The sequence below is a fragment of the Acipenser ruthenus genome, chromosome 1 (assembly GCF_902713425.1).
Source record: "Acipenser ruthenus chromosome 1, fAciRut3.2 maternal haplotype, whole genome shotgun sequence".
In the NCBI taxonomy this organism is placed as follows: domain Eukaryota; kingdom Metazoa; phylum Chordata; class Actinopteri; order Acipenseriformes; family Acipenseridae; genus Acipenser; species Acipenser ruthenus.
The window spans coordinates 107,573,131-107,645,219 of record NC_081189.1 but is presented as its reverse complement, the minus strand read 5'-3'; the positions used below and the strand labels follow the sequence as shown (position 1 = coordinate 107,645,219).

The window sequence follows — 72,089 nt, the reverse complement described above, 5'->3', positions numbered from 1 at the left end:
CATGTTTGATTAATTTAATACATCAGAAATTGCATGCTGGATAGATGTTTTAGAGTTAGTTTGGTTTTTAGTTTTCGCTATTTTTTTAACGTATACATGAACAACCCTTTTTTTATCTGAAAATAACAAAAATTACTTATTTTGTAACATGCATTATTATGTTAAACTCTAACCCTTTCAAGATACATTTCTTTCTGTAATATTAAGCAAATTAGGTTGAGTTTATTGACTTTGAACTGGAGTATATATGTGCGAGCATGCAATGGTTTCAAAACTCGGATTTCGCCTCAGTTGCATTACTTGGACTGTTTTCCTTTGTAACTGCTATGCTTTAAGGCCCAGGAGCAAGATCTCTATATCAAATATCAAATTTCTTTCCGTTCATGTGGTTAAGGAATCTGAAAAAAAAAAACTATCAGGGAGTTTCACAAGTGAAAAACACTGCCATCAGTAAAATTGTAAATAAATGGTTAAATATATTCTTTTGATTTGTGGTATCCATTACAGTACATCCAACCCAATTGAGTATAGGTAATAGGTGTATGGTCAGTAATAAAATCTGCTTATAAATAGGCCAAGGAATCGTGAATTCACTGAAATGGAGAGGCAAAACACAAGGCAGAAACCATGGACTGTTTTCTTTTTACTTGTAGATTGCTAATCTCCTGTAAAATGAATTTGATTAAATCAAACTGTCTCGAACTGTCAGAACTAATGACTCAGATTGACTTGAGCCAAATAGGTAACTTGGCTTGACTCGTCTTGAGCACTCTGTGACTCGACTCGACTTAAGGTTGGCATGTCAAAGACTGGACTCGATTTGAGTCTTTACCCCCCTGTGACTCGACTTGACTTGGAGGCTTAATGTATGGGAAATGTAAGGTTCCACCTCTGCACGCACTTGCAGGTCATTCATGGATCCTTAACTGCAAAGCAATATGTTGAAGAAGTTCTTAAATACATTGGTATGCGTTTTTGGTAACATACTGTAATGACAACAGGTCTGGCTTCTACATCATTGAAACATCCTTGCAAACTTATTAAACCATGACAAATTTAAACTCTCACAAATATATATTTGTATTCCTTTATTATTGGGATAGTAGATATTTTCAATATACTTATTAATTTTGTTCTATTTCTTCATATGCAAAGAAAAGGATATGAATATATGTTACTTTTTTTGGTTTCTATTGATTAAAAATGTAACATAGTAAAAGAATAGTAAAGTGTTATAAAGTATAATGAAGGCATGGTAAAGCATAGGTAAGCATTGTAAGGAATGGTGGTAAAGCACATTAATAAACATGGCATACCAGGGCAAGCTATGGTAAATGCATAGTATAACCACGGGAATAAGCATGGCAAAACTGCATTTAAACATTTATAAGGGCAGTACAACTTAAATTGCTATATCATCCCTCTTTCTGATTACTTCATCTTCCTAAGACATATTTGTTAATATACTTTTTTTTAAGGAAGCCAGACATTTGCTCAAATAATCAGTGCAATATGCTATATGAAGTGTCCATTATTCATGTGTGCTTGTTGATCATGCCTGCATTTAAAAACTACGGAGATTGATTTGTTCATATACAGAGTTGGCATCAATAACTACCCATTGTTCCAGGCAGATCTACCAAGAATTCACAAGATGCCTTTGTCCTCAGACAATGTACTGTGTCTTATTCTTAATAGCACTGATAATAGAGTGGCCTTCTAGGTAGGTCTTTCAGTAGCCCACACCTCTGGGCCAAGTTCATTTCTCTGTAGTGGAAAGAATAATAAGGCTTTCGCGGGTACCTTGTTTAAACTCATCTATCAGTCTGACAGATGGAGGAACATTTTGGAAAAGGCTACCACTGATTACATAGAACAATCCTAAAGAGATACAGGATGCCTTGACCTAGGGAAGGGAAACAAACTTACAGGTTCCTATGTTTTATTGAAGTCGGTGATATACTGTTTCTCTGGTGCAAAACTGAGGCATGGCTTGCTGACCTTACTGGGATAGTATGTTTTGAGAAAATGTCCCCATAGAATGTACCATTGCCGTGAATGAACCTCCTGTGCAGCAGTCTGTATTTTATTTCAACAGAGGGAAAAAGTGAGCCATATATTCCTTAATACGTTTAAATTATTATTGCGTTGCCAAACAAAGACAGGGCTAAGGTTGCTTTCTTATGCAAGTTTCTCATTATGGAATGAGCTTTCTTTAAACTTCAGTGAAACATAAATAAGCATGTTCAAGATTGTATCCCTGGTAAAAGTAATTGAGAAATTGCTACCTGAAATCAGCTCAAGACTCTATGAAGTGTAATATATTGTAAATCTGCTCGCTGCCATGCTGTGGACCGGGCAACCTTTCCCCTGCTTGGTGCTTTACCAACTTGCCCTTATCACCTTTTTTTGTAATAAAACAACTGAAGACTGTTTACATGCACCTAAATGAAAAGTCTGAGTTGTTAATGTCTTTGTGTTTTTCCTTTCTGAAACTTTAGCCCAATGTCTTTCACCATACTTGAAAAATGAGCATATCCCAAACTGTAGTAAACAAAACAAAACAAAAAAGCAAAGCAAAGATGTGTTCAGCATAACAATATGGGGATCAGGGGTTGCAAGAGCTAATAAAAATGAAAAATACAGATTTTAAAGACTTTGGTTATCAGTCCTCTGTCAAGCCTTTTCTTGTTATATGCCTAAGCTTTGAATGCTTTTGCAATAGAACTTTAAAATTGTGATACCTATCAGGAATTCAATTCTAGGCTAAACACATCATTCACACTTTGGTATAACTGCAATAGAAAGATCACAAACAGGGCTTTGGACATTTTCTATTGAAATAGTGACTTACTGGCAATAGAGAGCATATTGTTTTGAAAACAAATACTGTATATCAGTATTTTACATACAGAAACAAGTATTTTCTTCTGATTTTCAGGATTAAAAAAGACTGACCATGCATGTCTAAAAGCAGATCCGATTTGAGTTTCATAAAACATTAAGAAATGGAAACAATGTAGTGGAAGCTGTTTAACCTCTAGAGCGAATTGATCTTTTACTTTGAAGACACATGTGAAATGAAAGTGACCTAAAGCTAACTTCTTTGAACCTGTTGTAATATTGCTGAGAAAAATAAATGGCAATCTATTCAAGATGCTGGAAATGAAATGGCATTGGTGCATTCCACAACAGGTGTGGGTATAATTCAGGAGGTCTCCAGGGGTATCCAGGGGTTTGAAGAAAGTAAACATTTCAGTGAAACCAAATCCATTTCTGATTTTGAAATATAAGTATACTATATATATATATATATATATATATATATATATATATATATATATATATATATATATATATATATCAGTGGTGTAGATGAGGGTATACACACGTAAACGGCATTTACCCACTTTTAATTTGGGCAACATAGCACTTACCCACTTTTCATATAAGAGATACAGTTTACTCATTTCTACTCTCCTGTGATATGCAAATTCTGTGTTAAAGACAACATATTTTAATGGTGAGCGTCAGTTGTGTTTAGGGTTGCCAACTTTCCATTTTTACAAAACCGGACAAAACCAGCAATGCAAGCGAAGTGATTGCGTGGGTGGGGGGGTCAGAGTCGTGGTCGAGCTCGTGCTGACAACAAAAAAGAGAAGACGACCACCAATGACATTACGTATGGGTTATGCCTGCCCACTGGGTAGGTATTGCTGAGCTCCCTATACCAGAGATGCCGGTAGGCCCCTTCCTGGGATGATGCACTCAGTCCCACCCACCAAAGGGATAAAACTATCATCCAAAGGAAGCCATTTCTCTTTTTTCATCGATCCCGTGAGGGCGACCGATGTGACCTTGTGGTTGGTGGTCGTCTTCTCTTTCAGGGAACCAGGGTTACGGTAAGTAACCTAACGTTCCCTTTCAATTTCGAAGACGACCACAAACAACATTATGTATGGGATAATGTATACCAGAGCTGTCGCAAGGGAGAAGGAACGGCAAATGTGCCTACCCTAACCACGTGGTCACACACACTTGGTCAGTGCGTAGCGTGTACCAGGGGGACACAAGGCCAAAAACAAGGTAGAAAGATAGTATAGGAGAGAGCACACTGTTTGTTTACAAGGCCCGACTCACTGAGGTGAACGGGCCTACGCAGCCAGCAGGGCCTACTCGACAGCGGGGATGCGGCAATTACTCATACACGGATGGGCATGTTATCAGTGTCCGTGGCAGTACATATGTCTAACACACACACGCACGCAATTGTATAGAACTTCCGTTTTGTTTGTCCGTAGCCAAGATGCTTTTTGTAACGAAATAAATGGCTTGAGCCTTTCAATTCAACCCTGCCTCAGTCTAATCTCTGTCCCAAAGAACCCGAAACGCTACAGTGTTGTATCTTCTGTATGTCAGCTGTTCTGCCCCTCAAAATAATCTACTACATCCAGCTGACATCTGCTTTGAAATTACGAAGCCCCGCTCATAATGTTAAAATGTTAAACATGGAAAGCTCTTTTTAAGAACTCTGAATGTCCGTTCAGTCACATTTCTAGTCTGTGCTTGAGCCTTGTTGAAACGTCTTTCGGGACCAGTTCCAGTGTTTAAAATTGGGGTCATTAAATACTGCCTACCGGGGTAGCCATTTTCGCCTAACAACATACATACAATCTCACTGTTTTCAAACTTGGCGCAGACAAAACTGTTTTCAAATATTCGAGAATCATGTGTAGATCCAGGCCATCGAGCAATTACGTTGGTAATATTTAGCTCTTAATCTGATAATTTGTACATTGATTGAAAAAAACCCTTTTCGATTCTGAAAAGTTTCAGCACTATCGCCCCCATGGTGATATTATTGGCACATGGGTGCAGGCTATAGCACCTACCACAGCAGGAAACCCTTCTCTAGCAAAAAACAATTGCTGTATATGATGGAAATTTTGTTCCATTGGAAAAGTTATGTATTGCTCTCGTAAACTTGCAATAGCTTCAGTGATCCTGAGAATTACTCTGTACACAGTTGACGCATCGACACAAAACAAGTCACTGATTACTTTTTGAAACAACCCTGTGGCATAAAACCTCATTGTTATTAGCACTTGAATGAGTCTTTTTTTTCCTCTATATCTGATGATTTTGTGGTTTTAATATCTGCACCAGCTCCACTTCGCCTGGGGTCGCTGCCAGCCCTACTTTGCCGCAGGAAATTCAATGGCCGGAGCCCCAGAAGAGGGAGCTGCCGGCTACAGAGAGAGGGGGGGAGGAGGTCAGGAGACCAACCCCTTCAGGGACCCGGGAGGCCGCAAGATTGCCTTGGCTGAAGGAGTCGGCCTGTCCATGGTCAGCCTTGCCACTGCCAACAGGAGTGCTGACTGCCTTGCCAGCCATGAGCCCATTGAAGCCTCCCTTCCTGGCCCAAGACTTTGACCTGTACTGCTGGGTGTTTACGGGGGGAGGTGGCCTTTAAGGCCATGTGTGCTGCCCACAAGGGGGGACACATGTGGCGGAGTGTCCTGCCCCTATATATGTGTGCGCTGTTATATTATTATTTGTTTTATTATTGTTTGTGGCGCGGACGTAAAGTCGCCGCCATTATGTGTTATTGTTTTGTATTTTTTATTTTAAAACCTCGTGAGGATGTGTGACTGATCAACTACTGATTGTTTAACAAGCTGACAGTCACGCATCCTTATTAAACTCGTGCAGACTATGGCTGATGGGTAATAAGATAATTAATAGCTTGTTAACCCCTCGGCCCGAATATAAAAGCCTGCAGCTTTCTTTGTTAGAGGAGTAGAGAACGAGAGTAGAGACAGGAGGTAAAGAGAAAGAACTGAAAATATAACAATTGCTAAGCATGCTGATTTATACACCAGCACGATACTTATTTGTTATTTGTTTATTTATTTGGCCAAGGCGCCTTTTGTTTTGTGTCTTTTAGTTTGTTTAACTCTTTTGTTTGATTATTATTTAATAAAATACTGAGTCTCAGTTTCGCCCTGCTACTTCCTGAGTCTGTTTTTATGGTCTGACATCACCCCTGCAGCCATCCTGTTCACATGCATACAATAGGTATAGAGTCCAGTTGAGACCGCCATCTTGGGGAGGTCGGCTGCACAGGTGTACTGAGTTCCTGCTAAGTTAATTAATAGGACTAGAGAGCTGCCACGGACATCCAACCACACGGAGGTTCGAGACACGGACGTGGAGCCCAGTCTCCTTTCAGAATCAGAAGGCGAACTGCGAAACGAAACTAAACAAGTTTGGGAAAAACATTGTTTTTATTTTGCTATATATATATATATATATTATTCTGCTGCTTTGTATATATAATAGTTGTTGGAATGTCTGGTGAACTAACAAAACCACTGACCCATTAACCCCAGTGGATGATATATTATGGACTTGCTAATGGTTTTGTACTTTACTGCCTTGGACTGAAGTTTTTTTTTATGCCTGTGATCCATATTGCATCATTTTGTGTTCTATGTTCCCACAGATGTTTGAATGTAAATTAAAATGATCAACAGTGAGATTTAATTATTATCACTCGCAATGTGATTTCTGTCGTATGGTACAAGATATAGTTTATATAGATATAGATATAAAGGCATAGTTTAACAAGCCTCATACCTTGAGTACCCTGGTTGTAGTGGAAGAGTAAATATGTAGGTGGCCCCCAAAATATGGCTTGGTATAGGTCTCCAACACGGCCATATTAACCAATGTGCCAATAACACCATTCGCCAGAATATGTATAGGACCCCCAAAATATGGGTTAGCATAAGGCCCCCACGTCCTTTAATCTGACCCTGCATACCAGTTTATCAAATCTTAATATTTCGAGGGTTTTCAGATTATTTATTAGAAAACTATTTGTATATATTGTATAAGTTTGTTTGCATATGTGTTTGTTCTGTAACATTGCTGACAATACTTGTCTATCCAATCGATGTATCAGTAAGCACAGGTATGGCACAAAGATTCTCTTTTTAATATTCTGGATTGTTTTTTTCATTGCCATTTCCTACAGATTGTTCTGTCAGAGCAAATATAATGTGAATTGAATGTCTGACAGGGTATTCAGTTCTAAAACAGGCAGGTCTATGCACGAGCCAGTACAACCTGACATTATTTTAAATCCTGGGCTTATCCTTGTGTCACTATTCTTATTATTCTGTATTTTCTCTTTGTCTGCGGCACGCATGGATTCGATTTCTGTGCCATTTCCTTCTGGGAGTGTATTGTTCACATGATGACAGAGAATAATGGGCTAGTGCTAGTGTAATTTAATTGCAAAGAAAATGAGCACAGTGCATGCTTTTGTGAGAATGGAGATACCATTGGGGAGATACCGCCTTTACTCTGTAATGAAAATGCAATTTAATCACACCATGAATGCATAAAAAGAAACATCAGGAAGCAGAATTATATATATATAATGAAACCCTACCGGTTTCCTGAATGGGATTATAAAAGTGACCACTGCTGGGTGTAGTAGATGTTTCAATGGAAGATGTGCTGTGATACTGTAATATATGTGTTCTAATTAATTTATTCCAGGTTGAGCTTGCAACATGCAGTAAAGTAAATAGTCTGCAATCAGGCAAACAAACGCTAATGTGGAATGTACACAGTTATTGTTATTGAGATGAAGCGCCATAATTCAAGTACTTGCAAAGGCCCAAATAGCATGTGATGATTTGCACTATGGTTCCCCCTAGTGACAAATAGCCTGAACTGCCTGCTAGGACAGGTGCTGGCTGAAAGGTTAATAGAAGCAGCAGTGCATCTTCAATATCTTCTTCACTATCTTCACTGCTTCACTATCTGAATGTATCTTTAAACCAGATGCACAAACAGTTTAAACAATAATAGAATCCATTTCACAATACTAATGTGTATAAAGACAAAAACAATATATTATTTGAAAATGCAGCATATACTGTACATTTGATCTTATATAAACCCAATGACTGTTACATGTCAAACTACGTAACTTAAATTATGTATTTTTATACAGTACCTGCCTATAGCATTTACACTCTTTGGTTTCACCTACTCAGTCAATCATTTAGCAGTCTGAATCAGCTACAATTCACTAATTAAATAAATAGCTTTCAATGACAATACCTCTTGTTTGCTATTAGTTCAGAATAAATATTAGCAGTAATACATTCAGTAAACAAATGTCTTGATGATAATAAGTATTGACAGCCTATCTGTGTATCTCTGTATTCACGGGGCGGAGCTAGGCCACCTGCTGTGATGTTTAGGACATAACGTTAGTAACAAATAGAATATATAAAGAAAGAGGCTCCGTCCTTCGAAGGTCCTACGCATATAAAGGGAGGTTCCATCATTGAGAAGACCTGACAAATAGGAAGGGGGTCACCGTCTCTGAGATGACCCGACATACGAAGAGGGATCACCGTCTCTGAGATGACCCGACATACGAAGAAGCTTGCAAACCAGAAAGAAAACACATTGATTAATATTAACATATAAAAGTGGTTCTGGCTTTTCAATGGCCCAATATATGCAGTAGGGGGGTTCCGTCGCTGAGGAGACCCGACAAACAGGAGGGGGGCCACTGTCTTTTAGGAGACCCAACATACAAAGAAGGGCACCGTCTTTGAGGTTACCTGACATGTAAAGAGGCTTGCGTATTGGAAAGAAAACAAAGTTTGTAGATGTTAGAACATATAGAGCGGGGTGGTCTGCCTCTTCAAAAGCCCAACATTATAGAAGGGGGTTCCGTCGCTGAGGAGACCCGACAAACAAGAGGGGTTCCGCCGCTTGGGGCCCTCACATAATAGAGGCATCAGTACCTGAAAGAGAAGAAGACAAGGAATCATGCATGATAAAGGAGGGGTTTGGTTGGGGGTCCCCTCTGACTCATGGAGAACCCTCCTCTATGAGGTAAATGAAGCTGCGCTTAAAGGGTTGAAGAAAGTGGAATCAGTAACCACCCAGAGGATGGACCGCCAGCTCCCCGCTGAAGACATTTATGAGAAGAAAAAGGAGACCCACCAATGCATATAGAAAAGAAAAAAAGAGAGAAAACATTTAACACAAAAAGAAAGAAAACACTTTGCGTGACTTAGTAACTGTACCCTACTGACTATGTTAAGACCCTCCGCACAGTGGAAAGGCAAAACCCCCTTTCATTTTTATTTATTTATTTTAAGAGAAAGTCTTTTGTGGCCCAGGGGGATAGGTCATCCCCAGTGTTGACATACTAGCAATGGACTGATGGGCAGATGCTACTTCGGCTGGTGAAGATCAAATGTAAGCTTCGACTGCTGATGAAGCATCCCATATTTTTTATTAGATGCTGGTTAATCTTTGCTCTTGCTGCTGAAGTGGCTGCCCCTATTCTGAATGAATGCGGAGTGTAGAATTGCAGGGGAAGATCTGCTCTGGAAACCAAAGTGGAGAGCTGAGAACAAAACCAATGTCTTGAGACAACAGACCCGCTTGCATTGATGAATAGGGGGTCGGAAGGAGATTTGGGTTTACGTTCTGTAATGTATTTCAGTATGGAAACATATGGGCATAGAGGAGAGCTTGAATTGAAGAACAAAGGGTCAGAGGATGAAATGGCCTTGGGTTCTGCGATGTACTTCAGTATGGAAATGTAGGGCACAAAGGAGAGTTGATTTTTGAAAGCTGAATACATTGTCCTTGCCGCAGCTGATCCGTTTTTGAAATTCGAAGGAATAGGATGAAATAGGAATCTTGAATGAGGTTCAGATCACTGCAGCGGATACCTAGAGTAGGAAAGCTGGAAATAGAAGGAACTGTATATTCAAAACATCTCAAAACCCCAAAATACTGTTAGGCATATGATTTCCATAGTTAAATCGTCAAATGGAGAAAAGCAGCCTTGGCGTAAAAAGTAATCAAGTTGCCTAGAATGACTATAGAGATAGCCAGGCGAGCAGGTGGAGCTGGAGTGCACTTGGAAATTCCTTGCAAGAGGAAACGAACAACTGGGATTCATAGTATAGTTGGAGAAGCGAAAGACATCAAGCGAAATTGGTGTAGAATTCCTGACAAATCGGATTTGATAGTAGCTGGTGCCAAATGTAAAGATTATTTTGCATGAACTATGAAAACCATGTGGTTAAATGGAGTTGGATTAATCCTGCTTTGGGAACAGAAAATCAATAGGTGGTTCAGCCGGTGAAATAAGAGGGGTGATGGAAGTAGGAGTGCTGCAGCCATGATGCTTGCGCTGTATTGAGTAGCCCGCTGATAGAAGGGATCAGTTGAAAATTAGCTGGCTGAATTGGGATGTCACTGCTGGAGTTGGCAGAGCTGTAGGGACCAGACTAAAACCTGGAAATCGCCGTAGTAATTGCATAATAACAGGTAAACTAGAATGATAACATGAAATGTAGATTTGTTTTTGCACATGAAAAGTATTCATTTCTTTGATCAAAGATGACCCCGTATATGTGCTGCTGTGACAGTTGGGTATATTTGAAGAGCTGTGGATTTTAGATGCAGTAATAAGTTTTCAATTTTAGTGACAATAAATAAATAAATAAATAAATAAATAAATAAATAAATAAATAAACAAACAAACATGAATTGTTAAAAAAAACAAAAAAAACCTCCATATATCTCAAATGAAGCGTTCATAAATAAGTCCAGGTCGAGAGGTGCTGAAATGAAATCATCATAGAATACAGAACAAGGCTGTTCCAATGTGGAATGAGAGGCAACCACATTTAATTGTCTTTTCTAGCTTCTGATGAAATATTAATGTAGGAATCCAAGTTTTTTGCTGTTGATGAAATGTCCGGCCTTGGGGAAAATGCGAATTACAAATTTAAATGGTCCCGCAAAGAGAGCAGTGCGTGTTTCTTTTATTATTATTATTATTATTATTATTATTATTATTATTATTATTATTATTATTATTATTATTATTATTATTATTTATTTCTTAGCTGATGCCCTTATCCAGGGTGACTTACAATTGTTACAAGATATCACATTATTTTTACATGCAATTACCCATTTATACAGTTGGGTTTTTACTGGAGCAATCTAGGTAAAGTACCTTGCTCAAGGGTACAGCAGCAGTGTCCCCACCGGGATTTGAACCCACGACCCTCCAGTTAAGAGTCCAGAGCCCTAACCACTACTCCACACTGCTGAAAGTTGATCTGAAAGTTCTGAATAAGGGAACGAATATAGTCAAGTTTAGATACAGAGGGCTTGATTAAAACATCCAGTGCCAATATGATTCCTAGAAATTGCAGAGGCTAAACAGTTCATTTCCATCACTAGATCTTGAGAGATTAAAGTATTTGAGAACGGTAAAAATGGCAAACAAGGACGAGGTATATGATGGCTCTTAAAGATCCCACACAGGTGAAGACAAACAGCTGGAATGGAGTGTAGTGTTGAAGAACGGATATCACATAATACTGATGTTGGATTCCAGATAAGTAGGCTTTGATAGTAAAAGAGTCCTTGGTATTAACAATAACAAGCAAGAATCCAATCTTGATTGAAAGGGGTTGAGGAAATCCATTTTAGTTCAGAAATTGTTGAGAAAAGTACTCCAGTCGGTGGTGTAGGACGATCTAGTGGAAGGTTGAGAGTAGATGCCATATATCCTGGGCTGAATCCAGGATATTACTAAGGAGAGATTTAGTTGAATAGATGATTTGATTACAAAGCTTCCAGAGGCGTTGGATGAGCTGCAGACTTTATGATGGAATCTGGATATCTGTATCTGAGCTAACACACCGGCCGTGTTATTATGAGTACCAGGAAGTGGTGTCTTGAATAAAAAGGAGTGGAAACTGAAATCCATATTAGATGACAGAGAAGTTGCATGACCAGTGACAAAGAGGACCAGTCAAGAGGCCTGAAGAATGATAAATTATACAAATGTTGGGGCAGATTTAGGCAGATTGATAAAGTGTGCAGTGGATCGTATCCCTGCAGGCGTTTGCTCTGAGGTTGCTGCAAGATGTAGATTTGCTGCAAAACCTGTTGAACTGATCGGGAACAGTCTATGAATGCATTATCCATCGTGAGGTAAGAGGATGCTTTCAATTATATGAATAGTTCTTCAATGTCTGTTGGCAGCTCCACACATTAATTATTAGTCTTTTAAAGTAAACATTTCAAACCAAGCTGCAGGTAATAATCATTTGATTAGAAAATATAGGTCTTTCTTACACAAGGATATAGATACTGTAGCTTAAAACACACAATTTGTGGTGTTATACTACCCTCTAGTGGTTTTAATTAAAGTCCACTTTAATGAGTCCACTTCATGAAAGCAAGAGGGTAAACTACAAGAATGCGTTGCAAAACACGAAACCAAGACAGTGTCGACACTAGTAACTTTTTTTTCTTTTTTTCAAAACAAGCTGGGGATCCCGAGTTGAATGAGAATTGAATCTAATTCATGTCTACCCATTATGATTTTGTGCCTCAGTTACTGAAAGAAAGTAGCAATAGATCGCTGCAGCTGGGAGATTGTATGGAAATAGTGCAGCGTGATGATTGAGAGATCTAGTACTGCTGATATGGACATGGAGAGACAAGGCTGTATTGGCACCTGCAATGGCGAGAAAGTAAACAGAATTGGTAATGCTGATAATGAGTGATTCCAGGTGATTGTGCACTGAAGGGCATCGTTGAGAGCTGATTTAAACTGAACCAGCTGGGGGAGCGGCACTGCTGCTGCCTGAGTACTGGATTGCAACAGAAAAGGAAATACCTTTTACAAACAGAGCTTTCAAGATTCTGTGAACGTGTCAATCTTTACAAAGACGCACTGGAAATGCATGCCAAGGAAGATTTCTCTAGCGGTCAGAATACGAGATACAGTTGCTGCATGATCAAGTACTGTACCGCTGCGGCTGATATGGAAGGCCGGCATTGTGCGGAGTCGAAGAGTCGCTATGTTGGTAGGGTAAAACAGGATACCGGGCGGATTTCTTTAGCCATTTCATCTGCTGGATTTGGATAGAGGGGACGCCATCATCAGAGATTTGCTGATTTTAGAAAGAAAATTACTGCAGGTGAGTTTTCTTCTGTATTCCAAATAATCGATTTAGATGTGGGTCTGTAGTTATACATGAAACGAAAAAACACAAGATCAACGAAAAAAACGCAGAACAACTACGTGTAGGTGGCTATGCATTAAACAGAGTAGATTTAATTGATGGAAGAAGACAATAGGGCGCAGGAGGCCTAGCTCCACCCCCCGAACCACACTTTAGGTTAACATTTAAAATGTGGTATGACCTTCTTTGGATTTATCACAGCTGTATGTATGCAGTAAGTCTGCTAGACATCATTTGCCCCTCTTCTCAATAGATCACTTTCTTTTCAGCAACCCCTTCAACTCAATCTAACAATGTAGGGTTGGTTTCAAAAATAAATAAAATAAACATGAATATTTTATTATTGAAGTTATTATGGGAAGGTGTACTGTAGTTTAATGTGTTTGGCAAGATATCTTACAGTTTGAATTAACAGTTTCCACTAAATAACTTTGAAATAGCAGAAAAATGCAGTGCCCTTTTGTGTCATTTAATATTGTTAATAATTTTAATAAGCTTGATTATGACCTAAATTGGCTGCTAAACAACCTCACTGAGGAGTGCAGACATTTCTCCTCACTATTGCTTGAAAAGTAATGTCATACTGTAGATTCATTCAAAATGTATACCTCCTCTCAATACATGCCGCTGTAAATGCATTGAACTCAATGGCACTGTACTGTTGCTATAGCAATAACAGTGTCTTTCAGTTATGAAAACGTTCAGAATTACTGTAGAATGGTATTGTATGAAATTATAGTAGGATCTTGGTTGCAGGATTTCAACAACTTGTCATGACTGTACTGGTAGTATAAACCGATAACATCTAACATATTTTGGGTATACTTTATTAAAGTTTTTAGATCACACAAAATACAAAATGACTACAAACTCAAGGTTTGCTGCTACAATTATCAACAGCTTAACAAAATTAGTCCTCAACTGAAAGTCACGCAAGCTTTCAGCTTCAAGTGGGCCAGCAGTGTGGAGTAGTGGTTAGGGCTCTGGACTCTTGACCGGAAGATCGTGGGTTCAATCCCAGGTGGAGGACACTGCTGCTGTTCCCTTGAGCAAGGTACTTTACCTAGATTGCTCCAGTAAAAACCCAACTGTATAAATGGGTAATTGTATGTAAAAAAAAAAAAAATCATGTGATATCTGTATAATGTGAAATGATGTATAATGTGATATCTTGTAACAATTGTAAGTCGCCCTGGATAAGTGCGTCTGCTAAGAAATAAATAATAAGATGTGGCTGGCACAGGAGCTACCTTCCCACTGTGAGAAGTACAGTACCTGTCTTATAAATCTGGGCAATAAGCTTGTTGTGTTTTTTAACTCCCCACCTCAGCCTCACGTTGTAACCTTGCAGTTTTAAAATAAATGCACGAAAAGGCTGAAACAATTAAAATGATGAAATTCATGCTGGCCAGACCTGCACTGAGTGTATATGCCTGTAATGCAACCCCATGGATGTGTGTCAGCAACTGAAATGCGTACCTACCTGACGGCCCTCTGTGTCTGTGCAATCCAAAAATACCAGCAACACTTGGCCAGGGCTGCTTATTAATATTACACACATCACATACATTTTGGCACCACTATAAACTATTGAGATTAATTTTCTGCTAGCAGGAGGGTGAAATTAAGATGACTGGTGCTAAGGGTCTGTCAAAAATTCTGACAATACAGTATGAATCACTTCAGGCGTTGCCCTGAGTATTTCAAAAGCCCTTATGATTGGTGTGCAGTGCATGCAGTAGCTGAGTTAACAATTGGCCAGATTGGGAAATTAAAAGGGTCTGAAAATGATTAACAGTGCTGGACTACATAAATAAAAGGAGTCTTTCTTTTCATGTGATGGCACTTTGATCATCATCATTAATCACAATGACAGACAGTGTATGCATATTCATTGGTTTTTTTTTTATTTCTTTTTATTTATGTATTTTTTACTGGTCCTGTATTCCGGTATGTTTTTTCTGGGATGCAATTTCCACCAGTGTATTAATGAGTATTCAAATTTAGATTTTTTTCTCAGAAACAATTTCAGCAGTATATTACCAGTAATTACAGGTTGTGATTCAGGCTAGGGTTATGGTAATAAAATCAATATGAAATTACTTGGTCATGTCTTTTAACAAGGGTACTTAATGTTAATTACTGATTAGAAGGCAATACCGTCTGGCAGTTGACTGCGTCTCAAAGGTACAGACAGGCTACCTTACAGACAAGGTCAACTACCAAGGTAATTCACGATAATCAGTGTTTTATTGCATTGAGAAACTGGTGACTTTATTGTTACTTAGAAAATATCTATATTAAATGTTTTGGTTTCGTTCCCTTATCAATGTTTTGGTTTCCTATGTTTTTTCTTTTTTGTAGCAAGATGTTATATCCACAAGTCTGCAATCAACCACTGTGTTGTACAGCCCTGCAATGCAGCTTCTTGTTTGGTGGATGACAGTGTTACTGCATTGTATGTGTATTTATTTGTTTAGTTTTTAAATGAAGCTGTTCTGTTTTTATTACTGTCTTTTTTTTTCAATTCACACACTTGGCTGTGCCATATGGAGTGTTATCCAGTGGCTGAAACAGATGGTGCCATTGTGAGACTGATACATCTATTGTATGTTGAATACAGCCAACTATAGTGCACTGCACTGCCTACTTTATAAATCAATTCTGTCTAGAAATGTTTACTAGTACCATGTCTTTTTATTTTTAGAAGAATTGAAAGAGTTAAAAACAATTTTGAAACTTACTGAAACACCAGATATTGTTTGCAAACAATCTCTAATTATCCAGAAACATTTTTCTAAACCCACGTATATTGAAAACTACTTTTCCACAAACACACTAATGTATGTTTTTGAACATACATTATGTGCAGTAAACACAGATAATTTGATAAGGAGAACAGTATTTAAATAAACTATGGTCTACTGCATAGCAATAACCAGTTCTTTGTAGCCTCTAACTAAAAGCTGTACAGTATTTAGACAACAACTAAAACAAGCAGTCAATACCATGTTACCCCCTGTGCAAGGTCTGCTTCAGTTCTAATTCGAAACCATCAAGACGAGATTACCTTGCAGATCACATTTATTCACAAAGACCTTCACGTTATGTAAGTATACCATAGTAAAAGCAAAGATTAAAGCATGGTAAAACCTATCTAAACCCATAGAGGCCTGGGAAAGCATATTTAAAAAAAAAACATAGCAGACCATTATAAACTGGTAAATGCATAGTATAATGATGGGGAAAACATGAGAAAACTGCAAAATGACTGTGCAAATTTACTGTGGTAAAAAAATGCATTCAAAATGACACAACAGCCAAAGAACATTAAGGGTATAATCGGAACAAAATGCAAAGCAACAGTTATGCAATGGGAGCATAATAAATAGTGCTACATATTTGCTATGGTAATTGTGTGAAGACTTTCTGCATTATTTTCCTCTGCATCAGTAGTTTTCAAATTGTTTAGGCACCGTACACCTTTCCAAACAATCTAGTCTACTGCCTACCCCCATCTGAGTTAGGGTCATAATATACCGATGAAAACAAGAAAAAATATGGTATTCTAATTACTAAATGAAGTACTTGCTAAACCTGTTCACTCTAGAAGCCAACGGCATGTTAGAACGAGGCCAATTAGATCAAGCCAGTATTTCGGTTTCAGATTTGTCATGTGTTGCAGGGCAGATTTCATTAAAATTAAGCCCTGATTACTAAACAATGCAGCCATACACAGAGGGTATTTAATTCTGTATTTAAAAATGAACCAATATGAGTTTAAGATACAACAAGCTTTAAGCATGCCATTAAAAAAGCACTTAAAAAAAGCGATTTGCTTGCTCACAGGGTAGGAGGAGGGGCTAGAGTTCAGCCAAGCAGTGTAAATGGAAAACTGCTGTCAAAAACTAACGAAATAGAATTATTTCAAAACCAAGAATCCAAAAACAGGTTCTGCTTCTGAAAAACAAAACTAAGATTCCAATTTAAAACATTACCAGAAAACAATTCATCAAAAGTGATGCATTTCTTCCAACAAAATTTGGAAGTGTAGAGAGAAAACAGATGCTTTAGTTAGATAATCATGTAATTCATCTGAACTTTATACTTTGCAGACCGTTGTGTGTCATCATGTACATACAAAATGATTGGTGTGTTGTAACAAAAATAAACAGATCAAAGTAGTGTTTCTTATTCTGCTGGTACCACTTCCAGAATGATCTGCAATGTTCTGGTCATTGAATCTGAAATGAAAGAAGAGAACTGCTACTGAAGAGTTTGAAGCCTTTTATTTGCATCTTCTTATTGTATATGCCAAGATTCTTATTGTCTCATTCGTAAATATTCTGTTTTCTTTGGCTTTATCTCAATGAAGCATCGAAGGTGTTAAAAATACTTACTCATAAACTTCTGGAAGATTTGGGGTTTCTTGTCCCATGCAATGAAGAGATAGTATGCAGGAATTCCAGTCACTGTGATAGCAAATCCTATCCCAGTGTTGATGGGGTCAGAGTAGAGAGACAGGGCAACCATGAAAAGGCAGGTGAAGGAAAATAAGGCAGGGATGAACAATGGAACCTAGAATACAGAATAATACACAGTCATTTAGAAATAACTTCATGTAACGTTTTAACAGATGTTCATGCTCCTAACCCTCTGTACACTTTATAATATTCAGGGGTGGAAACATACTCTCATTTAGGGAAAACAAGCTGTTTGCAGCTGCACAAGACCCATAAGAAACCATCTAGTAGGCTTCTTTCTAATGCCCCTGAGTTATAATTGTAGATTGTTACTTTTGACATTTGCATCCCCTTAGCTACAGTGTGTGGAGTTTGTACTTATATAGTTTATTCTTTTCTTATTACTGAGGGTTTTGTAGAAAGAAAGATATAAAATGGCCACATTACCTTAAAAGGGCGAGGCATTTCAGGACGCTTATATCTGAGGTAAATAAGTCCAACAACTACTAAACCGATGAAGAGCCATCGAACGAAACTCAGGAAGTTCAGCAGACTGTAGATATCTCCCATGAACAACATTAGTATCGTCACTGGATACTGAAAAATAAAAAAAGGTAGAAAAGTACTGAACTGTTCCAATAATGTCAGCTCCACAAAGAAGCACCATCAAAATGCTATTACTGTATGTACATCTTCTTTATGGTACACTTGGGAATTTAAGATAAATAAATAAATGGGAATTTAAGATAAATAAATACACGTCTTCATTGCACATCACCTTATTTTTCTCGTCTGAAGGGGCACAGAAATGCAGTGTCAGTTTTAAAATTGTAAGGCTGAAACTGAAAGTGTAACTTATGAGCTTAATTATCTGAACAAAACGAGATGGAGCCTGGTCTCGATACAAGTCTGATTGGCTTAAGCCACCAAATCTAACATTTGAGCCAAAAAAAAGATGAAAAACAGTTCCCAGATATTTCAAAATGTCTTCCATTATTTGGAATGCACAGCTATTTCCAAATGCTTTGCATCATCAGGAATTTTAGGATTGAAAAATTATTTTAAAATAAAACTATATGAACATAATTTAGATATTTTATTTAATATCATGTGATCAAAGAAACTACAAAATGATATCGCACAAGTCTACCAGAAGCCTTAACAGTAGTACAGTATTTCATGTTAGATTTTGAAATGTCACTTTTAATTTTTGGCCAGTTTTTCATTAAGTACTGTAATGGGAAACTACAAAGCGGTATGTAATTCAATATGTTAACGTAGCATTATTCAATAGGTTTCATTTGACTTTATGAAGCAAAATTAGTTAATTCTATAGGGTGATACAAAACTTTTGGCCATAGTTGTATATGTCGGATGCTGTTTAAAATACTGTGCCTCCATGCATATCTTCCTCCTAGGCAGAAAAGAAAAAAAAAATTCACAGAAAAAAGTCCACTTTGTTTCATGTTGTTGTTACTCACCAGTACGATGACTGCAGGGAGCGGAGTGTGTTTCCGAATGTGTATCATAGAAAGTATTTCTGGAAGGTGACCCTCACGGGAGGCAACATAAAACACCCTAATGGAAAACAGTTGTAGAGAAATAATACACTGCAATGGGAACAGCAAAGCACCACTCACAATCAATGCTCTGAGGCATGTGGCTTTCGGTCACGAAAAAGAAAAAAAATATATTCAACAGCTGGTGAGCTCTTAAGCCACACTTTACCTATGCATGGTTTTGATCAATATGTGTTAAGCACCTACAGGGAGGGATAGCATGCTTGGCAAGTGCACCAAGCATTGGGGATTATCCATGTCAAGTTTATATTACAGTCTTGTGGAAAACGCTGGTATTTAAATAGGAAATCAATGCTCTGGAAATACACCACTTCTCATGGATTTCCTGTATGGCCACATCATTTACAAATTTAAAAATATACCATAATATTAACAAATTGATGACATTTACAATGCACAGTTTTGTGTGGATTCTGACCCCTGTTGACGAGATGAGGTTAAACAAACATACACGGCATGAAAAAGATCATGTTCAAATGAAAATACAAGCATCTGAAGCTACTTACCTTGAAACAGCAAATACACCACCATTCATCGAGCCAAAGCAAGACAGAGCAACAAATATAGGAACAGCCACGGAAAATTTCCCCATCAACTTCTCAGCAAACGTCTGTAAAAAAACCCAGAAAAAACAATGTTTATATACAATCAGATCAACTGAAAAGTAGGGGTGGGTATTGGGACTGAGGAGCTGTATTGCAATATATTGTAATACAGAAGACAATATTGCGATATATTGCAATATATGTTGGAATGCAACGCCAAACTGTGTTGTCATTTTTGTGTAATTTAAAGTATTAGAATGTAATATGACAAATTAAACTCTGGTATGAAATGCCCAGTAACTATTTTTTGTTCCATCCTCTGAAGTAAGTCATGTGCTCCCAATCTGAAAAATAGAAAAACAGTGCTGGTTTGAAAGCTATTTAAAATTCTCTAAAAACATTGATTTTAAATGTCATTTTTTATTTTCATTATAAATAATATATTTTCATTTTCTATTAAACATGTTTTTCAAACTATTTATTTATGTATCTGCTTTGCTTGTTTTCTTTTACAATTAAAATTGCACTGATACGGCTCTTAAATTAGTGGCGAATAATAAAAATAAGTGAACATTTGTTTAATTCGTCATTTTATTTGATGCAGAGCTCCAGAAAAAGGATGGGGGGGGGGGGATGTGATAAATACTAAACAGGGCATTGTTGTGCCCTGGACATAGAAAAAAGCATCCATGATAAAAATAGTAAAAAAAATAAATAAATAACCAAACCACCAAAGACAACATTTACACGCTAGATGCTTTCAAAACAAGCCAAACTGGGCTGGAAAACCACCAATCTGGCAGCACTGATCAGGGGGGACTAGCCTAAAAGTCACATGCGAGACGCATGCATTACCTATTAGATGTTACCTCAAGTTCAATGTACAAATAAAACATTAATTCATATAATTAGTTTTAGAAAAATCTATATTTTAATTGCCGTTCTGGTAATTATATGTATGACTACACCGCAGTATATAATGGTGTTGGTACCGGCAGCATATTTTACTTCAGCCTTGCATAAACAACATACCACAATGTTTGATGCTATGCAGCCATCCTTTTTAGATTTTTTTTATTAGGAAATGATCCCACACATGTGACTTTGCTATGCAGAATTAAAAGAGCTCAAAACCTCTGTTCACTTCTGCTATATTTTCTTTTGTATTAGCACAGCTTGCATTACGATATCTCGCAAGATAACAGCAGACATTTTCCAGTAGACGTTTCCCTGAATCAGTTTAACCAGAAATACCGGCATTGTTCCAATTACAGTTATTGTATTGCCTGATGAATATCGCAATATACCAGTATATCAGTAGTATTGTGCACCCCTACAGAAAAGAGTCTTTTTCCTTTACAATAAACACAAGTTTCCTTATTTCAACTTTGGCAAACTGTTATATTCTAATTACTGCATGTTGTATCACTGGACAATTATAAGATTGCCAATGTCAAAAGCTCATAATGTGCCATAAATACATTTAGCAAGATGGAAGAACGGTCCTTTGATTGATTATCAAAAGGAAAGTGAGTGAAATACATCGCCTCAGGATAAACTGTTCTCCCTGACCATTATCCCAGGAAACCAATAACTTCTACAGTTAAGATTAAAAGTTAAACGATTCTCATGGGTACTCAAAAGCAGCAATTCTGTAACATTTCTAGCAGCACTATTATGTTGATTAACCACATTTCCCCATACAACACTGAAGTGTCTCTGTCTCTGTAATCTTCAAAGCCAGCTTTAAAAGTGGATTGAAATCTTGGTACAGACATCTAGAAATAGCTGATCATTTAAATAAATTATAGTCAAGAAATAAAAGTTTTATATTCAGACCCCAGTGGAAACAAGGCCTAGTAGTCACAGGGGTACATTCAGTTTCAGTTGGTATGAACTAATGGTACCCACTTGTGGCTCTTCCAGTCCGTAATTTGTTATTTTTTTTATTTTTTATTGTTTTACCCTAACAGGTGGGCCTTTTAAAGACAAAACCCTAAAGATATTAGATAGTTGGTTCATAACACTATTAATACAAAAATAACTGTGTTATTAATAACACCCATGTGTTATTTTCATTTATTTTCATTCATAACACTTTAAATAAAGACAAATCTGGGGTATCAATATTATGGAATTTTCAAATTCACGAACACAGAAACATTATTTTGTTTATTGTGTTTCGAGGAGTTCACAACTATACACAATTTCCTGGTTGGTAGAACGCTTTGAAAACTAGGAAACAAGGTATATTTTGGAGCTGATAGCAAAAATAAATGATCAGGAAAGTAACTTTATTAAATATACATTTTTTAATGGAATTCTATCCTCACAATCACACAATTGTGTTATGTGTAAGTAAATATTAGTAAATGGTAACAACATGTGTATCAACATGTGTTTAATGTATATCAATACTTTCATTTTGTATTTAAAACATAAGTGTACCCAATACTTTATTGTATTTATATATTATTAGGGAAAATACATTGTATAATCTTGTCCAAGCAACACAAAATACACTGTTCCCTGTAGTCCCTTTTACGAACAAGATCAACAAACGTAAAGCAAATAACCAATAATCATTATTAATTACATGATTAGATTACTCACCACAGCAACAGCTTCTGAGGCAAGCAGCTCCTCTGCAGACATTACAGTGTAGTAGGCCACATTTGTTAACACATAACCAACAGTGACAATTCCCATTGATATGCATATGGCGAGGGGGATAGTTCTGCAAAATAAACGAAGAGTTGGTTACAGTTCAATCTGGCACTGAAAGCATGAAGGGTGATAGTAGTATCTTGATATATTTGGATTTAACATTAAAAACACAATAAGTACATACAGGAGGGTGATTAACACATTCACTGTGCTAGTTTTACTTTTTTTCAACAGCACATAACCCACCTGAGGTAATTACATTTCAAATTAATGACAAATAATTATAATTCCAAATTACATTGCAGTTGTAATTCACAGAATTTTGGAAATGTCCTATTATCAACAGCAGTTCAAGTGTGAATGGTAATCAGAGTACCACTGTGATATCACATTGATTTTGCACATGAATCATTATCGACCCCATACCACCTGAACTTGTAAATTCAAAGTTCCATATTACCATGTTTTCACTTGTTCCAAGCTGTTGGGGAATTTTATAAAGGACATACCAGTTATAAGTTGGTTTTAAAAGCTGGACCCTCAATAACACTGTTTGGATTGCAATACATACCAGTCTTGCCATACACTCTTTAAAAGTAATACCTCCTGATGTACCTCGCCGTTGGTTGCGTTTCAGTAAATACTGGACCATGTTTTACCCATACTAACTAAGACTTCTATTATAGTCTAGCTACCAGGGCTAATATAAGAAGCAACCTCAAGACAACAGTACTAAGTATTCCGTTGTTGTTGTTTTTATCATAGCAGGTAAAAAAAGATCATTGGTTGTTGAGTAAGGGATGTAATGAACTGAGTGTTATATAATTTATATGACAAGAAGGAAAGTGATTTAGCATCAAGAGAAAATAAGTTAGAGAGAAACAATATAAGAACATGTACATTAGTGGACAGTAATAAAAGAGCAAAGAGATGCCAGATTGGCTAGACCTGTCAGAAGTTCCAGAGCAGTTGCAGAAGCTGGTGTTAAAGCTAATGCAATGCAGGGAGAGATGTTCAGTTCCATCGTGGGTTGGAAGTTGGGTTAAAGAAAGAGTTTGTGATGCCTCACTGTCCAAACAATTCCAGCTCGGGATAGAATAATCATTCAACACTAGCAATGCACAATGGCAACACATTTCTGACAATAAAAAGTGCCAGAATGGCTGGGAAGTACTCATTTTCAAGATCTGAGCACTTTACTTTTTATTATCAAGGAACCTGATATATTGTAAGAAACAATGAATAATGCTACTGAAATTATAAAATATAATTTCGAGTACTAATTTACGTATTATATTATTTAAGAAAATAAACTTTTTGCTGAAGGTCCCATTTCCTATAGATTTAAATGTCATTATAAACCACTATCATTTTGATGTGATATTATGGAAAGGTTTATAAGGTCAATCTGATCTATTATTCCTTGCCTAGATCTCACCAGCTCCCATTGTCCACAGTTAAAGAAATCCATTAAAAAAGATCCGTAAGGACCTGCAGGAAGAAGAAAAGTGACAGGCAAAGGTTACAAAGAATGAGAAAGTTAAAGTAAAGGAAATTGGTTACTCTTTATTTTGTGCGGCATAAAGTATTTAATTGAATTACTCATTTACTGGAGTTCAGTTACATGTTACTAGATAGTCAACATATACAGTATATGCTATAAAGATTAATGGAAACCATACAGAAATGCAAAGATATCAGTATTATTCCAAAACTTATTACAAAAGGAAACTACCAATAAACATATTCAATATGCATAAGGAATATGAAGAAGAAAATTGTAATGTCAGTCAAATGGTGTACACACACCCTCTGCACTGTTGCATATCCATTGAATCTTTATTAACTTGTTACTGAACTTAAATAAATCTGTAATTGCATATAATTTACGTATATATATATATATATATATATATATATATATATATATATATATATATATATAAATTAATAAACCGTTACCAGTTAAACATTTTCATAGAAAATTAAACAGAATGATGAATGTAGAATATGATCTTTTGACTGCTTAATTCTAAAAAGACTTCAATGTTTCGCAACGTTTACTTACATTTGCCTCACGGATATATTTTTTTCAGCATTTTAAAAGCATACGACAAAGAAAATCATATTTTCTTTCCTTTTAAATCCACCCAAAATGTTTGTGTCAGCAGTTGATAATCAGATGGGTTAGAGTACTAAGAAAAGCAATTGTGTAAAGTAAAATGTATACACTACTAAAAGCTACATAAATATTGTAATCCTCAATAACCCCCTCCTCTGCTTGATACCACTATCTAGGGATAGCGGAGGCAGGCTTTTTGACTAATTTGTGTACATGCACACAACTGTATGCACTAGGCACTAGAGGGTTCAAATGTTTTTATTTTGTTTGGAAGGTTTTGAGCTCATGAAAGATCCTACATTGTTTAATTGGAAGATAATATGTTATTCCACTGCAACAAGCCTAATTTTCAAGGATTTGGGACACAGCTGTCACCCAAGACACCCCGGCTGCAACTCGCAGATCATTTTAGTAACACGGTATGTTGGCAGGGTCAATGCGGACAAGTACCGACAATGTGAGCTTCCACATATTTCCCTTTACAGTTAGCAACAATATGCACACCAAGATTCATATCCTGTTCTTTCTCCCTTTTTTGCCAAATAGGTTCTTTCAAGGAACATGCTATAAATCTAACTAGCCATTAGGAAGCAACTGGTTCATCATAAGTTTATGATACAAAAACAATTCAATCTTTTCATGCAAAATTGCAGTGAGATGTCATTTTTTATAGGTTGATGTGATGCACAGCAGTCTTTGCTAGGTCTGTGAATCTGAGGACATTATTGTGTTCCAAAAGGAAACCCAGTGTTAGTAATTTACCGATTGCAAATGTAGAGATTGTATTGTGGTTTCTTATATGGACTTAAACTCATTTGATATAACCGACTTGAATCTGGACTTGCAGTGGTGAAAGGCTACTGTATTACTTTATTTTGTATAGCGCCTAAATGCAAGCATCTCAAAGCGCTTAACAATTTAGAACAATAACACTAAAAACAACAAATACACAAGCATATAGTTAAAAATAGCACAGATTATAAAATAAAACATTGCACAGTGACAATGCCTAACCATTATGAAGTGCCTGTGCGTTTTTAGTTGTTTTTTAAAAGCTCCAATGGTATTAGTGTCTTTGATCACCTGCAGAAGATTATTCCATATCCTAGACGTATAACAGCAAAAAGCCCTGTCACTCATAGAATGAAGCTCAGCCTTTGGAATCCTTAACAGACCCGAATTCGCAGAGCGAAGGTTACGAGTGGGAATATACCTTGTTACCAAATGAGAGATGTAATTTGGGGCCAAACCATTTAGGGCCTTATAAGTTAGCAGTAAAATGTTAAAATCAATCCTACTCTTGACTGGCAACCAATGCAGAGAGGAAAGAACGGGTGTAATATGAGCACTAAGTTCTGAATGTATTGTAGCCTGCCAATAGCAGCCTTGGAAGCACCGGCAAGCAAAGCATTACAATAATCGAGCCAGGAGGAAACAAAGGCATGCACCAGCCTCTCTGCATCGGATAGGGCGCAGACGGGCTATGTTCCGGAGATGAAAAAAGGACACCTTAATGACATTGCAGGTATGAGACTCGAAGGTTAGGCTGGGGTCAAAAACCACACCCAGATTCCTAACTTCAGAACTAGATTTACCTTAGCGCTAATAACTTTCTCAACTGTCATTCTCTGACTGACAAATCTCTGCTTCTTCTCTGTCTAGCGAAAACCTGGCATTCTGTAAATGATAAGCACTCACTACATCTATCCACCCCAAATGGCTACTCGCTCTTTGACAAGCCACACCTCACAGGTAGAGGTGGGGGCACTGCTGTTATTGCTAACTCTGTGCTTGCTGCCACAACTTTCTCTTTGCCAACCTTTTCTTCATTTGAACATCTTGCTATCAATCTCCCCTCTCCCGTCCCTCACCCTTGCTGTTATATGTCGTCCACCAAAGAACAACTCTGCTTTCATTGCAGAGTTCGCAGAATTCCTCTCCCTAATTTGCACTTCTACTCCTAGATGACTTCAACATTCATGTCGACTTGGCTTCTTCCCCTCTAGTGACCAACGTCGTCATGCTCCTGGACTGTCTTGGGCTCTCTCACTCTGTCAACATACCCATTCACACCCGTGGACACACCCTGGATCGGCTCATCACCAGGGGTCTTGACATCTCCAATCTCTCTGTCTAAGATATCTCTCTCTCTGACCATTTCTTAATCACTGCCAATATTAATCTTCCTTCACCTTCAGCTACTACTGATACTGTTATTTCCTTCCATCCCAAGAATCTGCTAAATCCTATAATACTCTCGGAATGTGTCTCTTCTTCCCCTCTGACTGGTACTCTCCCATCTTCCATCGACGACGTACTGACCCTCTTTAACACCACCCTTACCCAGATCATTGACACAGTTGCTCCACTCACAACTAGAACAGTGAAGAAACATCGCAACTGCCCATGGTATACCCTTGAACGTCGACTGCTTAAGTCTACCTGCTGCAGGTTTGAGAGCAAGTGGAGGTTGCCCAGACTAACGGTTCACAGAGAGATCTGGACTGATCACCTCAGTGGCTACAGGCGTGTGCTCGCTGCTTCCATGGTGAAATACTTATCAGAAATAATATCCATGGGACATGGTAAACCCAATATTCTCTTCAAAACCATTGATCAAATCCTGCATCCAGCCATCGATAAATCCACTTCCCATTCATCCTCCTCTCTTACCTGCCATGATTTCTCCTCTTTCTTTCAGAACAAAATTGACACCATTTATTCTACGCTCTCCTGCCACAAACCCATTATAGTACTCGACCACCTTGATTCCCCTCCATTTGCCCCTCCTGCGCTCTCCTCCTTCTCTCCTCTCTCCATTACTGATATCTCCAGCATATTGCTGAAATCAATAACTGCCACATGCCCCTTGTACCCCTGACCGACAAATCTTGTCCGTCTCTGTGCCTTTGATCTGGCTCCTTGCATTATGCACATTCTCAACCTGGCCCTGGACGGGCTTGGTTCCTGCTGCCCTCAACATTGCCAGAGTAACGCCAGTGCTCAAAAAACCCTCCCTCGACCGAGCTGTCTTATCTAATTTCCGTCCTATATCCAATCTTCCTTTTCTCTCCAAAACTCTTGAAAGGGCTGTAGCCAGCCAGCTGACGAAACATCTCACAGATAACAATCTGCTTGAATCTCTGCAGTCTGGCTTCCGGCCGCATCACAGTTCTGAAACTGCTCTGTTCCGGATTGTAAATGATCTTCTGCTTAATGCTGATGCTGCTGCTCCCTCTGTCTTTGTCCTCCTGGACCTAACTGCTGCTTTTGACACCATAGATTATAACATTCTTCCTGACCTCATTCGGAAGTATGCTGGGTTCTCTGAAACCTGTCGCTCCTGGCTGTCCTCTTCCCTATCTGGATGCATGCAGTCTGTTTTCTATGATGGAAGCAGTGCTGACGCAAACCCGGTCACTTGCAGTGTCCCTCAAAGGTCTGTTCTTGGGCCTCTTCTCTTCAACATCTACATGCTTCCCTTGGGTCACCTCATCCGCCAACATAGCCTCATGTTTCACTCCTATCCAGATGACACCCAGATCTACCTAAAACTAGACCCTGGATGTCCCTCTGCCATGGTCCGGCTCTCAGCTTGCATCCAAGTAATCGAGGCCTAGATGTCTGCCAATTTTCTTCAGCTCAGCACTAACAAATTTGAACTTCTTCTAGTAGGATCAAAAACCCAACTCAAGAATCTCAACATTGCTGCCTTGAACCTCTCCTTTGATGCCCAAATCTCCGCTGTCATCAAATCCTCCTTCTACCACCTCCAAAATATCTCAAAGGTCTGTCCCTACCTTTCCCTCCCAGATGCAGAGATACTCTCTCATGCACTCATCTCCTCTCAACTCGACTACTTCAACTCTCTCTATGGTGGTCTTTTGTCACAAGGCATAAACCGATTGCAGCTGGTTCAAAATGCCACTGCTAGGATCCTTACCAGATGTAAAAAACATGATCACATTACCCCCTGTCTTGCCCAGCTACACTGGCTACCTGTAAAGTTCAAGGACTAATTTCAAAATTCTCCTGCTTGCCTACAAGGCCCTTCAGGTCCAGAGTATCTCTCCATCCTGCTGACCTGCTATGTCCCTGCACGCAAGCTGAGGTCCTCTGACTCTGGCTTGCTTGTTATACCCAAGCAAAAGTGCACCACACTCGGAGAGCGCTGTTTTAGCTTTATGGCCCTGACTCTCTGGAACTCTCTCCCAGCTTTAGTGCGTGTAGCTCCCCCAGTCGCTCACTTCAAATCAACTCTCAAGACCCACTTGTTCTCTCTTGCTTTCAAAGCTATTTAAGCCTGATATCTGTTATTAGCTGTTGCCTAAATTGCCTAAATTTATTCTTGAAATGTATTTTTGTTTACGACTGTAAGTCGCCCTGGATAAGGGCGTCTGCTAAGAAATAAATAATAATAATAATAATATGTATGATTCTGTATGACACACACGTCCACAGTGTTTAGAATTCACATCCTAGCCTTGTATTTAATGTATTATGCCTGTATTTAATGTATTTGCATTGCTTTTTACTGTTTGTACTATGCCCTGTATTTCACTGTATTTAATGTGTTATGCATTTTGCTTTGTGATGGTGGTCCACTATGAAAGGTGCTAAATAAAATAAATATCGATTGACTGATTGATATAACACCTATATACAAATTGTCCTAAATATGTAAAAGGATGCATGTTATAAAAATATATATATATATATATATATATATATATATATATATATATATATATATATATATATATATATATATATATATTACAGTGGTATCAAACCGATGTATTGTATTCAGATATTTATTGAGTTTTGCATGTTTTAAAAATATTGTTAGCCATTTGTATTGGAATCCTCTGCATTTGCCTGCATAGTGCTAGCATTATTATAGATGTGTATGAGATACTAACAATGTTTGCCAACACTTGTGTTTAACACTTGTAATTAAATCATTTGGGGTTTGGATCATATTTTTGACCTCAGAATTTAAGATTGAGTTTTTGAAGTTATGGATGACATTGATGAAAAAAGCCACATATATGTAGCTTTCCTCACCCCCCCCTATTTGATAAAAATAGTTTTTATCAAATGGTGTAACAAAAAAGTTAAAATATGTAAAAATGAACGACTCACTTTTCAGGATTTTCTACTTCTTCAGTTACAAAATTCAAGTAGAACCTAAGAGAAAAAGATACATATGTATATTTAGGATGGCATTTAAAAAAAAAATACAGCTACACACATTCACAATTTTTAGGTTCCAAAAAACGGAACAGAGCCATTATCTTTATATATATATATATATATATATATTAGGGGTGAGACGACTCATCGTGTATCGATGCATCGTGATACTCTACAACGCAATACAAGCTTGAAATGAGTAGCTGATATTCCACATTTATTAAACTGTAAATCATGAAAGAAAAGGTCTTGGTTGTTTGAATGTAAACTCCACTCGATCCTAGACATATCACATTGTGCAATGCGCAGGCCAGACGCTTCTGGAATTTAAGAGGAAACAATGGCGATACAAAATAAAATAATATACTCAACCTTAACTTCAAAAATACAAATACTTAGTGATGAAATGTATGGTATAATAATGATAGTAATAATAATAATGTCTTATAATAATCTGTTGAGTTAAAGTTAAGTATGATGCAAGCAAAAACGATGATGTACTTTTAAAAAAATATTGAGATTGTTATTGATTAGACATCACAACTTAATGCTGAGAAATTTGATAATTTAGATTTTTCTAAAGAAACACATGAACAAAGTTTGTACTTTATAGTTATCGTGGTAAGGAGATTTGGTTAATTATGTTAAATCTGATATCCCAGGAACTCTAGCTGACATACTGCTGTGTGTTTAAACTCAAACAAGTGGTAAACTACTTAGTGGTAAATAAATATAATTGATTTTCAACTGAATCTGTGGATAGATCTGAAATATTTTCAAGTCCGTCATGCAGTTTTTCATAAGTATCGTGATATGAATCGTATTGTGGCTTGTGTATTGTGATATGTATCGTTTCGTGACCTTGGTGTATCGTCTCACCTCTAATATATGTATACAGTATTTTATATATATTTATATATATATATATATATACATATATATATATAATAATTATTATCATTATTTATTTCTTAGCAGATGCCCGTATCCAGAGCGACTTAACGTCGTAAACAAAAATACATTTCAAGAATCACAATTAAGAGCAAGATAAATACAATGACTTTGGTTCTAGCAAGTACAAGTATGACAAAATACGATTCAATAACGGAGCAGATAACATTGTCAGTGATAGTTACATCAGGATATAATTAAATACAAAATACTACAGATTAAATAACACTTGACAGATTACAGTACTCTAAAGTACAGGATTAGATGCAGTAAAACGGGGCAGATAAGAGCAAGTAAGGCGCATTTAAGGAAGAGTGATAAGTGTCCAAAGGGAAAAAAAGAGGAGTTGTCTGAAGAGGTGAGTCTTGAGGAGGAGCCGGAAGGTGGTCAGGGACTGGGCAGTCCTGACATCTGTAGGAAGGTCATTCCACCACTGCGGGGCGAAGAATATCTACTAAAGCGTTTCTGGTTCTTGGGATAGAAATAAGACGGAGGTTGAATTTGATGGAAAGGCTGAAGTTGTTTATTTATTTACAACAATGATTATAAAAATATAAGCATAAATCAAGGGAAGGGAACTGGGAGTTGAAAATGAAAATAAAATGATAATTCTTTGAATTCCTATCCACTTAATCTTTCTTGCTTTCCTTCTCTATCCCTCCATCCACGCACCCTCTCCACTCACTCCTGTCTTCCCCAATCTCCCGGTCATTTCCACTCACTCCCTTATATACCCTCGCTCCCCCACCCCTTACGCCAGACCTCCGCCCCCCACGACAGGAGGACCTGTGGGGGTGTTGGCGCTAACACAGAGTTCTGGTAGGCCGCCACAGCAGTGGGTCTCTCCCCTGCCGGCGATGCCAATGTAGCACCTGAGTCCAGTGGTGTAGTGGTGGTCCCCCTTTGGTCAATCCCTGGCTGATAGGGGGCAAGCCGGTCCTTCCGCCCCCGAGTCCACAGCCGGACCTTATACACTACCTCAGAGAGCCAGAGAAGAACTTCTCAGGGCCCCTCCCACTGGCTGGTCAGTTTAGGGCTCAGTCCCTTCTTACGCCGGTGGCAGCGTACCGAGACCTGCTCACCTGGCTGAAAGTTCTGGCCCCTGTAGGCCCCCTTCTGCCTCAGTCTAACACCCGTCAGCCACTCCTGAGCAAATTGGTGGGTCTGGTCCAGCCAGTCTTGCAGATCGTGCACATAGTCGGGGCCTGCCAGAGCGGGGCCGTCCTCCGCTTCAGGCAGTCAGCCAAAGAGTAAGTCCATGGGAGTACGCGCCTCCCTCCCTAACATCAAAGCTGCCGGTGTACACCCCGTGAACTCCTGGACAGCCATCCGGAAGGCGAAGAAAGCCAGGGGTAAGTGCTGGTCCCAGTCCTGTGTCGATGAGCAGATGATGGAGCTGGTGAGCTGGGCGGCTGTTGAGCAGGAATACAAGCTGGTGAGCCAGTCAGCTGATGAGCAGGCGGCGAACTGGTGAGCCAGTCAGCTGATTAGCAGGTGGCAAACTGGTGAGCCAGGACGGCTGTCAAGCAGGCAGGCAAGATGGCAAGCTAGTTGGTTGGTAGGTTATTATTATTTATTTCTTAGCAGACGCCCTTACCCAGGGCGACTTACAATTGTTACAAGATATCACATTATTTTTACATACAATTACCCATTTATACAGTTGGGTTTTTACTGGAGCAATCTAGGTAAAGTACCTTGCTCAAGGGTACAGCAGCAGTGTCCCCTACCAGGGATTGAACCCACAACCTTCCGGTCAAGAGTCCAGAGCCCTAACCACTACTCCACACTTCTTTTTGTTTTTCTTGAGTTTTGGTGAAACGTTTGAATTGATTTGGATTCTTTGTCTGGATTATTATTATTATTATTATTATTATTATTATTATTATTATTATTATTATTATTATTATTGTGTGATATTCAGAGTGTACTAATACTTGGTTGTGGTATAATATTTAATTGTATAGTGTAGTAATTACTTGTTTTACCACTATTGTCCTGATTCTATGAGCTGCCTGTTTTAATTGTAGAATTACCTATATGAAATCCAATCTTTAACTACTTCATTGATGCTAATTGCAACTCATTTGTATTGAAATTCAAGCATTAATTACTTCATTAATGCTAACTGTAACTATTTGCACGGAATTCAATTTCTAATTATCTCATTGCTGTTAGTTGTAGTTTACCCAGTGGCGTGCCGTCAGGACCTTCAAGGTATTCTCTGCTGACCAGACAGTGCCAAGTAAACCGTCAGTCAAATGACATTATGTTGCCTCACTCACAGTGTGCTTGCTTATACTATGAAACATACTACTCTAATTATTATTTGTTAATTTGTCTGATGCCTTGAAGGACTTCCAGTGGCTTCCACCCAAGATGGCGGCTTAGTTTGAGCGCTCCCACACTCATCGCCCGATTTATTAAAAAATATACTTATTATTTCAGTGAAGGGCAAGTTTTGCTACTAGCATTACACAATGGAGACACCAGAGAAAAGGGATTTGTCAGCCATGGACCCGAATACCCCTTCCCCAACTATGAAAGCCAAGAGTAAAAAAGCCAGAAAGCAGCTACTTACCTTTGAGTGCGCAGCACAGAACGTGACCTAGCCCAGCCGCGAGGATCCACGGGGTCAGACGCTGCCCTGGCTAACAGAGTCCCAGCTTCATTCGCTGAGAGATTTTATTGTGGAATGCATCAGGGAGTGTTTAAAAAGCGAAATCACTGCTGAGATTAAAACGGTTTGTACCGAAATTAAGTCCATCCAGTCTCGGCTGCAGCAAACCGAGGAGAAGATTTCCGTTACTTTCTCCACTGTTGACAAGCAGAATAAGCGCGTAGATATTCTCCAGGCTGCCCAGCGCCAAAACCGGGCTAGCATTAAAGAATCTGAAACGGAGATTGCCTTTCTTAAATCTCGACTGGCTGAGTTAGAGGATAGAAACCGCCGATCCAATTTGCGGATCGTGGGCTTGCCAGAGGGTACCGAGGGGGGGGACCGAGGGGGGGGACCCTATTGACTTCCTGCAAAAATCCCTACCAATGTGGCTGCCATCTTTGACCGGACCTATTGAAATTGAGAGGGCCCATCGCATCTATGATGGATCCAGCACTCGCAGAGACAGGCCTCGCACCTTTATTTTTAAATTACTTCGCTATACTGATCGGCAGCTCATTCTTAGGGCTGCCAGAAATGTAGCTACACCACCCCGGCCAGACGGAAGCTCTTTACATTTCTTCCCTGATTACTCCGCCTTTACTGCCCAGCGAAGAAAATGTTTCGCCACGGTTCAGAAATCTCTCAGGCAGCTTGGAGTCCAGAACTTCTTGTTGTACCCGGCAAAACTGAAGATCGAACGTTACAATTGCATTAATTCAGGGGACCCATCTCAAATCTGCTGATGTCAATAGATTTCAAAATAAACACTATAAAGTAATTGCTCACTCCTGCGCCTTGAATAAAACAAAAGGGGTACTGATTGTGGTTAACAGAAAGATAAATATTACCATTAATAGTTCAAGCAATGATACTGAAGGCCGTTTCTGTCAAGTAATAGCAACACTTAACAGTGTTAAACTGTGCTTAGCATCAGTTTATGCACCCAATGTTTTCGATCCTCGATTTTTTGAGAACATCTGGCTTAAGCTATCAGCACTCCCAGATTGTGCACTTATTGTTGGGGGGGATTTTAATTTGACTTTCAACCCAGCTCTCGATACTTCATCACAGGGCACTGCCCTGTCTCTTACCCCTGCCTCTAAATACTTTCAAAACTTTGCGCAAGACTTAAATGTACATGATGCTTGGCGTCTGAGAAACAATGGCGTTAAAGATTTCACATTCTTTTCGCATAGACACAAAATATACTCTCGCATCGACTACATTTTTATCTCCCCAATTATTATGCATAATATTATTTCCACAGATATATTGCCAATTCTTATTTCTGATCATGCTCCGGTTTTGTATTCATTTGACTTGGTCCCAGGAATTAAGCGTGCTAAACGCTGGCGTTTTAACTCATTTTTACTTCAGAATGAAGCTTTCTGAAAACATCTCACAGAGAGTTTGAGAGATTTCCTAGAAATCAACCATAATACTGCAACCAACCCACATTCATTATGGGAGGTTACTAAATGCTTTATTAGGGGCTGCTGTACAGCCTTTTCTTCTAACTTGAATAACACACGAAACAAAGACATCCTCCAGCTAGAAACGACTATTTCACAGTTAGAAAAAGAACAGAAGTGTAACTTCTTAAAAAGTAGAGCAAAACAGTTAGCCACCTTAAAGACTGAATTCAAAAATCTTACTAGTAGCAGAGCAGAATTTCTGGTACACAAAACAAGACAGCTCTATTATGAGCACGCAGAGCGACCTAGCAGATTACTTGCATTGCGATTAAAACAATCCGAACACTTGGCTTCTATTGAGGCAATCAGGGACAGTAAGAATGTTGTACTTTCTAAACCAGAGCAGATTAGCAAAGTCTTTCAAGATTTTTATTCTCAACTTTACACCTCTGAAGCTGGTGCAGACTTGGCAAAAATTGAGGATTTTTTAAATCCATTGGAATTGCCTCAATTAACTGCTGAACAGGCGGAGCACTTGGACGCTCCTTTAACGTTGCAAGAATTAGAGGCAGCAGCTCGATCCATGCAGAAGCGAAAGTCCCCTGGGTTGGATGGCATTCCACCTGAGTTATTGCTGGCAGTATGGGATCAAGTTGGTTCATTAATACTCCATTCTATAAATTTTTCACTGCAAACTGGCTCTTTCCATAGAGATCAGAAATCGGCTTTGATTTCGTTGCTTGTTAAAAAAGGAAAAGACCCTTTAGACTGTGCCAGCTACAGGCCCTTTTCACTTTTAAATTCAGATCTAAAATTGTTTGCTAAAGCTCTTTCTAGGCGGCTAGAAAAATATATGTGTAACCTAATACATCATGATCAGACTGTGTTTTTAAAGAGCCGCCTTGCTTCAGACAACATACGGCATCCTTTTCATATTATAGACCAAGCCCCCCATCAACCCTCCTCTTGTGCTGTATTTTCTCTGGATGCCGAGAAGGCATTTGATCGTCTGGAATGGAACTATCTGTGGGCAGTTCTAGAATGCTTTGGCTTCGGCCATTCTTTTATTAATATGATCCGCACTTTATACAGCAATCCCCTCAGTTTGCACTCAGCAAAGGTACCCGACAGGGCTGCCCATTGTCACCATTATTATTTGTCCTTTCCTTAGAACCATTGGTGCAAGCTATTAGACAAAGTAACAATATAGCTCCCATTACTGTACAGGGCTCCAAACACCATATATCACTCTATGCTGATGACATTTTATTGTTTCTATCTGATATTTCTGATTCAGTCCCTAACGCACTGCATTTAATTGATCATTTTGGTAAACTCTCTGGATATAAAATAAACTGGTCTAAGTCTGTTTATATGCCTTTGAATCGTATCGCCACAACAACCCCTCTTCCCCCTCATATCTCTATTCGGCCGCAGCTCACAGGCTTTACATATTTGGGCATTAAGATATCCCCAAATTTCCAGCAGATTCGTAAGAAAAATATGCTTGAAGTTCTAAATAAAATCAAAACAGATTTGACTAGATGGTCTCCATTACAGGTTTCATTACATGGTAGGATTTCTGTTATAAAAATGAATATACTGCCTCGTATTAATTTCCTATTTTCTATGATCCCCATTTCATTACCACAAAAGTACCTTGAACAAATAAATTCTATTATAACTGGTTTTATTTGGAAGGATAGGCGACCAAGGATTCGGTTGACTACTTTGCAGCGCCCTAAAACATTGGGCGGCCTGGCAGTACCCAATTTTAAATATTACTACTGGGCTTTTCAGCTAAGGATATTTAAAACGTGGCTAGATTCAGGGTCTACAGCTTCTTGGCGACCAGTTGAGGAAGCCTTAGTTAAGCCAATCAGACTCCAGGATCTTCTATTTTCCGCCCCTAAGGACAGGGCTATTTCTCTTCGAATGGGTCCAATCATTGCAAACTCATTAGATATTTGGAAGAAAGTTAACCGATTTCTTGGCAGCCCCCCAAAACTTCATAAGCTTCCACCTATATGGAACAATCCCTTTTTACTGACAGGCTCTCAGCCTTTTACTTATCCACCCTGGTCCTCCAGACATATTCATATTCTTAGTGATATCTTTGATGATAATGGCCTTCGCACGTTCCAGGACCTTAAGAATAATCACTCACTCCCTGGTTTTACCTATGTCATGTACCTCAAACTCCGCTCAACCCTTCGCACCTATGGAGTGTCATTGGACTCTATGTTACCTAGCCACCCCGTGACTAATATATTTGCTTCAACAGTCACCTCAAGAGGCTTAGTTTCTTCTTTATATCACTTTTTTCTTTCTTTTAAAAATAGCTCCCTTCCAGTTACCTTAATATGGGATAGAGAGCTTGAAAAACTGGGCGGTAGTCCTGATTGGGAAGCAGTATGGGACAATGTCTTTTCGTCCTCAAAAAATCTAGCACACCAACTAATTCACTTTAAACTAGCACATAGAATATATGCTACACCATACCGACGATTCCAGATGAAGATCGTTTCAGATCCTCATAAATGCACTCAGGGTGTGGCCGGAACGTATCTACATATGTTCTGGGAATGTCCTGAAATTGAATGCTTATGGAAAAATGTGGCCACTGTGCTTTCTGACGTGATTGGTGTTAAAGTGCCACTGAGTCCCCGACTGCTGCTTCTCAGCGATGACTCCCAAATGAATATTAGCCTTCAGACACAACGGCTCTTGTTGGCTGGACTAACAGCAGCAAAAAAGTCAATCCTACGAGGTTGGATGGAGACAGAGGTACCCTTAGATCGTGTCTGGTTGCACTCATTTGCAGATATTGTGTTGGTGGAGAGAAGTATAGCTAGATTACATCATGCCAGTGCAAAAACTGTAACGGCATGGACAGATGCCTTTTTTTATCTCAGAAGTTTATTTTAATTAGGCTCTAGGCCCTAACCCCTCCCCCCCTTTTTTTCTTTTTATTTTATTATTATATATATATATATATATATATATATATATATATATATATATATATATATATATATATATATATATTATTTTTTTTAGAGCTCCCAATTGTTAGTTTGTATTCATGTGTACTATGCCTAACTATTTTACTTTTTTGTTATGGAAAACAAATAAAAAACAATTGTTAAAAAAAAAAAAAAAAATTTGTCTGATGCCTTTATCCAAGATGACTTACAGGGATTACTAGAGGTTTTTTAAGAGTCTAGGGGTTTCCTGAAGGGGATGTGATCAGCCAATAAGAGATCTGCATTTCCCACGCATAAGTCTAAAACAACGACCAGGCGCTAGAAAAAAAACAGTTAAGGGTATTCTCCATTTCAGTTGAAGGTCTTGAGTGAGTTTAAGCAATAGGCGAGTTGAAGAATGTCCTTTTTTTTTTTAGACAGGCGAACCAGGGTAAGCTACGGTAAATGCAAACTATATACCCTTCGGAAAACTGCAAAAAATATCATGAAAAATTCTGTGGTAAACTTTTATGCGGGAAAACAGTTTGATAGAAAGTGTGTGTCATTAAGGGTAAAATGGTACTTTTAGTGGAGAGAAAGCACAATTCAGTAATAATACATATAAACTAAGTGCAGATTAGTAACATCTAAAAACATACATCTTTTGATATCTTGCTACAAGTGTGTTATATGTTACTGAAGACAGAAAAGGCCAAGTGGAGTATCTACAGTACTTACCATCCTGCATAGGCATACATTCCTGAGTAAAAGGCAAGGGGTAATCCCATAACTGGGACCTCATTAACCCCAAATGCATTGTGAAAGTTCTGAGTTTCACCTGAAATGATAAAAGGAGGAAACTGTGTTACACTTAAACACATACCATAAACACAATGCAAGCCTAATTAAAGCCCACTGTGGCCTCATTAAAATAAAAGTGCAATGCTGTACAGCCACCACTGACCATATGATGACATAATGATGTCATCCTTCAATTTGGTTTGGCTTGGTTTTTATACAAACCTCAGTTTAAAGTGTCAAATTGACTTTATATTTACCAGCTAGTAACTATGTCACTATTCACTTGAAAGCAGTGCTGTATTTCTTTTGTATCCACTCAATTTATAATTCTGATTTTTCCAAGAGTGCTATTACAAAAATGAAAGACGCAGCCATAGCCCCTTAAGAAAACCTTCCTCTGGAGGACAGCATTATACGCCATTATTTCGACCGTTTTTCTGCACCTCTGTTTTTCCCACCGATTGAGTATTTTCTAAAGCTGCAGCAAACACGACAGGAATCTTTCCACTAGTTTGTTTCATTAGTTAGTCAGACGCTTTCTTTTTGACCCGGGTGGACTGAGACAAAATGGATGACAGCCGTTCGTAAACCAACAAAATAACAAACAGCCACGTCTGGGTGAAGGTTTCACTTCAGCATGGAACATTTCTGTTTTGTCTGTTTAGCCATATTTTTGTTGATTGAGACACCATGAGCCATATTGCAGCAGGGATGGACACATTTGCTCTAATCAACATTTGGGCTGATGGTTCAATCCAGAGAAGATTGGATGGAAGTGTCTGTAACAAGCTGCTTCCGGGGCATTGATACGCACATTGTGTACTTGCGTCTGTCACCCAGGTCAACCCTGCTTTATCAAAAGCAGTGTGAAATCGTGTAGACAACCCACATCACACAGGGTCCTGACCCGGGTAGGTTCTGACTTGGGTAGAGCATGCCAGTGTGAAAGGGGCTTTAGGGAGAGCGGTCTTGCTTATTTATTATTTTACATTAATAAACAAAAATGACTTGATCCCCAAGAAGAGATGGTGGTAAAGCAATAAACATGTTAGATATGAAGCCTAATCACATCTATAAACTAAACAGTTTGAGCAAGCTTCCATAAATGAAGCTGCAGATATATAAAAACAATTATTTTTAACACAGTCATTCAAACTAAACAGGTAAAACAGATGCATGTCATCTGCAAACTTTGTTGAAAAGTTCATTGTGAGGCAAACATTTTTTTTCATGTGCTTCTTGTTTTATATACTGATAAAAATGTATATGTCAAACATAAAGCCTACATGATAGTACTGAAATATTTTTTAGAAACCAAGAATATTAAATGAATAGCTGACGAGTATGTTTTCATTGAGTTCTAGTTAAATAAATCCTTAACAAACGTAAACCTTTTCCACATATCCCACTGTATCATATGATTTTAAGCATGCAGCTCAACCTTCAGGGAATGTACAAAAGCTGGGACAGCAAAGTCGGCTTTCTAATAAACTGGAATAATGTATCTCTAAACAAAACTATGTAGCCCATACAAGGTATAGAAACATGCTTAATAACCACTGCATTCTTGAACCTGCAAAACCTGTGTGAGTCTGCTTCATTTCCAAGCTACAATACATTTAACCCTCCTATTATGTTCAGAATTTAGGTACATCTGTTATGTTTTGGGTCATATTGACCCGATGCAATTTCAAACTAATTTAAACAGCCTTAAATTGATTAAATGTTTTTATTTGCAAAGGTTTTACTCTTTTATGGTCTTTTAGTCCAGGAGCTGTGATAAAACTTCTTTGACTGCCGACCTGGGAGCTCCTCATTTTGGAATGTCTTTACCAGTGAAATGCTGTTGCAATACTGACAGAGAAAATGAGGCTCTGCCTTGTATATATATATATATATATATATATATATATATATATATATATATAGTTGTTTTTTTGTTTGTTTATGAATATCTCCAGACAGGTGCAGCCATTTTCAGAAATAATAATACAAATATAATAATAAAATAACAAATTAAAGGAGTGTGTTTTATTCCCGCACACAAATCTACATAGATAAATGCTACAGGTCACAGTGACCCAAAACATCTTATTTGTGTACATGACCTATTCTAATAAAAAAAGATAAACATTTCAAAGGTTCTGTTTTCTGTGTAGAATTTCATGACCCCAACTTAGGAAAAGTCATAACATATTATACAGAAAATGAAAAGAAAAATAGCATTTAAGCAATTTACATTTACAACAAACAATCTGTTAAGTTCACACTGTTGCACTGTCCTGTAATTTTACAGATTTTCTTAAGAGTGCACATCCAAAAATAATTAGAAACATTAATACAAAAATAAATTTGTGTTTTTTTTTTGTTTTGTTTTGTTTTTTTTCCTTTTTTTAAATTTAGTCGTTGCCAATTAGTTTTTTTATTATTTTCTCCCCAATTTTGAAATGCCCAATTATTTTTAGGCTCAGCTCACCGCTACCCCCCCTGCGCTGACTCGGGAGGGGCGAAGATGAACACACGCTGTCCTCCGAAGCGTGTGCCATCAGCCGCCCACTTCTTTACACTCTGCAGACTCACCGTGCACCCGCCTCAGAACTACAGCGTCGGAGGACAACGCAGCTCTTGGCAGCTTACAGGCAAGCCCGCAGCGCCCGGACAGACTACAGGGGTCGCTGGTGCGCGGTGAGCCGAGGACACCCTGGCCGACCTAACCCTCCCTACCCCCGGACGACGCTCGGCCAATTGAGCGCCGCCCCCTGGGAGTTCCCGTCCACGGTCGACTGTGGAATAGCCTGGACTCGAACCGGCGACGTCCAGGCTATAGAGCGCATCCTGCACTCTAACGAGTGATTTTACTGGATGCGCCACTCGGGAGCCCCTGCATTTGTGTTTTAACTAGTTTTTTTTCCCGCTGTTTTGACACAGGTTTCAATTGTGCTTATATAATATTGCAAGCACATTTGAACCGTAACAACTATTTTTTTGGCAGCTTGCACCGCTTAAATGCTCATTTCATATTCATTTAAAGCTCTTAATAACTAAGAACCACAGAGAATTATGCATAAAATGAGATCCACCGGCAAGTAAAACACAGGATCGCTAGAAAATACGCATTAACAGGTGGAACAATTAAGCAGATTTTGCAGTTTCCACCAAAAACGAAATCCCTTTCCAAAACCGGGCAAAATGATTACAGCAGCCTATCTTTCAGGCTGAACTGAGCACAAAATCATATAATGCACATATGACATAAGTTGATATAACAGCACTAATAAATAACACATACAGACGTGCTCAAATTTGTTGGTACTCCTCCACAAAAAACAAAGAATGCACAATTTTCTCTGAAATAACTTGAAACTGACAAAAGTAATTGGCATCCACCATTGTTTATTCCATATTTAATAGAAATCGGACTTTGCTTTTGATTTTTTATTCAACATAATATTGTAAATAATAAAACAAATGAAAATGGCATGGACAAAAATGATGGGACCGCTAACCTAATATTTTGTTGCACAACCTTTAGAGGCAATCACTGCAATCAAACGTTTTCTGTAGCTCTCAATGAGACTTCTGCACCTGTTAACAGGTAGTTTGGCCCACTCTTCCTGAGCAAACTGCTCCAGCTGTCTCAGGTTTGATGGGTGCCTTCTCCAGACTGCAAGTTTCAGCTCTTTCCATAGATGTTCGATAGGATGCAGATCAGGACTCATAGAAGGCCACTTCAGAATAGTCCAATGTTTTGTTCTTATCCATTCTTGGGTGCTTTTAGCTGTGTGTTTTGGGTCATTATCCTGTTGGAGGACCCATGACCTGCGACTGAGACAGAGCTTTCTGACACTGGGCAGTACGTTTCGCTCCAGAATGCCTTGATAGTCTTGAGATTTCATTGTGCCCTGCACAGATTCAAGGCACCCTGTGCCAGGTGCAGCAAAGCAGCCCCAAAACATAACCGAGCCTCCTCCATGTTTCACTGTAGGTATGGTGTTCTTTTCTTTGAAAGCGTCATTTTTCGTCTGTGAACATAGAGCTGATGTGACTTGCCAAAAAGCTCCAGTTTTGACTCATCTGTCCAAAGGACATTCTCCCAGAAGGATTGTGGCTTGTCAATATGCATTTTAGCAAATTCCAGTCTGGCTTTTTTATGTTTTTCTGTCAAAAGTGGAGTCCTCCTGGGTCTTCTTCCACGGAGCCCAATTTCGCTCAAAAAGCGACAGATGGTGCGATCAGAAACTGGCGTACTTTCACCTTGGAGTTCAGCTTGTATCTCTTTGGCAGTTATCCTTGGTTCTTTTTCTACCATTCGCACTATCCTTCTGTTCAATCTGGGGTCAATTTTCCTCTTGCAGCCGCGACCAGGGCGGTTGGCTACAGTTCCATGGACCTTAAACTTCTTAATAATATTTGCAACTGTTGTCACAGGAACATCAAGCTGCTTGGAGATGGTCTTGTAGCCTTTACCTTTACCATGCTTGTCTATTATTTTCTTTCTGATCTCCTCAGACAACTCTCTCCTTTGCTTTCTCTGGTCCATGTTCAGTGTGGTGCACACAATGATACCAAACAGCACAGTGACTACTTTTCTCCATTTAAATAGGCTGAATGACTGATTACAAGATTGGAGACATGTGTGATACTAATTAAAGAAACTAATTAGTTTGAAATATCACTATAATCCAATTATTTATTATCTTTTCTAAGGGATACCAACAAATGTGTCCAGGCCATTTTAGAATATCTTTGTAGAATAAGCAATAATTCATCTCTTTTCACAGCTTCTTTGCTTTATTCTATGACATACCAAAGGTATGCAAGTATACATGATAAAATTGCTTTTAATTTCATAACTTTTCAGGAGGAATGAAGCATTATTTCAATGAGCTGTAAGGGTACCAACAAATTTGAGCACGTCTGTAAATAACCTGTAATGGGCATACATGGCACAAACTGTGAAGGAAAACTATTTTATCTGTCATGCTAATAAATATATGATCGAGTGTTCCATGTGAGGATCTTTAGATTTGCCTATCAAGAGCTCATGAAAAATACATTGCCATGCTAGTCTTCCTTTTGGAATCCTATGTTGTACCTTAAATGTGCACCCTTACCTTTAAATAACTGAATCATTCCAGGTATGATAATAAGCCCTATAGCCACAAGTTTGCAGAAGGTCAGAAAGATCTGAATCCGTGCAGTCCAGGAGACACTCATACTGTTCAAGTACATCACAGAGGCTGCAGAATCAAAAGAAGAACAAATATTTCAGTTCCACAAATAAATACAAAAACGGAATATCTAAATACATACGTGACACTGTTTGAGGCTTAATGCATTGATAGTCTGCTATAACCACTCAACACACAGGTGCTGGGGGTGCATTTCCCCACCATGAAAGGTGCTATATAAAAATAATTTGATTGATTGATTAACGCACACACCACCACCGTCCAACCTACCTACCCCAATGATAGACCTGCAGAGTCCCGCTAATGGTGTAACACCCTTTCCTTCTTACACAATGCATATTATTATACAAACTCATCTATTCCTCCACCCCAAAAAACAATAATCCACCAAACACTACCTCATTAGTATATTGGTCTTTGGGCAGCCATTCAGTGTTCTCCAATTCCTCCATTACTAACAATGGGCTGTGCTGCACTAGCCCCTGTTGTTTACACAGCACAACACGTCTTCTGATCATCAGAGTATTATTTTTTCATTATGTTCCACAAACAATACTGTATCTATCCAGGGCAGTCCATGAAGTATAAATTATATCTTATTTGATATTGAGATATAAAATGTTTGAACTGTTTTCAATTTTCAGTCTTCAAGCTGTGCATGCACTTAGAAGCAGCATGATGTCCCATACTTGACAAAATTACTCTTGTTATTACTGTGTTCCTTTGAAACATTCCAAGAAGCACAACTGTGTAAATGTGTGTGCATCTTTGCTGAAAGACTTGTAAAGATGCAGGCCAATTTCTCAGTTTCCATGACGGGAAGTGATCAGAACATCTTAGATTATACCCAAGATAGATCAACCTCCATCTATCCATATGATAAGGAGAAGTCATATCTTTCATGCAGTTCTGGGAAGATAGTCATTAGCATGAAATGAAAAGCTTGCCTGAGCATAATGACAGTCAATTTAGTTTATCAAGAACTGAGTGATGATGTTTCTAAAATCACAGCATAGAATCAGCCTGGAAACTATATGATGTGATACATCAAATTTCTATAATAAAACAACATGAGCACTAAAATATTATACAAGGAAATACCATGGCCTTTTACAGTGGTATCAATAGAGGGGTATAAAGACCCCAACAGTGACATGAGAAGAAAATGTGCAATGATGTCATCCTAAGAACACAACAACCAGCTAGATGCAATGAAACTGTAAAATTTAAGTGCAGCAGATGAGTAGGAGTTTGTACCATATTAGCTTCTCCAGTTACGAATAATGCTAACCCCTGAATGTGAGATGATCAATTGGATCATCTCACATTCAAACGTGCCTGATCCTTTTTGTACACAATCTTTTATACACGGCTTGCAGAAGTGTATTTGTACAGCAAATAAAGCATGGCTTTAATTGTATACACAACATTTTGAATAGCTTTGGAAATATCCTTGCAGTAATTTCTTTCTGACTCATCTCAGCAATATGTACTTTCCAGCTACGTTTTATTACTTTTTCAGTACACAGAGGACACAGCTGGTTTAAGTAGAGACAGGCTTAGTACAGAGGGTCAGAGACACATGGGTAACCTAACCATATTATTGCTGAAGCAATCAGATCCTATGAGACCTGATTTGACAAAGTATTAAGATCAACCAGCTCATAGGAACCGGATGAGTATTGATGTTTTTTTAGTTGCTTAACTAAACCAATATACTACCCATATATTACATGTTTAGAAGACCATCAATGAAAAGGTATGCAATTCCTGCCTTTAAAAGTCCTGACTTATACTTAAAGCAAAACAAACTTCTATGCAGTTTTATTGGAACTTGGGTTCTTCTTTCCAGCAATACAGGCAAATTAGGGTGATGCAAATATATTCAGTGCATACAAAGAGGACACTATCCATGGGGGTGATTGGCAGGTCCAATTTTTATTTAAGATGAATCTTTCGTTGTGCAAAATGAACACGGAAAAACTAAATTTAAAGTAAACTGTAAAGTTTATTTCTACTTTGAACATCTGAAAATGATTTTTTAAAAAAAGAAGTATAATGGCCTGCATCAAACATACATGTAACTTTTTACAGTCAGTAGTCTATGGCTTAGCAATCAAAAAAGTCTTTGCAAGATAACTATCAAATCTGTGCACCAGACATCCCTTTCCTACTGAGCTTCTTTTTGTGCCCATGCATATTTCTCTGCAGAGCGTATCTTTCTCCACAGTGATTGAAGTAGCTCTGAAAGTCTTTGCAAGATGTGTACCTGAAGTTGTACTGTACAATTTCAGGCACACATTGCGGACGAAAGCCACCGCCACTATTTGTTATTGTTTTATAATCAAAAACACAAAACCTCGTGAGGATGCGTGACTGATCAGCTACTGATTATTTAACTAGCTGACAGTCACGCATCCTAATTTTTGTTTGTTTGGCCAACGTGCCCTTTTGTTTTGTGTTTGTTTAAATCTTTTGATTGTTTTATTATTTAATAAAATAACTGAACGCCGTAGTGTTTCAGTTTTGCCCCGCCAGTCTTTCTATTGAATCTGTGGTTCTGGTCTGACTTCACCCCTGCAAAGCCATCCTGTTTACAGTGACATTCATTGTTTTTGCACCTGTTGAAATATTTGGCCCATTTTTAGAGTGCTAGCAAGTTCTTGAACTCTTCATCACTTTTGCAACCTTCCACACATTTCTTGAGATTGTTGAACTGATCAAAGCACTTACCTAAACAACAAGAAAACCGTTTTTAAGTTTGGAACTCACTGTAGCTCGGTGTTGTTTACATTATCGTCTGTGCCCTGCTGCAGTTTGACGTTCAAGCAACATCTACATATTTTAAGTGATGGAAACTGAAACTTTCAAAGTACCTTTTTTTTAAATACAGTTTTCTTAAATACCAATACAGTACTAGTAGCATTTTAATAGCAAACTGTATTTATCTTACGTACCGGTATTTAAACCTCAGCGTTTTCAGAAATATATTTTAAGGAGAATTCTCATACCTCCCATTAAAATCTACATTATGCCACACTCGCTTTAGCGTTTAGGGATAATAAAGAGCACATTTTAACATGAAAATTGGAAGGTCTCAAATCTTGTAAAAGTACAATTTGTCAACACAATACGTACAGGTAGTCATTTTGTTATGAAAATCTCTTTGATTTATTTGTGTAGGGCAACTGAATGAAATAATTCCTGTTTATTTATTTATTTGGCAGACGCCTTATCCAAAGCGACTTACAAGTGTTACATGACAATACAAGGTTACAAGAATATGTATATAATATATACGCCTATATAATTTGTATTTATTTATTTATTTTCATTTTTTTCTAGTGATGGCCAAAAAACAGAAAGATAAAAAATATGAAGTCAGATCTTTTTTTTAATTGGTTACATGTTTTGACACATACATATTTGGCTCGGTTTAACAACGAGTGTTATATTATAGTTGTACCAAACAAGTGTTTTATTTTTGTTGTTTTTTGGTGGACGTGATGCAAATGTATTCAGTGCATACAAAAAAGACAGGCTGTTTTATCCTGTTTCATTTTACTATATTTTATATTTCACAGTGCATTTATTTGAAGCAAAACTAAAGGATTGCAGAGCACGCTATAACGCAATAAACCCAAAGAGGCTTTTGCCGATCACGAAATACGCACTCTCATCTTTCAATCTATGAATGAGCCGCTGTAGTTTATGTTCCTCCATTTAAAAACATTCGCTCAAGCTCTGATCTGATTGTGATCCTGCTCTGAAGCAAGATCGAGTTAGGATCAGATTTTGGGCTCAAACTGAGCTCAGGATCAACCCTGATGCTTTTAGTACAACCCAATATGTCACAGGAGCAAGATCAAATCCAGGATCCAGTACAACCGGCCCCAGTGAACAGTATAGTCACACGCCGCCTGCGCAGGCGTGGAGCTATTAGGACATGCCAGGAATTGCAGTTCTGCAAGCATAAGCAACAGCAAAGGGGCGAGCAGGCGAATCCCAGACATTCGTTCATTTTTCAAAAATCCACCCGGACAGAGATCGGAAGCCCAAAAAAAGAGGACATGTCCGGGAAACGACGGACATATGGTAACCCTAAGGCAAATGCTTCGATTCATATAATAGGCCCTAAATTCAGGCCTGGAGGAAGGCCTAGGCAAATTAGGCAGCCATAAAGGGCAGCAAATTTAGGGGGCAGCAAGAAGAATAAAAGTAATAAAAGCAAGGAATTTGCATTTTGGGTCTGATGTAAGGATACGTGCATCATCGCGCTCCACAGGTCATCCTAGACCTAATAGCTGAATTTCACCTTTTAATCACCTGGTTGACTCTCCTCCTGGTAACACCGACAGCATTGACTTTCTCCACTATAGATGACCATATGACCTCTTTGGTAGCATAACTGATGTTGCCTGAGGCTTTTCCATTGGTGTTGAGGTTGCCAATACTGCTTACAAACTATGTGTTTCAATGTAAGGCTAGGTCCAGTGCTATCACCTGCTTTGATTTTGACAGCGCTCGTCAATTTACTTTCATCAGTTATAGAGATTTCAGAAGCAAATCTCCTTTTCTTTACTTCAGGGAATAGGACAAAAGGATCATAATAAGATTTTAATTTTCTTCTTTTCTTTCACACTCTTCAACAGTTTCAACAGTATGGATGGTTTTCCTGTACATTTTTACAGTCATGTGCAGTTTGAAAGCCTTTAGATGGGATTTTATACCACGATGCAAACTTCAAATGCACATTCCTGCTCAAAGGTGTTTTGTGTTTTACAGTGTCAAACCACTTTTCAACGACTGCATTGGTGATGTGTTGCTTTCCTAAATACTTTTTCTTTTTCATTTGAGACATCGCTTGCATAACGCTGAGGGCCAAACAGTACACTGTTCCACATGGGAAACCAGTACAGTATAATCCTTTTCCAATAACTCAACCATGTTTGGGCAGTAATAGTCATTCGCCTCCATAAGTAATTCTTCATTGCAATTGGCTCTTTCTTTGGCAGTGACAAAAAAGTGGTGATATGGAGAAGACAATTTGATTGTCTTTCTTCATAAAGAACATCTTCAGTGATTTTATTTTCTGAGACCGGGTTATTAGTAATGTGCCTCTCTGCAGTTTCCTTTTTAAGGGCTGCAGGAAGTCCCAACTTTGCTGCACTTTGCTAGATTTCAGTCAGGTTAGCGCAACACAGCAAATTGGCTGGTAAATGTCAAATGCCTCCTGTAATTTATTACATTCTTGTAACTTTACAAAGCAGTAGCAGAAAACAAGTCAGGGGCTTCTTGTCCAATGCCGGCAGTATTTTGCTTAACTTGCGATAGAAGCCAACGATGACATGTGAAGAACAGATGGCCAAGTGTGTGCTTTCACATTGGGATGCCTCATGTTTATGAAATCCCACGTTCTCTGTAGTTAGGCTGACAGTGACTCATTACTGAATCCAATTAACACGCTCAAGACCACAGCCCCACTGTCATCGATTACTACCCTTTCTGACATCTACTGTTCTCTCCTTACTAAGTAAAATGATCTTCATAATAAAATTGGTGATAGCTGGAACTGAATGGTCATCAGACAGAAGCTCAGCTACTGGGATGCTGTAGAGTTTGGATTTGGGTTCTTGATAACTGTGGCATAATAATGCACATTTCTCCCTTTGTTTATTGGCTTAACCAGTGATCCAGTTGCATCAATGTGTACATACATTTTTTAAGACTGCGTGTATTAGCTTTAGCTGCTCTTCAGTATACAGGTGAACTGAAAACAGAAAAATTGAAAAGTATTGAACATAGCCTGGCAAGACTTGAGAATCAATGTCTATAGCTGGAAAACTGTCCATGGTTGCAATTATGTCAATTATGTTATCCTTTGAGAAATTATTTCGTTCATGAAATTCTGACTGTATTTTTTGCAAAACCCACATTTTTTACATCTGACAAATGTCCACTAAGAAGTAATTTCTAATCTGCAGTTTCCATCTTTTCATAATAGTATTTTGCTGGCCCATCGTTGCAACTTTTTCAGCTGCCTCAAACCTTTTCCTTCCTTTCAAGTGTCGGCTGTGAACCTCAATTTGTCGTATCTGCCTGATCCAGTGTGCATGTCATATCTGTCCTGATCCAGTGTTCATGTCATATCTGTCCTGATCCAGTGTTCATGTCATATTTGTCCTGATCCAGTGTTCATGTCATATTTGTCCTGATCCAGCGTTCATGTCATATTTGTCCTGATCCAGTGTTCATGTCATATCTGTCCTGATCCAGTGTTCATGTCATATCTGTCCTGATCCAGTGTTCATGTTGCATCTGTTTTGATCCAGCCAACAAAAACATTGTTTCATGCCATTGGTTCCTCACAAATGGTAAAATCATAAATGCAGCATCCATCAAATTTGCATTCCGCTTTACAACTAAAATAAACAAGCACCAGTCTTCTTAGACTTGCTCTTCTTAATCCTGTTATATTTACATGCCAGGACACAGTAGGGGTTGATAGTTTTAAACTTGGCTGAGAATATATCGGTCCATTCACCCTTCAACCGTCAATCTGAGTTGGGTTTGATTGCATCCCGTTCTTTTGCATTAAGACATATTTTAAATTCCAAGCGAACTCCCTTATATTTACTTTCATAGACATCTTCCTTTCACTTGTTGCCCCTTTTGTATCACTCGAGGTGTGAATGACATGGTGACTGTTGTCAGTAGCACCACACAGGCCATTGCTGTCATATACATATTCAGATTTTTTCTATTTAGGTGATACCTCCCTCAGATTATCAACTTCAGTGTCCTGTAAATTGTCATCGCTAGTAATTGTGTCTTCAATTCATTTTTTCAAAGCATCTTGGTCAAAATTACAATTCTTTTTCAAAAAATAATATAGGTTTCATTGTGATTCACTAAAGAATGTTTTAGTTTCAACGATTTTGCAAGCAAACCAAACATTGATTCATTCCTAAAATACCCATTTTCAAAATGATTAGAAACATTTTTACAGACTTTCAGCAGGTTTGTAACAAATTCTTGTATATAAATTGTGTTTGAAAAACTAATTTCTCTAAAGGCTCATTCACACCAGAGGCAATGCGACAAGCAAATATGTAGTGCTACCACAAGCCACCCGGGTCATAGACACCAAGATATTTTGTGAGCAAGGGGAGGTAAATGGAGCATCAAAAGATGTGCCCCCATGTGTTCGGTATTGGTTATAAGGGGCTACTTTTTGGTGGGCACCTCCTCTTGGGGTACGGCTTGCTTATTAAAATCTTTAGTTTTTGCAAAGAGGGAGACACAGATATTTAGTGAGCAAGGCGTCTAAGGGGGGTAAATGGGGCAAGTGGGTAATATTTGGTGTACCGCTATGCTGTTGATACAGCTTTTTAATTAATATTTTAGTTTTTCTTGAAAGAGGGAGCAATTATCTTTAAAATGGTCTCAATATATTTATTGAGCAAGATGTTTAAGTGAGTTCAAACACACAGAAAAATGACACGCTGCATTGTCAAATACACCTCTAATAAGGAACCAGGAATAAGTAACCAACTTCCAGGTGATATAGCTCTGTGTCACTGGTGAGACACTTTTCTCCCAAAGACACTATTTGGCATACACCAAGACAGGCTGAGACAGGATGTAGGGCAGAGGGAGCGGAGAATGGTGAAGACAAGAGTGAGAGAGAAAGGTGTGCGTGGATAGATAGCGAGAGAAATAGGTGAAGGATAAAGGCATTGTTGTATTTTATTTTCGACTTTCAGTTCCCTTCCCTCACTTTGTGATTTTATGTTATTAATTGATTATTGTACAACAATAAACGACTTGAGCCTTTAACTTCATTACTCACGGCTTCAGTCTCATTTCTGTCCTAGAAGAACCCGAAAACATTACAGTATTATTATTATTATTATTATTATTATTATTATTATTATTATTAATAATAATAATAATAATAATAATAATAATAATAATAATAATAATAATAATAATAATAATGAATAATGAAGTACTGTAGTTCATGTTTGTGTATTTGCTGCACATACAGACAATGTTTGCTGTTTTCACATCTAATAATATGTGCTAACCCTTAAGAAGAAAAAAAAATGCATTGGGACTTGTGCAAGTATTCTAAACGCGTGACATTAGTTTAATTACAGTGCTGTGTGTAATTAGACTGACAGTATTGGGGAAGGTAGTAGTTGGCGTGACAACATCTGGCTTGTCCTTTTGCTAAGTTCTTGTACAAGTTTGTATTTTAAAACCATACGGTACATTGGGAGTGTGTTTTTTATAATATTGTCATGCAAATGGTTCTGTTTTTACCTTAGATAAACTTTTGTAGATAAATTTGTTTCCCAATGCGTTAGATCTTTTGACAGCACAGATTAATGTTAAATTGTGATCCATGATGTGTGCTACGTAAATTAAAAGCTATATCTTTTCCTTGTGCTTAGCTTCTTCTAACATTAGTATCTGCCCACAACCTATCCATAAATGGCTGGGTATCTCCCTAGTGTTGTGTTCTTCTGTAGAACAGTTGTTAAGTAGGGCAGCAGTGTGGAGTAGTGGTTAGGGCTCTGGACTCTTGACTGGAGGGTCATGGCTTCAATCCCAGGTGGGGGACTCTGCTGCCGTACCCTTGAGCAAGGTACTTTACCTAGATTGCTCCAGTAAAAACCCAACTGTATAAATGGGTAATTATATGTAAAAAATAATGTGTAAAAATAATGTGATATCTTGTAACAATTGTAAGTCGCCCTGGATAAGGGCGTCTGCTAAGAAATAAATAATAATAAGTAAGAAAAATCTAATTTTCAATATCAAAGGAACGTTCATGCTTTTGCTAAAACATTTATTTTCAGCCAGTAGGCCCTACATTTAATTTCATATTACAGTTAACTTTATTGAATGATAACGTTATTGAAGTTATGAAGCAGCAATTTAAAAATCCCATATACCGTGGGAAACCCAACTTACAATCTGTACACGGTCCGTACAATTTTAGAAACCAGGTTCTACACGAGCACACTGAGCGATTGCACAATACAACTGAATCAAAAACCTGTTGATTTTAAAAATCAATAAAATAATCAATACCTGACTGATTGAAAGGTTCCATGCTAGGCTTTGCCTAGTACCGGCCCTGCCTAAATTGTAATTCATATGATGTTTCCCTACATTTTTTTAGAATGCAGCGCTCTCATTAAAGAATAACTTTTACAGAACACGGGTTTAATCATGTGATAGTATTTAAAAAAAAGGCAATGGAAAGGTATGAATTAAAGTCAAATGCTGCTCAGCTTTAAAAATTACATAATGCACGCAAGTGCTTGTAACAAATTAGCCTGAGCGGTGATAGGGTTTTTACATAATTTGGTACTGACTTAATCAGATAGGATTCCAGAGAGGAAGTTGCGTCCTTACTAATGACAATGTTTGTTTAACAATTCATGTTATTGTGTTGTGAGCAAAATAGTGTGGTTTGTGTCAATTACACAAATATTTGCTTAAGGAGCGAGAGCGGAGTAAGAAATATATAAGTCATATTTCTTTCCAATGTAAACATTGTCATTTATATTGCACACTGTTCTGCGGCACATGCTGTTATGTACTCTAGCATGTTCATCAGTGCAGCTTTCACCGTATTTCAAGAATGATGAGAATTAATTGATAATCTTTGGAATGTGAAGTTAAGGCTGTCATTATGTTAACATTGGTAAAGTATTCTACTAAATATGAGAATATTTCAATTACATTATTTCTAAAACTCATACAAGTCACAAAACCTTTTTTGTGACATATCCAGAAGTGTCTGGATTTGCAAGGAGATAAGCAAAATAACTTGTTACCCCATTTTTATTTCTTCCAATACATGCTGTATTGATGATGATCTCACATAGAATGTGGTGTAGAGACTGGGGACGCCCGCCTTTCAACTCCCCCTTCTGTTTCCTCTGATTTATAACATTTTGTGCAGCTGGTTGCCCACCCATGATTTTGTGAAATAATGAATTACTAAAATGAACAGCCACCTTCAGGAAGTTCTTTATTGTTGTCACTGAGTGACCACCTTGAGTGTATCTGCTGCTCTGCCCATCCAGAAAGCCCTGTCAGTTCTTTCAGAGTGCACTGAAGCAGTAGATTAAGAACAACTCATTTCAAAGTGGAACACCATGGTGGTCCCCATTGTGCTTAATAATAATATGTCACCACCTAACCATCTTTAAATCAGGAATACAGATCTTTTTTTTTTTTTTTTTTATTGGAATCTGTTTGTCTCGGCTGTTTCCTAACAGCAGATTATAGGCCCTGTTTTAAAGCAAGTATAACAGCACAGCCTAATATTCAGAAAGGAACAATTAAAACAGGCAAGAAACAACTGTTCTGATAATTATTTTATTCCTCTCTGAAAAATGTTGAATTAATTTGCTTTGCAAATATCCTTTGCACTTGCCCTTGTTTTACCCATTTGTACTTCAAATAAGTGTTAAAAATCAGAAAATGTAATTGTGTGCCGACCGACAGAGGGGGGATAAATGTTCTGTTTTAGAAAAATTAAAAAAAAAAAAATGTTTTTTGTTTAAAGCCATTCCTGAGTACAGTGTTCATTTCTGTAATTTATAATAAGTTAAGATGTCGTGTGCAGGGTGTTTCTTATTGCATAAGAGATCTCAACACTCACAGTTTAAGCAGTCAGAACCACACTGCTTCGCTTCATGGTCCTTCAAACCGCAGAAGATACAATAAGAGACACCCTACGCACAGCGTATTAACTTTTACAAACAACTTTAAAGGGTACATAAGGACCTTTTTATTTTATTGTGTTACATGTTCCCATGTGTTGCTACAACTGTTTATGTAAGGTGTGTGTATTGTATTTATTTTCTCACATTTTGACCACTTTTTTAAACTTTTAAATTGCATTCCCAGCCTTCCATGTACCTGCATGGACCTCTCAGAACTACATTTCCCATCATCCTCCTGCTCACTGGTAAATCCATCTCAGTTACATATGTGAGCAGGAGGATGATGGGAAATGTAGTTCTGAGAGATCCATGTGGGTACATGGGAAGCCATCTTGAGGCAGGGAATGCAATTTAAAAGTTTAAAAAAGTGGTCAAAATGTAAAAAAAAAAAAATTAAAACAACACACACCGTACGTAAACAGTTGTAGCAATACATGGGAACATGTAACACAATCAAATAAAAAGGTCCTTATGTACCCTTTAAGTATGACTGTTTGAAAGTAACACTGGATTGTCGCCGTTTCACACTGTGACAGAAATACAATGAGTTTTGGTTGTAAATCTCCCTTCCAACCTGTGAGGGCACTAAGCAGCGAAAGGAGAAGTCTTTGGACGGGCTGGCCTGACAGTTCTTTCCCCGGGCCGGAAAGTCGGTCAGTCTGGAAGAAGGCGAGACTCTGTTGCAGGAACGTATTGACCCGGAAGGGAAATGACGTAGCAGCTGCAGACAGTAGAGACAGCTGCACTCGTTTACCAAGGGGTCATGCGTGATAGCATAAAGGGGACGGAGGATTGTAAATCTTTTCCTTTGCTTGGTTCAGAAATCAAGGACCGGGAGAAAATTCCTAAAAAGAGTTTGTGAGTGTTTTGTTTGTTTTGTCCCTGTTAGTAATTGTCTTTTGTTTTTGTAAATCACTAGATGGCTAACACATCTCCGGAGCTGTTGCCTTGGGCCAGCACTACCCGGAGCAACACTACACCACAGTCACTGTGTAATTGTTAACACCCACCACGAGCACTACTGCATGCACCCAGGACTGGTGACCGTGTTAGTATATTGTGGGACGGATATTTGTGTTTATTGTTTGGGACTGTAACCCTGTTGTTATTTACTCTGTGCTCTACACATTGCTGTGTATTGCCGGGGATTATTATTTGGTCACCAGACCTAGATACAATTAAAAACTGTTCCAAACTGGATTATAACTCTCTGTAATTCATTACTGCACTAGCCTCCAGACCATTTATCCTTGTAAACTGATCACAGGTAATCACTGGGGTAAAATGCCAAAGTTAAAAAATGTATAATGACGTCAAAAAGCATAAAGGCAAACAATGCCCTCATACACACCCTTCTCCCTGTCCAGGGTTATCCACTTTTCTTGTTTGTTTATTGATCTACATCATGTATCCTGGTTGTGGGTGTGAGTAAAATAGTATTATGCATGTATGTGTTCTAGGTGGGGGATGGATTAGAAATATCAACTGCCAAGAAAACTCTGAGAAAAACTCTATGGTATGGATACTTACTTATTCCTATGGCAGTGACAATCTTGATTGGTAGTTCAGGTATCCCACATGGCATAAATAAGGGTTCCAATATGTGCTGTCCAAAGGCCAAAGAGATCACTGCTGTGGCGGCAGGACTATGCAAGATATAAAGAACAAACTTCTTAATAATAAGTCATATCCTGAATTAAATATCAAAATATGTTTGTGATGCAGCTGTAGATTATATATTATCATTTCATAATCTATCTAACTACAACCTAGGACTGGGTAAGATAAAAAATGTATAACCGCTTGTCTTAAAATATTTGGTCCTACCCCTAAAAAATACTACAGTATGTCCTTTAAAATGATTAGTGGGTTATCAACACATGTCATTGCAACTTTCCCATTGAGAGAATGCGCTATGTCGCTAATATTTAAATTAACATCCTTATTCAAATGCACGGTAATAGCCTTTTTTTAATATTCCTAGTAGTGAATATGGACTGACAAAGCAACTCTTCACCCAACAGTGTGTATTGTATTTGAGCAATGTACTAAAGGATACCATAGTGTACTAGAACATAAGAACATAAGAAAGTTTACAAACAAGAGGAGGCCTAGTTTAGCTTTGTCTTGGATTTCCTATCAAAAACAGTAACATCAGATGTGTTCTCATTTTTCTTTTCTGTTTAAACAACAATGTTGTTTTTTAAATAAGGATGTTAATTTAAATGTTAGAGACATAACTAATTCTGTAACTTTCTGATCTCTTGTGTGGATACAACACGTTCCATCCTTGATTCAAGGAACTTTCTGAGTGTATTTAGTGTTTCAGATTGCATGCCAACAAAGATAAGCTTCTGTTGACCACATTCCACAAGTGAGGCTTGGAATTTACTAAAAACTAGACCATAGTTGTTATTTCGGGACCTTGAAACTAACAGCATAAGAAGTTTTTTATGTAGATTTCTTTTTTTTGTACTTTTATTCAGTGACAAGAACTGTGTATTCAAACACTTTTATGACACAAACAAGACAGAGAGATGGCCCTTATATAAATGGACATGCTATACGAATATGTAAAGTAGTTATACCAACCGTATTGCAAGCAACTCCACCCAAACTCTTACAAATGCAGCTTGTGGACCAAAGGCTTCAAGGATGTAGGTGTAATGACCACCAGATTTCTTGATACATGTACCAAGCTCAGCATATGAAAGGGCCCCTGTGAGAAATAACAACAAACAAAGCAAATAACACAACTATTAAAATCTGAATAAATCTTAAAAGTCCACATAGTGGTGTATATATGATTATAGTATTGCATTTTTAATTTAAGCAACTAGTCCAATGACAAGAGCTTACGGGCTGATTTTTAAGATCAATTCTAAGGTGTAAGAAAGATTAGAATAAAAAAAAAGCTGAGTTGTTCCATGTAAAGCATTTCCACTGCAACTTTATTATTATATGATTCTTAGTTCATTTAATACTGTGTTATTCATCATAGGTTCAAACTTACTTGTGTCATAAAGAGCCCCATTTTGTAGCAATTGCAAACTGTGCATTTCAGAAAAGAAAACGAAATCGATATACTTTGAGGTTGGTTCTTCCCAGTGTTTTTACATAATACATCATCAACGTGTGTTGAAAATACAGAAGTGAATGAGGTGAATGGGTCATGCATTATTTAGGCTGTGTGAATATGGGAAAAGTGGGTGGTACCAGTTTCTGCAGATTAACTGTATGTGGAATGGCAGGGTCACTGGACAGGAAGAGGCTGACTGGGCTATGCTAGGCTATTGCTTTCCCTTCAAACTGAAAAAAAAGTTTCCACTGTCTCGAGGAGAAATGCATTTTGGAATTAGAATTATTGGCTTTAATGTTACATAAGATTAATCCTGCATAACTATATAATCACCTGAAAGAAATTAAACCAAGCGATAGATCCACTCTTTAAGAAGAAAAAAATAAAGTGGAACAAGATGAATAAATCAAATGTGAAAAGTAGATTTTAATATAAAGAGAATTACGTTTAATAACATAAAGTTCAAAAAGACTTTACAGTTCAGTAAGTTTGAATATGTTTTTTTTTTTTTTTTAATTATTATTATTATTAGTTTGATTTAAAGTACTTGTCAAACTTGAATATCACGAGGGGTGCAAGTTGTTAAGTTGGATCATTGAATGATGGACTGCTCAAGGACCCCAGTGATGAAGAAACATACATGCTTATACCAATACCAATGCAATGTGATATGGTAGATTCCTTATATCATACATACTGTAGCTCCAAAAAACCTCAATCATAGATTCAAAGCTAAAACAAATGGAGAGGAAGAGAAATATTGATGTTATAAGGCACTGTCACAAAGACGGCCAGAGTGGGTTGCGTCAGACCAGAAAGGAATCCAAACAAAGAGACGGTGGTTGTGATGAGCTGAGTGCAAGAAATGTGCGTCTATATATACTATTGTGCTGGGATTCAATTACTAATTAATTATTCACTTGAATCCCAGCACGTGAATTAATTCTGTGCAACCCCGTGCTCACATATTACATTTAACCAGCACGTGAAGTGATTTGTGCTCTCCTCGTGCCTAAATACAAATCTACACTTTTTAAATACACGTGAAACACAGACCCGTTTATATCCCGTGTACCAATCTATACACCAACATTAACATACGCACGCATACATACACATGCACACAGGGACGGGGCACATTGCCACATATACCCCCCCTTGTGCGCAGCACACATGGCCTCAACGGCCACCTCCCCCCTTAAAAATCCAGCAGTCCAGGACAAAGTCTCGGGCTGGGAAGGGAGGCTTCAGTGGGCCCATGGCTGGCCATGCTGTCAGCACCCCTGCCGGTAGTGGCACGGCTGACAGCCTGTTGGTCCCGTCCTGCAGCGAAAAAGCTGCGGGGGCAGGTGGTCCCCCGACCTCCCCCTTCTTCGTAGCCGGCAGCTCCCTCCTGTGGGGCTCCGGCCACAAGAACTCCTGCAGCGAAACTGCTGCTGGGGAAAGTGGTCTCCAGACCTCGTCCCCCTTCTTTGTAGCCGGTAGCTCCCTTTGGTGGGGCTCCGACCACAGTACTGCCGGCAGCGAAACTGCTGCAGTGGGAGCAGGTCTCCTGACCTCCCCCACGATCTCCGGCAGCGAAACTGCTGCAGTGGGAGCAGGTCTCCTGACCTCCCCCACGATCTCCGGCAGCGAAACTGCTGCTGGGGTTGGTGGTCTCCAGACCTCCTCCCCCTTCTTCGTGGCCGGCAGCTCCCCTTTCTGGGGCTCCTGGGGCTGAACCAGCAGGCATTTTCCCTCTGCTGGTGGCTTGGGTCCCAGGGCTGTGGAAGCCCCGACTTGCCTCCCTTTGGGCTGTGGACGCCCCAACTCCTCCCTGTTGGGCTGTGGACGCCCCGACTCCTCCCTGTTGGGCTGTGGACGCCCCGACTCCTCCCTGTTGGGCTGTGGACGCCCCGACTCCTCCCTGTTGGGCTGTGGACGTTCGGGCTCCCCCCACTCAGGCGTAGGACGTTCGGGCTCCCCCCACTCAGGCGTAGGACGTTCGGGCTCCTCCCACTCAGGCGTAGGACGTTCGGGCTCCTCCCGCTCAGGCGTAGGACATTCGGGCTCCTCCCACTCAGGCGTAGGACATTCGGGCTCCTTCCGCTTGGGCTCCTCCCATTTGGGCTGTGGATGCTCAGGCTCCTCCCATTTGGGCTGTGGAGGCAAAACCAGCAGGCATTCACCCTCTGCTGGTGGAGATGGGGACAGCAGGTACTCACCCTCTGCTGGTGGAGATGGGGACAGCAGGTACTCACCCTCTGCTGGTGGAGATGGGGACAGCAGGTACTCCTCTGCTGGTGGTCCTGCTACCTGGGCTGCTGTTCCATTTATGGTTGCCTCCAGGTAGTTGAGGACAAACTCCACACCCTCCTCCAAGGTGTTTGGGGTGTGTTCCTGCTGATATGCCTCCCATCTCTCACTGTCCATCATCCACAGGACCCGGACGACTATGGGCAGAGACTGGGCCTCCAGCCCAGCATTCTCCAGGAACCAGCCCCGCAGTTTGATGGCGTCTTCTGCCATTGACCTTTTTTTTTTTTTTTTTTTAAATCCAGACCCCTCCTGGTCTGACGCTTGGAGGCGCGGCTATCCCACGATGACACCACGTGTCACAAAGACGGCCAGAGTGGGTTGCGTCAGACCAGAAAGGAATCCAAACAAAGAGACGGTGGTTGTGATGAGCTGAGTGCAAGAAATGTGCGTCTATATATACTGTTTGTGCTGGGATTCAATTACTAATTAATTATTCACTTGAATCCCAGCACGTGAATTCATTACGTGAAACCCCGTGCTCACATATTACATTTAACCAGCACGTGAAGTGATTTGTGCTCTCCTCGTGCCTAAATACAAATCTACACTTTTTAAATACACGTGAAACACAGACCCGTTTATATCCCGTGTACCAATCTATACACCAACATTAACATACGCACGCATACATACACATGCACACAGGGACGGGGCACATTGCCACAGGCACAAACCAAAATGTTTGTTTTTATTTTTCACATATTATGGCATGGTTTCAAAATTAGATTTTTCTTATTATCACTCAGTATGATAAAGACATGAATTACAGTTAAAAATCCTAAAAAATAATTGTTACTGTGGTATACAGGCTACTACAGAAACAAACTGCACCAGTGAACAAGAGTGACTTGTCATTCAGGCCCTAGTGGTTAGGCAGGGTACCCAGATTGTTTTAATGGGTGTAACAGGGGCAAGAATGCCCAGTTCACAATTATTTTACACTTGTATGTTATTTTTATAATTGTATTTATTGATTTGATTAGTGCACGTTTTATATTGTCTGACACTTTTTATAATTGATTTGTATCACGTTCTGTTGGCTTCTCCACTCCTTTCCCTTTAGTGGAGCGAAGCGATCAAAAAAGCGCCAAGTTAGAAGCAAGAATTGTGTGAATCTTGGGCCCCAGCACCTTTCCAACTGTGCCTATTTGCTTGATGCTTGACAAGATAGGCCTAATTGCTTCTCCTAACTTGGACTTTTGTGTTTGATATCACCCCTTTAAACAGCTGTTGCGTTTTTCTAACTTGTTTTTTTACATTGACAATGTTTTTGTTATAGATTCAATACATTTCAACATGATTTCCATTACACGAGAGTAGATGTTAAAACTTCATGCTGATTTGAACTCGGCTCTCGCCAAGATAAGCACCAACTAAGACGTAAAGTCCCTATAGATTCAATACATTTCAACAACTACCCAGGCAGCGGGTTGGAAGTTCGAACCTCAGGATTTTTATTTATTTATTTATTTTTTTGGTGTGATATGTGCCGTTTCAAAACATAAATAAATAGCTTAGTGTAACTGGTATGGATAGTAGCGTGCTTGCATTCCTTGGTTTATTTTGATGTAGACCAACATGTGAAATCGAGTCAGGCCATTTTTCTCAATGTAACCGGATACTGCTAGTTTTAAAACCGGAAGCTGGAGATTTTCAGTCGATTTTCAGTCGATTTTCAGTCAAACTCATCAAATACGGATGTAAGCTTCAAAATTGAAGGCATTCCAACAGCTGACAGGGGGTGCAGCGTGCTAAAGTGTGTCTCTATTGTTACTGTGTACCTTTTATGGAAGAAAAGAAAAACTGCTGCATTCCCTAAAAGCAAACGTTTTTCCATTGCGTTTGTGTAGTACATTTCACCCTAGACTTCTGAATCATTTGCAACTGGTTTGTGACTATTGCAACAGCTGCAACACTTTAGTACATCTACCCCATGGTTTACTAACTACCCGTTAGAAACTCTAAAAAAAATGTTTCTGTCAGACCAAATAGTATTTTCCACAAAATAAAGATATTGATAATGTTATTCGTGTTTTTGTTGGTAATAATTGCCAAAATGTAAAAGTAACGGGGTTCCCATGTCCCCACGTGTTGCTAAACCAGTTTAAATACCGATAACGTACCTTTAATTTTGTGTTTTTCATTGTTAATATCCTGACACCTTTTTACACTTTAAAGTCTGTTTCAAAGCTTTTTTTTCTAAATGTCCGCTCTAGTGCACTGGAAGTGTAAGTATTATTGACCACATTGTCAAGCATGTAACACAGCAATAACGATCCATGATGTGATATGGAGCAGAAAAGCCACTTGTCATGTCTTTTGTTTTGTTTATCGCTCTTCCTGCAGTGATTTAGAGGATAGATCTCAAACCCCGGTGTACTAGAGCGGCCATTTTGAAAAGACTTTAAAGTTAAAAGTGTAAAAAGTTGTCAGGATGTTAACAATGAAAAGAAAAATGACATGTATGTTAATTTGCAGTTGCAGCAACATGTGGGGACGTATAGCGCCATATTTTTTTGATACATATGATACCTGTAAGCAAAATTCCTGTCTGAGATGCTGCCTGATAGAATTCCTAAAACGATACTTTATAAAACAGTTGACAGGGAAATGCGTTAAATGAAACAAAAGCCTTTCCTGTTTCCCTGTGCTTTGTTTTGTTTTGTTTTTGTAACAATAAATACATAAATAAATCACCATTTTAAAGAAAGAAAGCGCCACACTGTAGCCTAACATTTTGTTCATGAATTAGTGTTAAATAAAAGAATACATTAAATTACTTTTGTATTTGCCTCTGCAATATTATTACAGATGTATGTCACTAGTTTGAGGTCCTAGCTTGACAATAAAAATAGAATTACATTCTCTTCATTGGAATATTTCATTCAAAATACCTTCAATTTCTGAACCCCCAAAACACATAATCTCTCTGAACTAGAGCTGCACAAGCTGTTCAGTGTTCGAACAGCCTCGAGTCTTAGTAGCTTGAAACTGTTCGCAAACAGGCTCCTTTCGAGCTATGTTAGTCTATGGGGATTTGAGCTTTGGTTAAAAACAGACAAAAAAAAACACCTGCACCCCTCTTTTTCCACATTTCAGGAACTGATTCCAGCGCCTCTGGCTTTTACCAACATCACAAACTGTTTCTTCCTCTTTGCATTGCTCAGACAAGCAGAGGTGAAATAAATGTGGGATATTACATTTCAAAATCAATTGATTTATCCACCAAATAAGCCCCTTATTATTTAATCTTCATGAATAATTTTAAAAAAAAAAGTGAGCTTACGAATACAGGAAGTTAAGACAGGAAAAGTCATGCTTCACTTTTAATTTTGTGTAAGAATAATTAGCCTGCCTCTCACAGGGAAAGTGCCTCATTATAAAACTTTAGTGACCTTTTCTTTTTTGGTTATGATATTTCTGGCTAACTCAGATACATAATATAACCATGGTCATTTAATCACCACAGAATAACATGTTTATGAACTTTTCACTTCTACTGGAATTTTGTGGAGTGCTAAAATCCAAGTGACAGGTAGTACAGGTTTCAATGCTTCTAGAATTTCCACAGGAGCAGAAAAGGGTGTTTCTTGTACCATTTGTAACTGCCATTGGTGGTTACAGTAAGCTCCTTTATTAAACTGACTCACCTTTAAGTATTGTATGTACTACAAGTCAACACTGACAATTAACCCTTTCCTTATTGAATGTTGCAGCCTGTGAAACCTTATAGAAGTTTACCATGGTAAAAACATAGCAAAGTGTAATGAAGTATAGTGAAAGCATGATAAACGCACAGGTAAAGCCCTGAGGTATGGTTTAGCAAAAAACATTGCAAACCATAGTAAATGCATAGTAAACCCATGGAAAAAGCATTGCAACACTGCAAAATACTGTGCAAATAGACCATTTATGATACTACAAATCGCATATGAAAAATTCAACTAAAGTATCCAAAAAGGTTTATTTAAGCGTGTTCCCATTTATCCCCTAAAGAAACTGGGCATGGTAAATGCTATTTGAAGTTTTGATTTTCTTTTCTTCCACAATCGGCAGGCCGGTTCATAAGCACATGAACTGCATATGCTACATGTGTGTGTGTTAGTAATGCCACATTGTGTTCCTCCCTTATTGTGTAATTTGCCTTTTCTTACAGAGTACAAACACCCAATAGAGAGCAAACTTATGGGGTGTGAAATGATTATTGTCTTTATCTAACAAAACAGGAATGAAAGCAGAATAACCAGCTAGACAGGTAGGGTTTGTAACAAAAAAATAATAATTGTAGCATACCTGTAATAGGGTCAATAATGTATGTTTTATTGTTATATTGTTTACACTTTTATTTGATTAGTACACATTTTATATATTATTGATTAACACTTTTATAATTGATTTATCACTTTTTAGTAGCTTCTCCAACTTTTATGCCTTTTTGGGTATTGACAAATTGAATAATTGATAGTGTTACGCACCTGAATATACTGTAAATAGCACACGTGTCTTGCAAACGGCATGGCCATCCTGGGGGTTTGTGTGTGTGTGTGTGTGTGTGTGTGTGTGCGTGTGTGTGTGTGTGTCTGTCTGTCTGTCTGTCTGTCTGTCTGTCTGTCTGTCTGTCTGTCTGTCTGTGCGTGTGCGTGTTCGTATGTATTTTGTGGTGGTTTTGTTTGTAGTGTTTGGAACGGCGAGTAACAGAGGGAAGTGAACGAGCCTGTATGTGGACTTTCCGGTTTAAACAATGTTGTGAGTTTTTAGGCTGTCGGTAGCTGACTGGAACCTATGGTATGGAAAGTAAAGAGATTGTTCTCTCGCTCTGATGTTCCCTCCCCTGCACAGACAACATGTCATGTGTTTTGTTTTGTTTTTAAACTATGGTTGTATTTTCCTCTATTTTTCTTGTTACCCGAATTTTAATTCTGTATCTAAATAAAAAGAACCTGATCAGTTATCTAATATCGTTCTGTGCTTCATCACACTGAACTGGCATAGTTGGACTACATATTAAAAATAACCCTTCTGTTTGCAGCCCCTCTGAGTGAGCGGGTGTTACATACCAATAGTTTAATAAGGGTATGAGTCAATACAGTGGTTGTATATGTGCCCTACTACATCAGTACCAAGGTGCAATGCAACTGTATATTGCTGTTGCTATTAACAATGTGATTTGGTAATGGTTCTGACAGCATGCTAATTCACTGTAATTATAATGGTGTTCACAACTGTAATCACTTTTTCTGGTTTTCATTTACTTATATAGTACCTGAGGAACTGCTCACCTCAGGTCACAGTTAATTTATATGTATTCATCCATAACATTAAACACCCAATCATCAGATCAAGATAGGTAGGCAGAAAGCCACAACTTTGACATAATGGATATTAGGTTTAATTTATTTATTTTCCCCAGTATATATTTATTGAACTCTTATCTGCCTAAAACATCAGGTACCTTCACTTCCTCTATTTCTGTTGAAAGTAATGTTGATGAAAATGGTAATTCTTTAATCAGCAGTGGACCTGAATCACAGCTACATGTTCTCCAGCCCAGTTAAAAATATATATTTCCTGTGTGAGTGGCTGATTATAATGGTTTTAAATTCCAGAGAATCCACTGACATCATTAATTTCCCTGTGGTAAGGTTAAACAACTTCATTGTGTATTGGTTAGACATGTGACTGGAATTTACCGCACTGACCACAGCAGAAAAACAATAGCACAACTGTACAACCAATACACAGTAAGCTAAGGTGGCTAAGATGTTTTCCATTGCAAGGGGCAAAGTCCTAGCAAAAATTTGCCTATGTATCTCTGAATATCGTTTGTAAGGTGGTTTTTAGTAAGTAATATAATTCAAAACATTTTCAAAAGTGGTAGTAAATGGAACTGGAACTGAAACGTGCAACGACAAATAGACTGTGAAATGTGTGAGTTGCTCTCACTATAAACAATCTTCAGCTGTCATCATGAGCCCTTGTCTATGTTATATTTAGTCTGTAGACTACCAGTTTGACCTAGACTACTTTGTGATTTTGCCATCTGGGATACAGTCTGCTAGGTCAGAGAATTTACTGCAACATTCACATCTGTTTAAAGCCCATTCAAACACTAATGTCTGCAACAAGGACAGAAAGACAGCATAGGGAGAACACTTTAATACAGTTTATTCCATGATTCAAACATAAATATTAAAAAGTTTGAAGATTATTTCTCTCTTTTTCAGTGGGGTGCAGGGGCAATGGCAAGTAATTCAACCTGCACAAATTACATTCAGTCAGAAGCACCCTAATCATGAAAATCAAAAGCTCTATTTCAGTACAGCAGCAGACCATCAGGCACAGTATTACATGCAGACAGGTGTGATTTTAACCTTGTCCTATCATTAGTACAAAGGGCAGCTGTTTAACATCCAGAGGGATCTCATCTACTGTATTAGGTGCTGAAACAGCAGATGTGCTACTCCCGTGCAAACTCTGGGAATGTTTAAGGTTCAGATACATATATGTTTTACAAGCATTTAGAGAATTAAATTTAAAAAGTCTTACCAAATAATGACAGCAACCCGCAAGCAGTCCAGATCACAAGTGACATCCCCACACTCCCACTGTTCTGCAGGATACCCTTGGGTGAAATAAAGATCCCAGCTCCAATGATGGTGCCAATTATAATTGAGATCCCTCTCAGTAAAGTTACTTTCTTTTTCAGCTCCACTTTACCTGTGGTAGTTGACACAATAGGGAGGGTGCCATTTGAGTCTCCTTTTGCATAGCCTTCACTGGAGATAGAAGTAGCAACAGGTCTTCGGGTCATGATATTGGTCAATGTCTTCTTTGGCTCCACACACACACACACACACACACTCCAAAGTTATCTGGCAGTGTTACAACTTTGCTACTGTTACAGTAGCTGAACTCTCATTCACAGAAAGTCACAGATGCTGGTGTGAAAAGAAACACTGCCGTCCAAGCCTATTGCAGGTTGAATCTAATCCCTCTTGAATACCTGCCTGTCCTCCGTGCCAGCTGCCTTGTCATTATGATCCAGCTTCTGTTTCTGTGTCAGCCCTATATTTGAGTCATACTGAGCTGATGTAAATGATGATGCAAAATATCAAGGTTTACATCAGCCACATGAATGCTTCAGCATGACTCAGCAAGTTATAGTACACTCGCTACTAGACAAGTAATCTGACTTGAACATTAAGTCAAGAGCAGCCGCCTTATGTGTTTTGGCAAAAAATCACTTTTTAAAGACAGCTTTAAGTATTGTATTTTAAGTTTCAAATCCCAAAGTAAATAGCATGCAATAAAACAAGTATTTACAGTATTTAGAATTATCCAAAGTATATATTTACATTTCAGGTGACAAGGCCTCGCCCCCTTGCTAAATGAAAATAGAAGTGACCTAGATTAAATTTCCCAAGAATAATGTGTGCACAGAAATACAAAAACCTTACAGGTAGAATTATTTTAGTGATGCTGTTGTTTTTCATTCATATCCACTATGGGGAAAAAATAATAATTTGTGCTTTCTACCTTCCCTTAAGGCTGTCTCTGTTAAGAATGTCAGAATACTTAAAGTAGTTTGTGGGATATTTAAGAAAAAAGCTGCGGTGTTAATGAATAGGGGTGGGTGTTTATGAATAATTTATTTTTAAAAAATGAATGGTATTTCCAAAAGGGGCAAAAAAGGTCATACCATTTGTAATCTTTTTCAACTAATGTCATGTAACTGAGGTTTATAAAGAACAATTCCTTTTCCATTTTGAGAATCAGTGTCAAAAAGAGAAAGTCATTATCATCACAACACCTCCTCAACTTAGGGTCAATAGACATTATCTTTGACACATTGCCATTGGTAGTTTAACTTAGCCATTATTAACACTGTTCCTTACAATTCAGTGTGTACTTCCAAAGTCATGGGTTTGCACTGACCTACCAAAACTGCAGGCTTTGGGGAATACATTTGCAATGCAATTGTTTTGGAACATGATTGCCAAGAAGTACAGATACGTCCTTGGCAATAGCAAAAAAAGGTTATTCAAATGCCCCCTATGACAAGCAGAACTGTTTCAGCATGCTGAGAAAATGCCTTCGCGGATTCAGACCGGCTCAGATCAGACCCCTGTGGCTGCACTGTATGGAGCAAAGAATGAAAAATTGAGGCCTGCTTTCTTTTCTTTTCCCCCTGAGACAAATTCTACATTCCCTAGCCCATTAGGCCCACAACTAGGGACATGTGGAATCTAAACACATTTCACATACAAATTGGTATTAGTGCCCATCCTGTTTTTAGTTTTTTCAGATATAAGATGAATTAGCACACTGTACATGACTGAAAAAGCCATTCTTGTTTAATAAATGTATATTTATATACAGTGTTTATACAAAACAAAATAAATCTGGACATCCTATAGCTACTACTGTACTTTTATTTTTGTCTTTGAATCCAGTTCACATTGATGTTTGATGATTTGTAGTTACTGCTGTCCTTATTCCGTGATTCTGTACAGCTTACATGAGGAATATCACTCTTTCATAGCCAGTGTCATGAACATTGAGTTTACTGGGATCAAAGAAATATATTGTTTCAGCATAAATGACAAGGGGCAGATGTTTTTGAAATGAATACACTGTGTAACTTTCTAAAGCATGGGAAGCATGTGACACTACAGATGACACTAATCTTTAGTCTACAATTTGTTTAAAAGCAGGTGTTCTTGAAAGCGTTTTTCCCATTTTATTAACACAATTACATATTGCTGCATACTGCTGAAGTACAGGTTGTGATGTGCAATTAAGTTAGGATGTAGAGGCTTTACCTTTTCTTGACTTCACTTACATGTATTTCGTTGTTTGTTTCAGCTGTGGCTTCTGTTTAAAATCACTGTATGGCTGGGATTAGTATTGGAATGCTTTGAGAATTTAACATGTAAAGATTAACACAGTAAAGTCAGATTTTCAAAAGTTCGTAATTGATAACTCCAGTGTTAATGAACAAATCATTATGTAGCATTGATTTTGGCATTTTCAAGCGGTCGTTATGCCTATTTCTTTATTAAATAATCGTGTTAATGTAATTTCCGAAATTATGTTGATTTACGAAATAATGTTAATATCTTAACGAGCAGTGCATATTGCGACTATTTCTTTTGTTTGCGTGGGAATCTAAAAGGAAATCTGTGTTAATTGTCATAATTTATCAGGAGTTAATTTGCACTTGGAAAAGGAGTTTTAATTAACGAAAAAGTATATAACTCGCTTTGAAAGAGTATTTAAGTTCTTCAGTGCTAAAAACAAACTACAGTATGGCTTTGCTGGGAGTGGCAGCAGTTGCAGCAGCATCTCGAGCCTGAGATTGACAGACCCCGGCTGCAACGCCGACGATACAGAGATAGGGTGTACAGGACCAGGGTTAATTCCTTGGATTTACCAGATGACGATCTAGATAGGGCATTTTGTCAACCTCTGTCAGACTGCTAAAGAATTGCTAAAGAAAAGGGGCCACCGTACCCCCGCATATGAAGGTGTTGGCTTCAACATAAGAAAATAATTTTCAACCAAGCCTGCATAGATGGCTTAACCCCTGCCCCATCCAAAAAAAAGGGGTACTTTTTATTTTTAACCAAAAAAAGATTACAAAATTCACCTTAAAACAGTTGTATAAATTTGTGGCAAAATATCCCCCCCAATGAGGATAAATGAGTAGTGAGGTTTAAGTTTTTATTTATTTATTTATTTATTTATTTATTTATTTATTTAATTTTTTAAATCCGTGCCATCCAATTTTTACCCACATGCCAGATAATCGTAAATCAGCATTTTATATGTGAAGTTATCTAAATAAATGTACATTCTGCATAACAAAATGAAGTTTACAAATTATATACAAAATAAATATTCCCATTATTTGTTATTTCCATTTGGCTGCTGCTCACTGGTGCGAGAGCCGTCTCCCTAAACACTAGTAGTGTCCAAAACAGCAAATTATGCTTTCATTCATTTTTACGTCACCTGCGACAATTAAGCTTTTTAACAAGAAATGGGTTCATTAACGACCACATGGACTCAATTTCAAAGCATTATTAGATTGATTTTATTAACAAATTCTATCTGAAAACCACTTGCTACTAAAGCTGTCGTAATTATACCACGAGTTCGATACAATAATGCTGATGTTTGAAATTCCCCCCATTAAGTATCTTTGATGCACATACTGGTCAGTAAATTGCATCTGGGCATGGAAGAAAAATAAGTGATGAATCAGCGCTTTTAATTACGATATGATTCGCACAAATTTTATGTAAAAATATAAATAATAAGGGCTGGTTTCACAGAACCCGAATAGCACTAATGTTGTACTACCGAATGTTAAATTAAGACATAAATTTGTACATAAAATAAGTGAGTTGGAGTGGTGTTCAGAGATCCTATGTATATATTCATACATTTAAATAAAATTTAAAAAAATGCTATTTATTGATGTTGTTGGCTGTCACCATGAGTGCTTCCCTTTGTAGCTTCTCTTTATTCTTCAACCTACCCTGTGCACCCCATCCCATTCAGTCCTGACCTCTCTGTAGCAAAGACTGCTAACTGTGCTGACCACCACACTCATTTCACTTGTGATCTTATTCAAGATTCATATTCAAACCCAGGCCTAGTGATTTAGCCCACTACACCACCTACGTACTGTGGTATTCTGTTTCATTATTTTTGTCATACAGAGTTCCTTTTACTTAATCTTACTAAACTCCAGGATCTTGTAAAAAACCTTTTATCTGAAGAGGATCCATCGTTTTGCATTGAAACAGTTCTGCATTACATATTGGTGTTAGACGGACTATGAAATATTGTTTAAATATTTTTAAAAAATTGTTCACGAAAAAATATAAGCTTTCTGTTGCCTTTTGTGTGACAAGGTAGATTAGGTGCAGTGATCTTGGCCAGATGGATTGTGGCTTGCACCCTTTAAGGACTTTAAAGAAATGGGGAATGCCAATGGGCTTTCCAGAGTTCATTCATTTTTTGCAGCTGTAGCTCGATCCGAGAGGTTCGAGCTAGGGAGGGAGGTGTGTAACAGAACAAGGGGTAGGGTCATTAATGGGAGGTACGTGAGCGGTACACATGTGTTGAACCAGTCGCCCAGCCGGACGGACTGGAGAATGTGACGGTACGTCAGCATCTGGAACCTCTTTTCTTTTAAGAACCCGTTGAAGAGCCTCAGGTCTAGGATAAGGCGAAAGCCACCATCTTTTTAGGGTACCAGAAAATACCTCGAGTAGTACCGCTCTCCATGGGAGGTGGCGTCTTCAAGATGAATGGCTCGCTTGCACAGCAAGGCAGCCACTTCCTTTTGATGTACCGAGGCCTGGAGAGGGTCTGTCACGAAAGTATTCGTGATACCTCGAAAGGGAGGAGGTCCCAAGTGGAACTGATGCACGGTGGCGAGCACCCAGGCATCTGAGGTGCTAGCGCACCAGTACTGCAGCTATTGTGCCGAAAAGGGGGTCTGAGGCCACTAGGCTTCAGGGGCCCTGCTTGGGCTGCTGAGGCTGTGGCAGGGCAATTAGGGGTGGCTGTTTAGGGCACTGGCCCTGGAAACGCCTTTCCTCTGCCTGCAGAGTGGGCCCGGTTGTATGCTGCTGGTGTGCCCTGTAGGTGATGCCTTAGGTCACCCAATGGAGCCATGGGGACTGGAAGTGTCCTGGTGACAGTCCGCATCTGAGGAGCTCGCCAGCTGTTCGACCTGCTCCATGCGGAAGCGAGGGGAGGGAGCAACGTAAGAACATAAGAACATAAGAAAGTTTACAAATGAGTGGAGGGCATTCGGCCCATCTTGCTTGTTTGGTTGTTAGTAGCTTATTGATCCCAGAATCTCATCAAGCAGCTTCTTGAAGGATCCCAGGGTGTCAGCTTCAACAACATTACTGGGGAATTGGTTCCAGACCCTCTCAATTCTCTGTGTAAAAAAGTGCCTCCTATTTTCTGTTCTGAATGCCCCTTTATCTAATCTCCATTTGTGACCCCTGGTCCTTGTTTCTTTTTTCAGGTGAAAAAAGTCCCCTGGGTCGACATTGTCAATACCTTTTAGAATTTTGAATGCTTGAATCAGATAACCACGGAGTCTTCTTTGTTCAAGACTGAATAGATTCAACTCTTTTAGCCTGTCTGCATACGACATGCCTTTTAAACCCAGGATAATTCTGGTTGCTCTTCTTTGCACTCTTTCTAGAGCAGCAATATCCTTTTTGTAACAAGGTGACCAGAACTGAACACAATATTCTAGGTG

The 72,089-nt window shown here is 38.5% G+C and overlaps 1 protein-coding gene across 1 annotated transcript; it reads right to left on the bottom strand.

Annotated features, from left to right (window-relative positions):
• Nucleotides 1-16,377: 16,377 nt before the first annotated feature.
• On the bottom strand, nt 16,378-66,956 carry LOC117420853 (cystine/glutamate transporter-like). Its single transcript, XM_034034548.3, has 12 exons — nt 66,344-66,956; nt 57,013-57,139; nt 55,951-56,066; nt 43,592-43,717; nt 38,415-38,514; nt 29,632-29,676; nt 22,311-22,434; nt 19,659-19,762; nt 19,054-19,150; nt 18,020-18,169; nt 17,510-17,687; nt 16,378-17,353 (listed from the first exon to the last, which is right to left on the bottom strand). Exons 1-12 carry the CDS (start codon nt 66,606-66,608, stop codon nt 17,301-17,303), a joined length of 1,485 nt encoding a protein of 494 aa, XP_033890439.2. The 5' UTR covers nt 66,609-66,956; the 3' UTR covers nt 16,378-17,300.
• Nucleotides 66,957-72,089: the final 5,133 nt, after the last annotated feature.

What these genes read in the sequence shown, in the direction of transcription:
- LOC117420853 (XM_034034548.3), bottom strand. Translation starts at nt 66,608, where the DNA reads ATGACCCGAAGACCTGTTGCTACTTCTATCTCCAGTGAAGGCTATGCA. An exon ending in GTGGAGTTGCTTGCAATACG is followed by an intron (nt 56,067 to 57,012) that starts GTTGGTATAACT and finishes TATCTTGCATAG; the next exon opens with TCCTGCCGCCACAGCAGTGA. An exon ending in GGTGTATTTGCTGTTTCAAG is followed by an intron (nt 19,151 to 19,658) that starts GTAAGTAGCTTC and finishes GTTTTCCATTAG; the next exon opens with GGTGTTTTATGTTGCCTCCC.